Raw genomic sequence first — 72,089 nt, 5'->3', positions numbered from 1 at the left:
CTTATCCTGTCTACAAGAAATGCAGGAAAGGATGATGGAGCAGATACTGAGGCAATCACCAAGCAGTAAATGGCTCAACTTGAGACCCATCCACTGGGTGAGCACCAATCCCTGCTACTATTAATGACACTCTGTTATGCTTGTAGACAGGAGTCCAACATGGCTAGCCTCTAAGAGTCTCCACACAGAAAGTGACCTAGACAAATGCAGACATCCATAGCCAAACAGTGGGTGGAGTTGGGAACTCTCATGGAAGCATAGGAGGAAGGATTGAGGTCCTGAAGGGGAGAGGAAGACCAACAGAGTCAACTATCCTGGACCCTTGGGGCTCTCAGAGACTGAACCAACAACCAGATCATACATGGGCTGGACCTATGCCTTACTGCACATATGTAGCAGATGTGTAGCTTGAGCTTCATGTGGCTCCTGAGAAACGGAAGCAGGGGCTATCCCAAAGCTGCTGTCTCTATGTGGCATATGTTCTTCTAGCTGCTTTGTCTGGCCTCAATGGGATAGGATGCACCTAGCCTTCCAGACTTGATGTGCAAGGGTGTGGGGATACCTAGAAGGTCCCACCTGCTAAGAGTATAAGGGAAGTAGGGATGGAGTAAGAATTGTGGTAGGGGTGACAGGGAGGGGGCAGGGACAGGATGTAAAGTGAAAAAGTTTAGATAGATAGATAGATAGATAGATAGATAGATAGATAGATAGATAGATAGATAGATACACAGACAGACAGACAGATAGATAGATAAATGAAAAATAGGAGCTGATATTCATGCTTTAAAGTGATTCAAAACTTTCACTCTTTCTGGATGAATATCACAAGCATACATGCAACATATAAAGAGAAATGCTGTTTGTTTATAATGTTAAATTTTCACATGGGAAGTAGGTTTGTTGTTTTTTTTTTGAGAGTGTCTTCAAAATTTCTTTTGTGAGCTAAGAATGAGCAAAGGGTTGAGAGCTGTGAAGGAAGAATAATTCTTGACACAGTAAATAACCATTATAAACAATTGTAACAACTACAATAGCCATTGTCCCCATTATTACATTATCTAATCAGATATGCCCTACGCTACATGCTTTTCATAAGAATAATAGTTAATTCTCATAATGTACTTATGAAACAAGGGGTATTATTCTTGTTTTATGAGGAAGGAACTGAGTATTTAGGAAGAACATTATTTCCCAGGATAAAAAATATAAGGGTCAAAAGGTGATAAACGGTATCAGTGTAACAAAACACTGAAACATTTAGTTTCATCTAGTTAATATACTCTTGGCTATTATGTAAGTTTCCAAATGCCACAGTTTACACACACACACACAAACACACACACACACACACACACACACACACACACACAAATAATTAAAACATGTTTATTTTATTTGGCTTTTGTTTTATAAAACTTTCCTCATGGCACATGTATTACATTCAGTAATAATAAAGTAACTGTGAATCCTATGTAAATAGTTAATTTTATGGTTATGAAATGGTTATCATATAAGTGAGATTCGGTTTTGTTACCTGTATTCCTTGGCCATATTCTCCAAACTTTCTCTAAGACTCAGCTAATCAAAAATTAGAATATCTGTGCAAATGATATTATGTTAAATGTTAAAAGGATGAAAGTATTTATGAGAATATTAAAGGGAATTAACAAGTAAACGGGTATGTTCTAGGGACCTGGATATGAGCGTTACTCAAGCTTCAGAGGTTTTGTCCCAGATATGGTTTATGGTCTTGAAAGTGACCTTGAAAGTCACACTGAGTTTGGACCAAGTGAACCAAATGTGCCTGTAACTTAATAACTGAAGTCAGTGAAACCTATGCCCTCCTTCATCTTTCTCTTCTTTTCTCATCTCCACTTCCCATCCTTCACTTTCTGGAGGAGTTAGATTTTTTTAAGGTTAGCTTCAGGGTTCATATTAATTGAATTTTTCCTTTATTTCTTACTGCTAAGCATGCTAGATATATCTTTAGAGCTGAAGGACTTATTAGCCAAAAAATGGCACATTCTGAAGCCTGCAGCAGAATTCCAAGCAATCTGGCACCTGCCTTGTTCCATTAATAAGCAAGTGATGGTTTCATCTCTATGTGCTCCCTGTCCCATTTCATCCACCTTGAAGAATCATTAGCACCAGACTGGTCCTGCTTATATGCTCCTGGGATTAGCTCCTTTCCAAAGTCACCCTTCTCTGGACCTCCACTTGTGGCCCTTCTTGGGCAGATGGTGTCTGGAAGGCATGATTGATAAACATGTTTAAATATAGAAGGCAATCTTTTCTGTGTGCCAAGCAATTACTCAACATCACAGATAGGTCTGCCATGGACCAACAAAATAGCTATAGTTTAATGAATTTAGCACATTCGAAGGAATTGAAAATGATTAAGAAACCATCAAATGTCAACAGAATGTGGAAAATATTTACCATCTTTGTTACATAAGCAAAGCTAATAGATACCAAGAAGGCTGACGGTCACCTTGTTTTCTTCACATACTGACTTGGGTTCAGTTTTAAACTGATAAAACTATAGTTCAGAACCTGGCTCTTTTCTGCACCAGACTTGAGCTGTAGTAATCTTGCATGTTGCTGCAATGCTTTTGTCAACACTTGTGTTGGGTACTATGCTTTCATATAATAAACACAGTGATATTAATTGCCCATGGCAGACACATACTGTTGATTACTCTGGTCTTTCAACTAATTGGTAGAGAAATTCAGACTTGGGAAAGTTAAAAATTCTTTTAAAAATAGAGATTGTAAGTACTAGAGGCAGAGTTCATGCCCAGAGCTGTCTAATTCCATACTCTGTGCTGGTCCATAAAACCAAACTGACCTTCATGACCCTAGACTCTCTAGAGCTCATGTCAGTAGTCTTCAGGGTCACTATCATGAATATTTCAGCCCTATATGATCACCTGATCTACCTCTAACATGTGACTCTGTGACATAAGAAACACATACTGGAGAGGAACTTTCATCTCAAGGTGACAAAGACTTAAAAATGTGAATGATAAATTATTGTGACTTTGTGGGTTGACAGAATAATCATGGAAGAAAAATGTTAGTGGAAGAAGAAGGTTTTGTTGAGAACTGAGTTTATTGTAGTCTAGGACTGCTAGACTCTGCCTCTCCAACAGGCTTATGTTTACAATCAGTGTTAGAGTTTTAAGAAGAGGCAAGATCTACTTTGAAAAGACATGAGGTCAGATTCTAATAAAATGAAAAGTCCTTCTTACAGCCTACTCTTTTTGTCTGTCCTTCCTTCTTTCCTTCCTTCCTTTCTTCCTTTCTTTTCTTTTTTCTTAACTTTTATTTTTGTTGGTGGTGCTTTGTTCATTTGTTTTGAGACATGGTTTCTATGTCTCATGTTTTGAGACATGGTTTCTATGTTCCCAGTTCTCCTGGAATTTACTCTGTAGACAAGGATGGCCTTGAACTGAGATCTGTCTGCCTCTGACTCCTGAGGGCTGGACTTAAGAGTCATGTGTTAATCTTCAAGTCTCTGAAGAAAGAAATCTAAGATCTCAGAAGACAGGAAGACCTCCCATGCTCATGGATTGGCAGGATTAATATAGTCAAAATGACTATCTTGCCGAAAGCAATATACAGATTCAATGCAATCCTTATCAAAATTCCAACTCAATTCTTCACAGAGTTAAAAAAAATGCAATTTGCAAATTCATCTGAAATAACAAAAATCCTGGGATAGCAAAAACTATTCTCAACAATAAAAGAACTTCTGGTGGAATCACCATCCCCGACCTCAAGTTGTACTACAGAGCAATTGTGATAAAAATTGCATGGTACTGGTACAGTGACAGACAGGTAGATCAATGTAACAGAATTGAAGACCCAGAAATGAACACACACCTATTGTCCCTTGATCTTTGACAAAGGAGCTAAAAACAATCCAGTGGAAAGAAGACAGCATCTTCAACAAATGGTGCTGGCTCAACTGGCGGTCAGCATATAGAAGAATGTGAATTAATCCATTCTTATCTCCTTGTACAAAGCTCAAGTCTAAATACATCAAAGAACTCCACATAAAACCAGAGACACTGAAACTTATAGAGGAGAAAGTGGGGAAGAGCCTCAAAGACATGCCACGGGGAAAGATTCCTGAACAGAACACCAATGGCTTTTTCTGTAAGATCAAGAATCAACAAATGGGACCTCTTAAAATTGCAAAGCTTCTGTAAGGCAAAGGACACCGTCAATAAGACAAAAAGGCATCCAACAGATTGGGAAAAGATCTTTACCAATCCTAAATCTAATAGGGTGCTAATATCCAATATATATATATAGAACTCAAGAAATTGGACTCCAGAAAACCAAACAACCCTGTTAAAAAATGGGGTACAGAGCTAAAGAAAGAATTCTCAACTGAGGAATACCAAATGGCTGAGAAGCATCTAAAAAATGTTCAACATCCTTAATCATCAGGGAAATGCAAATGAAAACAACCGTGAGATTCTACCTCACACCAGTCAGAATGGCTAAGATCAAAAATTCAGGTGACAGCAGATGCTGGCGAGGACAAGGAGAAAAAGAAACACTCCTCCTTTGCTGGTGGGACTGCAAACTAGTACAACCACCCTGGTAATCAGTTTGGCAGTTTCTCTGAAAATTAGACATAGTTATACCAAAAGATCCAGCAATATCACTCCTGGGCATATTCCCAGAAAATGCTCCAACATGTAATAAGGACACATGCTCCACTATGTTCATAGCAGCCTCATTTATAATACCCAGAAGCTGGAAAGAACCCAGATGTCCTTCAACAGGGGAATGGATACAGAAAACGTGGTACATTTACACAATGGAGTACTACGCAGCTATTTAAAGCAATGAATTTATGAAATTCCTCAACAAATGGATTGATCTGGAGGATATCATCCTAAGTGAGGTAACCAAATCACAAAACAACACACATGATATGCACCGAATTATAAGTGGATATTAGCCCAGAAGCTCAGAATCCTTCTTAGAAGGGAAAACAACATACCCATGGAAGGAGGTACAGAGACAAAGTTCGGAGCAGAGACTGAAAGAACGACCATCCAGGGACTGCTTCACTTAGGGATTCATTTCATAAACAACCACCAAACCCAGACACTATGGCAGATGCCAACAAGAGCCTGCTGAAAGGAGCCTGATATAGCTGTCTCCTGAGGGGCTCTGCCAGTGCCTGGCAAATACAGAAGTGGATACTCACGCCATCCATTAGATGGAGCACAAGGCCCCCAATGAAGGAACTAGAGAAAGTACCCAAGGAGCTGAAGGTGTTTGAAGCCCCATAAGAGGAACATCAATATGAACTAACCAGTACCCCCAGATTTTCTTGGAACTAAACCACCAATCAAAGAAAACACATGGTGGAACTTGTGGCTCTAGCTGTACATGTAGCAGAGGATGGCCTAGTCAGTCATCAATAGGAGGAGAGGCCCTAGGTTCTGTGAAGTTTCTATTCCCCAATATAGGGGAATGTCAAGATGAGGAATAAGAGTGGTAGGGTTGGGTAACAGGGGGATGGGGAAGGGGATAGGGGATTTCTGGAGGGAAAACCAGGAAAGGGGATAGCATTTGAAATGTAAATAAAAAAATATCTAATACAAAAAAGAGTCATGTGCTGTCATTGCCCTACTTTTCTTTCCTTTCTTGAGTATCTATTAATAGATTAATGGATTAATCAACTAATTAATGAACTTGGGCACATTTTCAGAATAATGGATGGATGGCCGGATGGAGAATCATCCAGAGGTGGATAAAGATCTAAACATAGTGACAGAAATTGTATGTGATAGAGAAATTCTCACAGTCATTTTAGCTACAAGGTTGGTCTGTAGCGTGGTCTGAATGTGTTCATACAGAGTTATGAGGAGGTTGGAAATGTAACTGAGTCCTAAGATCCCATTTGACCTCACAGCCCAAACCAGTGAAAATGACTCTGTGACCATTGTCTGTGCTAACCTGCACCTCACTGTTGAAATTGCTGTAATCCCATAAAACCACACTTCCTCCACAGTTTCAGACTGGAGAAAAAAAATTCAAGTCCTTAGTATTTATATTTCAGTAGATATTGCTCATTGCCTAACACATTTTCCCAGAAGCTATATGGGAGGGGAGTCTCATCACACTTACTGATGAAGTTCAAGAGGCCTAAGAAAAGCAAAAACTAGGAATGGAGTCTCACATTTTCTTAGCAATCATTCTATTGATTGCTTTCTAGTTTTAATATTTGCTTTTACCTCCCTTCTGGTACAGAGAACACATTTTTATGAAGATGTCAGTTAAAATTACATATAACAATAACTCCAAAACAAAAATCTACCCTTTAAAATATGGCCTTATACACCACTGAGGGATAAGAATTGCTTTTTATAATTTATTTATAGATTTATTGACTCATTCATCCATTTACTATGTGTGTGTGTATGTGTGTGTTATGAGTGTTCCCACATGTAGAAGTACATCCGCATGTAAGCATAGGTTTGTATGTACCTGGAAGTCCAGGATTAATGCACTAGGCATGTGCCTCAATCACTTCTCTACCTTATATAATGAGCTACATCTATCACTTGAGCTCACTGGCTGGCTAACCCATCTAGTGAATGTGCTGTAGGGATCGCCTGTCTTGACCTCATACACACTGCAGGATGGTAGAGGTCCAGCAAACCCTTCAAACATTTACATGGTTTCTTGGAATCCAAACTCTGGTCCTCTTGCTTGCATTTCAAGCACTGTACCCACAGAGCCTTCTCCCCAGTACTTGACGACTAACATTTCTAACAAAGAATTCAAAAACAACAAAATTATAATATCAAGTAAAAACTACAAAAATTCACTATCCACTTAATTTCTTCTTATTATTAGAAATTATTTTCTTTATTTACACTTTAAATGTTATCCCCTTTTCTCATTTCCTCTCTGAAAATCCCCTATTCCATCCCCCATTCCCCTGCTCACTAACCCATCCACTACCCAATCCCACTTCCCTGTCCTACATTCCCCTACACTGGGGCATCAAGCCTTCACAGAACCAAGGGCCTCTCCTCTCACTGGTGTCCCACAAGGCTCTGGTATATATGCAGCTGGAGCCATGAGTCCCTCCATGTATACTCTTTGCTTGGTGGTTTAGTCACTGGGAGTCCTGAGGGTACTTGGTTCATATTGTTGTTCCTCCTATGGGGTTGCAAATCCCTTCAGCTCCTTGGGTCCTTTCTCTAGCTCCTCTATTCGAGACCCTCTGCTCAGTCCAATGGATGGCTGTGAGCTTCCACTTCTGTATATTTCAGGCACTGGCAGATCCTCTCAGGAGACAGCTATATCAGGCTCCTATCAGCAAGCACTTGTTGGTAGCCACAATAGTGTCTGGGTTTGGTAAATGTATATGGGATGGATCCCCAGGTTATCCACTTAATTTTTAAGAAAAGGTTTCAGACCTGTATTTTCAAATGTAGTAGAGGAACTAGAAAGATAGCACAACAGTTTGCACTCACTGCTCTTGCATGGAACCAGGGTTTAGCCCCAGCACCTACATGGGCAGCTCACCACTGCCTGAAACTCTAGCTTCATGCTACTTTCCTCTGGCCTCCTATCTCACTTGCACACACCCACAGATGGACAGACATACACATGGTTTGAAATGGTAAAACAAATAAATCTTTTTAAAGTGCTAGAGACAAATTCCATCTTCCTAGAGAAGAACAACTTGAATTTAGAAAGCTTATGCTCCTTCCAAATTAATGAAGAATTTAACGCATTTCTAATCAAAACTCTAATAAAAGTATTTAGAAAGAAGCTGAAAGCAATATCCAGAAATTCACCTGTCAGGAGAAACTAATTAAATTGAATTAAAAATGTTTCCCTAGGGAGTTAAGCAGAGAAACCTATACTCCTTGCCTAGTTATTTGACCTTAGCCGTTCAGAGGGACTTGAAGTGTCTCTGAATGCTGTATGCTTCCTCCAAAGTGAGCGACATAATAGCATCATTGTTATCAGAGTTTTACATCACTGAGTTCTATTGTGATCACAAGAAATCAGTCTTATTTGGTGAGTTAAAAGAAATGATGCCTTCAAAACACTTGGAACGTAGACAGACTGTTACAGTACAAATAGGTATCTTGACTATAGTCATTATTTTTATCATGTAAATTCATCCATTTGCCCAGTAGCATAGTAAATGAGCAATACTACAACACAGACCAATTTTAAAACATTGTTTTATCTACTATCACTATAACCATTATTATAAGAGAGAGAGAGAGAGATGGCAGAGAGAGAGAGAATCTATTACATATAAAGACAAGAGATCCATATTTAGTTGTTAGAGAGAGAGAGAGAGAGAGAGAGAGCATGATTGGTCGTATATGTACACATACTGTCCACATACATGGAAGTCAGTGGAAAACTTTCAGGGGTCAGTTCTCTAGAGTTTTTCCCTTACACTGAGGGATCCAGACATCAAACTCAGGCTACTGGTTTAAAACAGACAATATTTTTACCTGCTGAGTCACTTCAGGGGCCCAATAAGTCATCATTATGTTGAAGATATTATGATGAAGTAGAGAGATAAGGTCCATATTTTGCATAGAACACAGGCTCTGATGTTCAGGGCAAAAAAGGAATGATACTAACATATGGAAAAGTGTGTTACATACTGGTAATTCTTTGAGGAATCTATTACGTATAATGAACAAGAGATCCATATTTAGTTGGCAGTGTTAGGAGCATTGAGAAAGTCTCTTTGGTAGAGATAATCATGTTGAAGAATTTCAGGTTTCAAGACAGAAAAATAGTCAAAATTTTCCTTTGTAAAATCAGCATGAAGTATAAAGCAAGGGTAGAGAATAACACAAAAGTAAAAGCTGTAAACAGTAGCAGATAAAATCCTGGATCTGAAGAACTTTTAGGCTCAGAATAAGAAATTTAAGGGAAAACAGCTAAGTGAAGCTCTATATTAAGCCATATGCAAAAATTCATTCTGAGACAGCTAAAGATTAAACATAAAATAAGAAAAATACTAGAGAAAAGAATAGACAATATTCTGATTTTAGGATAAGGAAAAGTTTTAAATGCATAAAACTAAAGGCAGAAATTCTATGTAACAGATATATGCTAACCCTATGACACTTTAAAATATATGCACTAAAAACACAATAAATCAGAGTAAGTATACATTTAATAAAGGACATAAACTCTGAAAAAGCTATGAAAATCATTTAACTATGTGTTAAATTGTTAATAATTTATAAGCACGAGAAATATAAAATATGCAAATTCAAATGAAAATACAGAGGTAGGAGTTAAATACATAATTCCATAAATAAAAAGTATATAAAGATAAATGAATAATGACAAAGATAAATCCTTAAAGCCAATAAACATGAAAAATAACTTCTAGCCATTAAAGGAATGGAAAAATAAAAGGAATAAATTTCTGGTTATTAAACCCATAATTTCAACAAGAATTATAAAGTAAGTGATGATGAATATCAATTACCCAACACAATGGGATTTGAGTTCCTATTGAGAGTCTTAGAGAGTGTAAATGAGAGTGTAAATTGGAATACAAAATGGAACCTGCGGGACTTCCCTGGAGGTTAACAACCTTAAAAAATATGGGCACAGGCTCAGCCCATTTACCCCATCCCTGCACTTCCAGAATGAGACAAGAGTAAAAAAACTCAACGACTACTTATTCACAAAGGACCTGATTCCAAGACATACCATTAGTCAAACAAAGCCAAGCACTTATGCTCTCTAGTAAAGGGATGTAGCCATGCTAAAAACAGAGGGACAAACAAAAGCCTCATAGGATGTGCATAAAAGAAGGAGTAGTTGATATGTAGAGGTGACTAGTGCTGGCATATTTAATCCTTACATGTTTTAACACTATCACCATTTTTAAATGATCATACTAATATAATACATAGAAAAGGATAATTGTTATTTAATGTGAGCAATATTCTATACCCTAGAACCTTCCCCACTTAAAAAGTGCCCCACTCTTCCCTTTTCATTAAGACAAAATGTTAAGGCTGGAGAGATGACTCAACAGTTAAGAGCACTGACTGCTCTTCCGAAGGTCATGAGTTCAAATCCCAGCAACCACTTGGTGGCTCACAACCATCTGTAATGAGATCTGATGCCATTTTCTGGTGTGTCTGAAGACAGCTACAGTGTACATACATAAAATAGTGAATGAATCTTTGGGCCTGAGCAAGCAGGGTCAGAGTGAGCAGAGGTCCTGAGTTCAATTTCCAGCCACCACATAATGGCTCACAATCATCTGTACAGCTACAGTGTGCTCATGTACATAAAGATAAATAAATAAATCTTTAAAAAAGAAAAAGATAAAATGTTAATTTGTTCTCTCCTTCTTCAGACAGCCTCTATCAAAGAAATATAAATCATCATAGGAAAACTCTTGCATACTAGTGATACATGTAGATACATGTAACAAGATATATATTTGTTTGTCCTACAAAGAATTTTAAGAAGGAAAAAATAGGAAAGAGCAACACTTCTGTATTAATAGCAATGAGAATACAAATATTACTTCCTTCACTCTGAATGAAGATACAGCCTCGTTAGTGTAAGGATGACACTGAAGGAACATGCACAATAGCTTCTTGAAGACCATATGATGGGCTCTTCTGTGACTATAGTGTTAGTATTTCAATCACAGAACTCACTTTGCACGAAACGGTTTGTCATATTATGAGCAATCTCAGAATGTGAATGGCTGTACTTTGCTTGGGATGAAGCTGAAACAATGTGCTTTCAAAACTCTCCCATTCTCCTCCCAAAACGTCCTCTCTAAAACCACAGAGCACTTGACCAAATGTTTCACTTTCTCCATGAAGCACATGGAAATGTTGATGGGGCAAACAAATGAGCCAAGAGACTTCTCTGATGTCAAGTACAATTCCAGCAAAAACAAAAGCCAGTGAACTGGCTTCACAGAGTTCTCACTGAAGGAGGAGATTTTTGCAGCAAAGAAGCCCCATTTGTCTGAGCCTATTAATTCCCCAGTAGGCCAAGTAGATCAAATTTAATTCAGGATTATTTCAACAAACCATCCTGGCAGGTAAACATTTCTGCAGACTGAGGCTTTTTCTTGCAATGGAAAACTGAATTGTATGAACCGTGCTGAGATAATATTGATAAGGATCAAACAATAAAGAAATAGCATGCCTGTATGCCCAGCTGCCCAGTTGTTGATAAAGACTGGTATAATTTAAAGAGCCTGAATATACTATTTGTAATAACTTTGTGCATGTTTTCTTTGAGTTTAGGAGAATATGCTAGTGCTATTTTTAGGAGTAATTTTTCAACCTTTATGATTCATGTATACACACCATCGATTTAAAGAACACATATCTGCAGTCAAGGGTCCCTTCATTCCAAATCTGTTAGCTGAGCCCATTCAGGAATGTTTTACTGTGATCCTAAGTTATAAACAAGACAGTTTGAAAGCCTTGCTTTTGAAGAACTGGGCCAATCAACTCAAAATAATATAAATGATAATATCTAAGTTTATCTTGAAACTTTGTGTCATATCCCCATATGTGGTGCCCCATAAAAGCACCAAAAGTTCTGCACTGCTATCAGTATTTACCTTTCTGAGTATTCGCTCACCTCTATGTTCATCAATATTCTCTCCCAGCTCTCCTTCAAATCATACCAAAACTTTGTCCCCTCTAATATATGTAGCCCCTCCATAGATGCCTTACAAGAACTCCACCTTTCATTTTCTTGCCCTCTGTCACTTCTGCATCTCTGAGCAGTCATCCTTTCTCCTTGAACATTATGCAGTTTTTGGAATTTCAGTAAATGATGATGTGTTTTTGTTGTTATTGTTCTAGGACAGTCTCCTCTCCTTCACACTGGCAAACTTGATGAAAAGTCTATGTTGTTGCCCTGCTCTGACTCAAATTGAAGTCCATGCTACACTGGGCCTCAGGCTTTCTCAAGAGATTCAGAATCTTGATTGCAAGAACTTGGAGACAATGATGGAATTTGTCCTTTCTGTCCCAGTAGTGACCACATGACATGTCTGCCATCTGAGTCAGATCCAGAGTTTGTGATTACAGTGTTTTCTCTACATGGTTTTCATGATTCTACTCTGATTTAGTAAATTGTTCAGTGTCATTACAATAATTTTCTTCTGACAAAATCATCCCATACTAATTTAAAAAAAAAAAAAACCAAATGATATAGGCTTCTAGAAAGCTTTGGATTTATTGCTTCTCCCCTAGGAAAACCTGTGAAAATTGGATAAAGACATACTATCAAAACCATTTTACGGGGGTGGGGGGGAGTTGGAGCCTTATATCATTTAATTGTAATGTTCAGTGTTACAGGTTAACCACACAGTGAGGTGAAGTATTATCATTCATACCAAAGTATTGGACTCTAGTATGAACTCTTTCTTCTACCATATTTACATTTGGAATAACACTGAAATGTTTTGTTTTTGTTTTTGTTTTTGTTTTTGTTAAGTTTTGAGTTCCTCAGACATCCCAGAGATTACCAATTGATCCAAATCTCACATCCTAGGGATGAAAAGATGGGGTTAAGAGACTATCTCACTGTTTCTAAGAACCAGCATCACTTCCTAGGACACATAAGTGGTTAGCAAGTGCTTATAATTCTAGTTCCAGGAAAGTCACATAGTATGAAGACTGGCAGAGGATACATGTGTTGTCTTTCTCAAGGGCATTTGTAGTTAATTTCAGTAGTAATTTTTCTCTATTCAATAATATAAAGGTAAAATTAGAAATTGTATGGCCTCTGGGGTGCTCCAGTGGATGTCCACACAGCTAAGAGCACATAGGAAGTACTATACTAATGGGTTTCGATATTTTTCACATTTAAGCAAAAATGAAAACACAATATTGGATTGCTATAAAGTGGTGATGGATCTAGAAGGGGATAGGGGATGAAGATTAATGAGCAAAATAAAAGATATGAAATCTTAAAAATTAAACAAAATAAATCGGGCAGTGGTGGCGCATGCCTTTAATCCCAGCATTTGGGAGGCAGAGGCAGGCGAATTTCTGAGTTCGAGGCCAGCCTGGACTATAGAGTGAGTTCCAGGACATCCAGGGCTATACAGAGAAACCCTGTCTCAAAAAACAAAACAAAAAATTAAAGTATCTCTCTAAATAAATGAGCTTTACGAAGTCAAAGTCAAATGTTATACTCATAAATATATAATCATTCTATATTTTATATTGTTATAATATTGCAAGTATTTTGCCAGATGTGCTACAGAGTATCCAACATCAGCATTGCTTGATTTCTGCCTGATAATAGAGCTTATGTGTGACATAAATATTACAAACAGAAAAACATTATAAAAACACTGGAAAATTAATAGTGTGCCACTTGGAATACAACAAAAGAAAGATATGATAATTAAATTTCCAAGCTTCAGGGGGAACTAAATAACTCAAAACATAAAATTCTCTTCTGCATCTTGAATCAATATGGGACAAATTATTGTATTAGCATATTTATCATAGCTATTTTCAAAATACAGTTAACCAAACAACTGGAATAATCCCAGAGTACATTTCCTATGCTAATATATGCACATATGTATACACACACACAAACACACACACACACTCACACACACAAGCACACACACCACAATGCATTACTCATAGGGCAGTGGAGAAACCTATACTTTAGATGAATCATTCATGAAGAAAGGACTTCTTAAAGTTTATTTCTAGTTTTAAAAATCTATCTAGAATTATTTTCCCTTTTCAATGAACAGAAAATATAACCTTTCCAATTCCTCTTTCAACTCTAGGCTGAGGTTATCCTAATGACATAAAGTATATCAAAGAACATGACACTAAGCATCAGAAAGTGATCTTTTGATTCACCTTCCACCACCAATCCCAAAGTGACCTGGGAAAACTACTGATGCCTGGAATCCCTTTGTTAATTCCACTGAACTCATTACTTACTCTTCCAATTCATGAGGGTTCTGGGTGAATATTGGCTCTAACAAAAATACAGTAAAGGTTCTGAGAGAAACTACATACCATCCAATGAACAAAACCATCCATCCAGTCATGCAGTCTGTTAATCATTGTCCTTGCTTTTGTGGCATGGACTAGAAAACCTGACCTGTCAGTTTACTAAGAGAAGATCGATCTTTCAGGAATATCTCCTATTAACTGACACATAAAGCTTCTTTATAAAACCAGAATGCTTCATTGCTGTTTAGCATAAACATAAAAATATAGATGAACCAAAAAAATAAAATAAATATAACTGAATCTCATATTTACTATCTTCATGCATCATAGGTACACATGTATTAATTTAATATGACCTTCTATTCAAATACAGTCACATTTGCAATTATTATAGCCTAAACTACTCTCTAGAGCAAAAATTCCAATTCCATACATTTTCTCCAAATATATTATAGTATAATTACATTGTACATTATATATTTTGAAGTACTCATGGCCAAAAGACAACAGTTATCTGCTTCTTCCTACCTGATGAGAAGGCCATGAGCCTTAAGATTGACGTTGTCACCAACTAAATTAGCCTGTGTGCTTGGTAGTCTCCCAAATACCAGCATTTTAATAATGTCCTTGTGGCTGAGTGGTTAGTGATGGAGCTGGTGTTCCACCTCCAACTCAGCTGTTACTTTACATCTTTCCCCAGGGCTGCCATAGCTAAAGACAGCTCTGAGATGCTGGGTGGTGGTACTGTGGTATATGGGAGAAGAGCAATGATGTTAGCTTTCAACTACTCAGTAGTTCTACAGGCCCCACTTGTGTTTCCACGTAGAAATTATCTGAATCCAAACATATAATATTCTATGAAATATATACAAGGTGTCAGTGTACTCCTGACCAGATGCTTACACAGTCAATCACTACAGACTTCTGCTAAGACCTGTACATTTTGCATTTGGAAGTATGACTGTGTTGGTGAGGAAGTAAAGGAAAGACAGACAGACAGGCATGCAGAAAATCTGGGGTCAGGTGGACTGTGTGCAGTTTAATGAAGTGGCACCACCTACCAAACAACAGAGAGACACCGCAGCATTTTTCTTATGTAGGGCCCTGAGGGAGGAGTTAGCTCGTCTCAGTAGGAGGCTTCTGTAGGTGAATAGTGTCAAGCTGTAAACATCCAGAGGGAGGAAACTGGTTTGCGTAGTTTTTATACACTGCCAGTATTCACATTTCTAACCAGAGTAAGGCTGTGGCAATTCAAAGTCAGCCATATGCAGAATGCTTTAGCAATTTCCCCTGGGTCCTTTACATGTTTATGCCCAAGGCAACCGTGAACATTCATGGAGGATTTCATTTGCTTCTGACCCACTCACTGGAACTTCCTCAGCACCCTGTGGGTGAAGGATTGGGACACTGTCCTTTGTTTTGTTTGTTTGTTTGTTTTTGCATTTTCCATATTATTTACTGTCTCAGAGCCAATCTCATTCTCAATTTTATTTCAAACGCTTTGAAACTCTCACAAAGCAGAATCAGCCCTTATCTCCTTTGTCTATGGAACTCTTTGTTCCATGTAAATTAACAGATACAAATTCAAGCAAGAGTGTTGCCACATTACCCTGTGGCATATAAGCTACAAGAGTTAATAGATATTTAGGAAAACTATTAAAGTAATTATCTCCACCAACAAAGTCTGAGCCCTAGGCCAAGCTAAAATTCCTCCCCCTCACTTCCTCCCTCCGCCCCTCACACACACACAGAGCTATATCTACAGAAACAGATGTGCAAAACACTGCAGTGCTAGGGAAAGTGCACCCATTGGGAGGCTAGAGGGAAGAGTGAACGAAGAACACACAGAGACATCAAATGAGCAAGTAGGCTTCGTAATGAGCTGTTTGATGGAGCTTGGAAATTTAATGAGGGACGTGAAAAATCACTTAATAGCTGGTAGGGAGGGAATCTAAAGATAATTTAATCCAGCCACTTCATTTTATCGCTGAGAAAATGAAGATGCAGACTGGGGACATGACTTCCCTAAAGTCATACAGCTCTTTTGAGACGTTTTGAATAAGCTTGACCATGGTACCCTACCACTTAGATACCACTTTTCCATATAGGATACTAGCTCTAAAGTTTGTCCTTTTGTTAAAGGTGAAAGAAAATTCATTTCCATTAGGTCCATTAAGTGACCTAGAGTCTGTCTAAGTTAGAATAAAGAAGAGTTTAAGGGCCAGAAGCTTCATTCCACATTCTACAGCATCAAACCATTACTCAACAGTTTTCAGGCATAACAGAAGGAATGATGCTGCTAAGAATTATCTCCCCAACCTTCCACCCTGCTCACTGAAAGGCACTTCAAACACAATACAGGGCTCCCCCTCCCCCTCACAGTGTTCAGCAGGTTCAAAGGCAGTCACTGTCCCAGGTCTCTGAGAACTGAGAAGACCATGTAAAAACAGGGCAGGTAGTGTGCTGATCTGCTCAGCCTGGATTTACCGCTCTGTATGGCCTTCTATTTTAAGCCATGAAAACATTTTGTAAAAGAGAATATTATCCTGGAGAGGCAACTGGACTCTTACCTGTGCTTAGATAGTAAAGCATGAAACGAGATGGTCTTTGGAAGGAAGGAAGAAAGGGAAAGAAAGAAAGAGAAAGAAAGAAAGAGAAAGAAAGAAAGAAAGAAAGAAAGAAAGAGAGAGAGAGAGAGAGAGAGAGAGAGAGAGAGAGAAAGAAAGAAAGAAAGAAAGAAAGAAAGAAAGAAAGAAAGAAAGAAAGAAAGAAAGAAAGAAAGAAAGAAAGAAAGAAAGGAAAAGAAAGAAAGACCGAAAGACCAACTAGTTCAGCCAACCACAATGTGCCTCCATCTTTTGGGATTTTCAGAACTTTTACAAGATGAGCAGGTTAATATGCTGTCACTATACAACAATTATGCTGTAATTGCTGACATCCCAGATGTGAGATTCTTAAGTGCAAAGGCCTTCTCAAATTCATTTTCATGTTCCATAATGTTTGACACTCTTTTAAGTATGTGATAGGCACTCAGGAATATTTGTTGAATATGTTATTAATAAAAGAACAAATAGGCACTGATATGGTTGCAAACAATGTTCCTGAAGAACAGTAGCTGGTAGTGTCCCAGCTTGGGATACTGTATAAGCAATGCTTTACTCTCCCTAATGCAGCAATAAATCTCAGGCAAATATAGCCTACAGTGCACCCGAGACATTTACTTCTACTATTTCTCTAATCCTTTATATAGAAAGGGAAATAAAAGGTGTTGACCGTTGCTTGAAACAAGCCAAGAAGTAGAAGAAATAGGCACTGATATGGTTGGAAACAATGTTCCAAAAATGTTGCTGGACTTGGAAAAAATCACAAAGTTTAACAGCGGCAGCCACTCTGGACTAAGATCACAGTGTTCAGCAGGTTCAAAGGCAGTCACTGTCCCAGGTCTCGGAGAACTGAGAAGACCATGTAAAAACAGGGCAGGTAGTGTGCTGATCTGCTCAGCCTGGATTTACTGCTCTGTATGGCCTTCTATTTTAAGCCATGAAAACATTTTGTAAAAGAGAATATTATCCTGGAGAGTCACCTGGACTCTTCCCTGTGCTTAGATAGTAAAGCATGAAACGAGATGGTCTATGGCAAGCTAAGTAGACCAAACCCCCAGCCCTGACCAGAGGGTATTCACAAAGAACACTAACTTCTACATTCCAAATATCAGCCAGTCTAAATGAGACAGTTTTAGGACCAGAGGGAGACTTCCAGTCAGCTCAGGCTGATGTTTTTCATGCTGTTTTGATCATGACATTCTTGCTTCACATAAAAAAATTTCATACATTTGTACAGCTAAAAAAAAAAAAATACTCTTGTGGGAAAAACAAAAAAAGTAGAAGCAGAATCTCTATGGTCTCCAGAGCATAAACATTGATTTTATATGAGGAAGAGATCTATAAAGAGGAAGTAACTGTGCTGCTACTTCATAGGTAAAGCTATGAAAGCACAATTTATTTATTCTTTGTAATATTATATGGCTATTATATTAATCATATGCCCTTTAGAAAACAATGGGCACATTCAAAGTTGGATAGCATAAAGAGCAGTAAATAATGACTCTATTTACAAGATATGGGCAGAGTTTCCAAAGCTACTAATGCATAATGCAATACCCCAGGATGGGTTCTTTGGGCCTGAAAAGAATAGAATAATAAACAGTCACGTGAAAACGCAAGGAGAGCATCAGGTAGATGGAACCACAATAAGAGAGCAATACTATAGCTGAACAGCACACCTGGCCATGGGCAATCTTCAGAAGAATAACCAGAGAAATGTTTCCATCATGTCTTTTCCTTTTTCCTGTCTCTGATTCCTTCCAGGGCTGCTACTAGCTGAAACAACTAGACGCCAGAGAACTAAGGTGCTCAATGTATCAATCACCCTCTCAGAGGATAGAGAAATATGGAAGAAAAAGAGTGTGTGTGTGGAAGAGAAAGCTAACACGATCTGCTATAGTTAGCTAGTGCCAGCCAACAAACTACTGAGCTAGGTGTCTAATGGTCAAATCTATGTCAAATGATCCTATGCCCTTCAGTTTTACTTTATTTTAACACACATAACTCTTTGGCAATAAAGCTAGTATGGATCAGGATTTATTTCCATTATTCTACAAATGTATGTTGTTGTCTATTGTTCTATGAGCTTGTTCTATAATACTGTTTTCAACTAGTAAGCAATATTTTGAAATTTTTAGACATATTTAATCATCTTTAAGTTTTCAATTTATCGTCACTATTCTTAATTAGTGTATTGTGGGCAGTTGATGGGTTCATATATGTACAGCTGCCTGCAGATATTTCTAATTTACCTGGAGTTGGAGACAGAGGGAGTTGGTTGTGACCTTCCTGATGTGGTTTTTGGAATTGAACATGAGTCCTGCTGAACAGCAGAACATGCCCTAACTGCTCAGCCATTTAACTGGCCCATTATTTTTTTTCCTTTTTAATAGACCTATAAGGCAACACAATTATCCTAATGTACTTTATAACATCAAGACCATGTTTTAATAAACATTAATTCCAATATTTCAGTTCATCTAAACGCACAGCAGTTAATTTCTACCATATGGAATGCCTAACACACTAAAGAACTTAGCAAACACATAGAACTCTATTTCTTAGCCTACGTGTGTAGTGAACAACCTGTTAGGTCATACTTCTCTCTTGATGATGACAGATACCAATTTTTAACCATTCACCCACAGTCAGTGACTCATAAATGAGTTGGCACATAACAAGGCTTCTATTCATACTGACAGGGAAGGGACAGAACAAAGACTGTGAGCACCTAAGAAGAACTCAATCTTGAAAGTTCCAGCACATCGCTTGCCAATAAAAAATATTCAAGAGGAATTAGTCACTCTTGTAATAGATAAGAGAAAAAATGCTTTTACAAGCAAAATACCTGTTTGATCTAAAGGACAAGGCTATCCTTAATTCTTTAAACTGTTACAAAATGAATTTGATTTCACAGTGAAACTCGTTCAATGGATATTTGTCATTGTCCTGGGTTCATACAGAGATTTTGGAAGAAATCTGTGGGCAGAACTTAAGCCACAAAAATCCTTCTTTTCCCTTCCAGGTTAATTTTAAAAAAATATGAGCAGAGTTGATAGAGCATGGGCTTTATCCAGAAAATGAAGAATGGTGTGAAGTTTCTGAGGAAAACTGTGCAGAAATTCCCCTCAGTTAATATCTCACTCTATCATAAGAATCACTCAGTGCTGCCCCATGAACCGTCAAATCAGACAAGAGTCACCACGATATATAAGATCCAAGTAGACCACCCCCTGCCTGCTAAACGTTGCCATCTACCCATTCTTTGAAAATCTGTTTAAAAAACACAATTCTATGAAATGTTTATTGAAGTGATTTCTTTCAGTTTTTTCCTAGCTCTGTTTCAAGATTTCTCCATTCATCAGTATGAATAATTGTGTGTTATTTGCCTGATTCCAAACCAGGAATAAGAGTGACACATAAACAAAAGCCTAAACCAATCTTGCTACTGGAAAAGATAATATTCAATTTGCAAGTATCGTTTGTTTTTTGTTTTTTGTTTTTTGTTTTTTTTTTTAAACACATCCAAGCAATGACGAAGCCCTGAGCACTGAAATCAGACTCCTTCTCTCCCATTATCTTTCCTGGTATGCATAATAAAAATATCAGATTTTCTATCAGCTAGGAAAAACAGAAACGAACAACAATCTTTAGTGTTTTGTGTGTTGTAGAGACCTGTATTTAGCTCTACAATGATTCCCTGTAATAAACCCATGGGCTCATGCTGTTCATTACAAGCCATACTCTTGGGTAACTGTCCCTTAATGGGCGATTATATATTAAAATGCTGAATTACAAGCATATAAAATTAAAAATTAATTCTGGAAGATAAGTGGCACTGGCTGGGATGGTATATCGGTAGAATTGAGAGAATGAAAGGACTCAGGAATCAGTTAGCATAAACTGAGTAAAACAAACTAGATTAAAATTCTATGTAAAATGAATAAGGAAGATAGACAGAGAGGGTCCCCAAGTCATGAGAATTCTTTTACAAGTTTTCAGTATTACCAGTGGACAGAAGTGATCTGTGGTCAGTGTAAACCCTACTTGAAATGTTAAACTTTGATCTTTTCCTGGTCTAGCAAACATATCATCGGATACTTATGATACTGGTCACTAAAAGTTTCTGTGGCTTCAATTCAAATACAGATCCTAAGAATAATGACCCACCATGTGTTGCTAACCTATATTGGATGGGTTAAGGATATCAAGTGCATTTTCAACATAGCGTGCTGTCAATTTGCCAGAGGTTTCCCATAGTAAGTTAAGCGGTAAAGGGGCACATACACACGTGCATGCATACATACATGCATACATACATATATACATACATACATACATCATTTTTACATATTTCATCTCAAGGTACATTTGTTAGAAAAAAACTACTATTAAAAGTAGTCAACATACTGGAAAAATTTATGCTAAAAAGATTTTGGTGTTCAACAGTACCTAGTGAGCTATGAGTACTTGGCAAAAAATATATAAAAATGAGAGATTTCTTATCCAAATATAGATAAAATTGAAACAGATAATCTTCTAGATTTCCTTGAGCTCTCTGTAATGTTTTTTTCTCTGTGCTCAGTAAGTGCTTTGGGGATAGTTTTCATGTATTTAGGCTTGTAATAGGCAGAACAAAAGGAGATTAGAGAAAAATAATAAGAAAAAAATCCCTAAAGTAAAATTCTACATGATCCAGAAGCAGCATTAATGGGCATGTAGCCAAAAGAAGAAAAAGAAAGAAACTCAAAAGTTAAAGAGTTACCTACACTTCCAATTTTATGGAAGCACAATATGAACTAACCAGTACCTCCCAGAGCTGTGTCTCTAGTTGCATATGTAGCAGAGGATGGCTTAGTTGGCCATCAGTGGGAGGAGAGGCACTTGGTCTTGAGAAAATCACATGCCCCAGTACAGGGGAATGCCAGGGCCAGGAAGCAGGAGTGGGTGTGTTGGGGAGCAGAGTGGGGCAGGGTATAGGGGAATTTCGGGATAGCATTTGAAATGTAAATGAAGAAAATATCTAAAAAAAAAAATGAAAGAAAAAACTGATTGTGAAATGTTGGTGTATATTGATGGGTAAATGGATAGTTACTATTATTATTCAGCCATAATGTAGAATAAACTCTTCCTGTCTTTTAATAGAGTAGCCATAGAACAAACAAACAAAAAAAATCATATCATTTGCAATAGAGAAGAGCCTGTAAGACTATATATTGCAAGAAAATAAAAACAAATGTCACATATTTTCACCCTTCAGTGGAGGCTACAAAAGCCAGTGGCTTAAAGAATGAAACCTTGGTCATCACTGGTGGAGAAGGATAGAAAACATGGATGAAAATGCTTGAGAAAGAGAAACAAAATACATTACAAGAATCATTCTTTTTTTGTTGTTGTTTTTGTTTTTTGTTGTTTTTTTTTTGTTTGTTTGTTTTTTGTTGTTGTTTTTCGAGACAGGGTTTCTCTGTATAGACCTGGCTGTCCTGGAACTCACTCTGTAGACCAGGCTGGCCTCGAACTCAGAAATCCGCCTGCCTCTGCCTCCCGAGTGCTGGGATTAAAGGTGTGCGCCACCACACCCAGTTTAGTGTTCCCCTTTATAGTAGGGAGACATTCACTGACAAGAATTTATGACATACTTCAGAACAGCTAACAGAATACCTTGAATTTTCTCAGTACAAACAAATAATAAATAAATAGCTAATAGCTTTACATTGTACAGTGTGGTTAATACATATGAAGTATCAATTAAAATTGAGAAAAACATCATCTCTACCCTCAAAAAATAATGAGTTAACTATACATAAGACATATGTAGGGTATATAATTCTAATGTAACAATAACATTTTTAATACATATCAGTTTTATTCCACAAATCAAATGATATTAGTTAACATTTTAGAAGATAATGGAGATTTTCAGAATATTTAAGATGCATAAGAATAACTTAAACACTCAAAGTAACTCAGTAACCACTTCCATTATGTTAACCAGGCAATGGAAGCTATTATATTTTAGTAGGAGTGGGTTGAGAACGTAATTAGAGTAAGTCTACTTTTCCATAAAGTATTGTGATGGACGTAATAATAATAAGCATAAAGAAAAGAAAAAAAAACACAGATGATTCAAATGTTAGGAATGAAGGAAGGAGCTCTGAGAGTTAATCAGTAAGATTAATTTAAAATATTAAATAAATATGGGCTCAGCAGTTAGGAGCTTCGCAGCTCTTCCCAAGGATCTCAGCTTCCATATCTGAATACTAATAACTGTCTATAACTGCAGATCCAGAGATCTGAAACCCTCTTTTGGCTTCCATGGGCACCTACACCAAAATGTGCATGCACACAGACAGCTGCATGCATATATGCATAAATAAAAATAAAATTTAAAAATAGCCTACAAGTTTCTCCTTCTAGTGATGCTAACCAGGAATGTGCATTAAAAATGGGCTTGGTGTAAATGGGTATGGCTCATGTCTAGAGCCCTCAACTAGCATGTTCAGGGCCTTAAGTCAATCTCTAGCACCATAAATGTATAGAGGTGTGTGTGTGTGTGTGTGTGTGTGTGTGTGTGTGTGTGTGTGTGTGTGTGTATGTCTGTGTATGTCTGTGTATGTCTGTGTGTGTCTCTGTGTGTGTATGCCTGTGTGTGTCTGTGTGTGTGTGTGTATGTCTGTGTGTGTCTCTGTGTGTCTGTGTTTATTATATAATAAAGTACCTCCATCAATGTTAACTCAAGTGCATATTTCTAAACCATAAAAGGTTCAGTGGAATTTTTCTTGTATAAACAGCACCTTCTTGTTAATGGACTACTAGCAAAATTGAGCTTGTAAAAAATAGTTGAGGTAATGAACAAAAATGAGTATTAAAATTTAACTGTTTCTAGATGATTCATGTAAATAGCATGCATATTTAAGTTAAATTAAGCTCTTAAAATAAATAATTGGGAGGTAACTTGTAAAATAAGATAAGAAAAAACTTATCATTATCATGTAGTAGAAATTCCCATTTTATGGGGGATAAAGAGACCTGATTTTCTTTGGACAGTATTTTCTAGATAGTTTAACTTCTACAAAACACACATTAAACAAATGTCATATCAACATAAGAAAGTCTGTTTAAATATTTTACATGATACAAAGATGCAAAGCATTGACAATTTTTCATTCCTGTATGCATTAATTCAACAAATGCCTATGTATTTGTTCTTCTCTGTGTACAGAGAACATACTTCTTTATGAACATGGAATAATGCTCATTAATGATATGAGACACAAAATAAATAGAGTCCCAAAGAATTTCAACAAGTGCTGGCACAAGGCAAACATCCCAAATGGCAAAGAATTGTATCCTGTCAGACATAGACAGTAAAGGCTATAGGAGACTCAAATTAGTCATCAGTTGAAGTGAGAAGAAACAGCTGTTAATGAGTTAAAAATTAAGATACTGGTGATTTTTCAAAGCTCTTGGAGCAATAGAAATTATAAGAAGTTTATCTGTGAAACTGGTACTAGAAACTTCAGAGGTAGGCAATTTCCAGGATTTGAAAGTCTTGGTTGTTGTCATGTATACTTTAAGCTTCCTTTTATGGTCTGTGGTTTATTTATTTCATTCAGTAAATAAATGGCATTAAGTTATCCAGTCACATTACTGCTGGAGAGCAGAAGGAAGAGTAGACTAAGGGGTGGGATGCTAAAGACTAGGGAATGGTGTTATTCTTCATCCTGACCAAAGTGGGATTCCATAACTAACTACATCACACTTCCAGAAATCTGTGCATGAATCTAGCTCCTGTCTCTGCATCGTGTTTCATAAAGCCATGGCCAATTGCTGAGTTAAATGTGGAGCTAGAATCTTCATCCACTATTTTTTGTTGTTGTTACGTTTGTTTAATCTCCACACGTGATAGTCGATGACAGGCCTAGTGAGTTCTTTGCTTGGTACAAATAAAGGAGAAAGAGGATTCAAACTTTATCAAAATATATTGAGGAATTATTTAAGACTATAGAGTAGTGTCTATATTATTTTTAAAGTATTAAGTTCTATAGGATCTTTTTATTGATTTCATTTGTTTCTTTGGTGCTTGTGTGTGTGTGTGTGTGTGTGTGTGTGTGTGTGTGTGTGTGTGTGTGTGTGTGCGTGCCTGCATGTGTGTGTGTGTGTGTGTGTGTGTGTGTGTGTGTGTGTGTGTGTGTGTGTGTAATTTCCACTTGGGGAAAACTCTGAGCTAAGTCATGGAAAAGGAAGCAGAAAAAGACTGGATGCAGGGCTTAACTTAAATAATACACTATGTTTTAAAATTTGTATTGAGGGGGTATATGCCCTGGGGCCCATGCCATAATATTTGTGAAGATATAAAAGGGCAAATTTGTAGAGTCAGGATACTCTTTCTGCCTCTCCATTCACTCGAGCATTCGAACTCAGGTCAGCCACCAGGCATGTGAGGCAAGTACATTTACCCACAGAGCCATCCTGCTAGTCCATGTACCAGTTTTCTTCTTGAGTTTCATTTCTATTGGATGTAAGCATAATTTCCTAGATAGTCTGGACTCTTCTTCTGGAACTCCGTGATACTTGTCCATCAACTAAGCCATGGTCTACTTCTTCCAGGGTTCTTATCTGACAACTTTTTCTTATTGTTCCCATATTTCCCATCTCTGGAACAATACTGATCACTCATTTTGTTCACTTGGATCCTGGTTCCTATTGCCAACCATAACTTTCCTCAACTTCATACTGCTAACTGTCTGTGCAAACCTGCACTCAAAAGGGTGATCAATAGGGTGACTTGAGTAAACAAGGAATGGATTACATTGATCTTCAAACTAATCACCATAGATTTGACCAGATTATTTTGTATCTTCTGATGTTCATAATTATGAAGCTAGAGATTAAAGACATTACTTTAGGGCCTCTAAATGTATTTATTGAGAAAAAAGTCCATTCAACTGTTTTTTGTTTGGTTGGTTGGTTGGTTGGTTTGGTTTGGTTTGGTTTGGTTTGGTTTGGTTTGGTTTGGTTTGGTTTGGTTTGGTTTAGAGGAAGGGGTCGTAGCATATATACCCATTTGTATAGACACTATGTTTTAAAATTTGTATTGAGGGGGTATATGCCCTGGGGCCCATGCCATAACATTTGTGAAGATATAAAAGGGCAAATTTGTAGAGTCAGGATTCTCTTTCTGCCTCTCCATTCACTCGAGCATGTCTATGGGAATGTGTCAGGGTGTAGAGGCCAGAGGTTGATGTCAGATGTCTTCTTCAATCACTCTCCACTTTATTTCTGAGGCAATCTTTCACTAATATGACTAGCCAATGAGCTCTTAGTTTCTGCCTGGCTCAGATTATCCAGTCTTGGGGTTACAGGCAAGTGTGTCACTCTGCTTGTCTTTTATGTGGGTACCAGGGATCCAAATTCAAGTATTCTTGTTTAGCCATCAGACAATTTACCAACTGAGACATCACCTCAGACCCACTCAAACACAATTTCTTTTTAAAAAAAGACTATTATCCTACATGTATCTTCTTGAGACTGTTTGCGCTTTTTGAGTTGTGGGGCCATATTATCCCAGAGTCATGTTCAGCATTGCAATAACCAGCGCCTTGTCCTAGAACAACCTCTCTAAGCACAGGAGGCCTCAGTGCATCTGACTGTGTGATGCTGAATGATAGCATGAGTGGAAGCTGTAGGGCTATCAAAAGACTGTTTAGGAAAGTGCAAGGCGAGCTTCAGCTAAGATCAGCCTAACAGCCTTTGCCATGAGAACTACGTGTACTTTTCTTAGGTTTCATAAAATTCCATTGCTCTTAGGAACCCTGGGCGAAAGCTTTAGCACTGAGCCTCTCAAAATGAAGAAGTTGATAACAAGTGTGCTCAGCCCCACACCCGAGGATATCAATGAGAAGATGACTAAGCTTGGAATTTAATGTGAAGTACAATCAACTACTACCCAGTGGACATTGCTGTCAGCAAGAGAATCCATATCATTATATCACCATCATTGCTATAACTAGCTCCCAGTTTTATAAGCTTCTTTGTTGGTGAAGTTCCCATGAGTCCTGTCAACAACAGACAGACCCTAGGAACACTAGGCATAGCGCTTCTTTCCCAGACTCCAGTAGGGAAAGCAGAGAGTACTGATAAAGTGAAGTGAATGACATCAATTCAACGATGAGCAAAATGAGAGCTTGGATTTTCAAATAAGCCTGGAAATGACTGACGTTTAAGGTCAATAACACTGTAATGGAAAAGAGGCATCTTTGAAATGGGTAAAATTCACTGCAACATTTCTAAAGGACAGTTTGGAAGCATCTCTCAAACTTGAAATGGGCATACTCTTGTCTATTAGTTTCTAGGATGTTCTTGCCAAAATATCTTCATGCATGCCTGAGGGCTTACTTGCATATTTGCCTATGAGGAAAAGCCCAATATGCATCAGTAAAAGAATGATGAAATATATTATGGTTAGTTGATAAAGAAATATTATGAAACTCTCCAAAGTGGCATGCTTATGTCACTAACATGGATAGGTAAAAACTTTATTTAGAAAAAAAACCTCAAGTTGTAGAATGCCTGATTATTATAGTATGTGTATACACACACTGACCTCAAGCAGCATATACTAAGAATTAGAAATAAACCATGAGTTTGGGGGCTTGCATTTAATTTCAGCACTCAGAAAAATAAGAAGACAGACAGATAGATACATGTGAGTTTAAGCCCAGCCTGGTCTATATAGCCAGTTCCAGGCCAGATAAGACTACATAATGAGATTGAGTCTCAAAACAATTATAAATAGAAGTTGAATGAGAATAGTTGTGGAAGAAAATATACACATTTTGAAAATTATTTTTAAATTATTTAAAATTTTAATGCTTAGTGTATGTGGCCACCCCCATCCCATTTGATTCAATGGTTTAGAACACATTTAAGCAATCTCTCTTTCATTTGTCAACAGTGTCTATAGTACGTTCTCATTCATTGTTCAATGACAATTTTCATCTACTCTGGAAGGTAGACCAGATGTTAGTACCACTTTTAGGGTTGCTATTAATCTAGAAGAGGCAGTGATCTGTCCAAGGTCACACTTGTCTGGAAGAAACATCAAGCATTGTTAATAAAAGCAGGTAACATTCTTACAGGAGGCTTGGCGGTTCTAGTTCTTAATTAGCAAGTAATTGCAGGTTCCCAGCCAGTACAGGAACGTGCAAAGCCAATCCCTGTGGGCTGGCTATATAAAAACCATATACCCGACCTATAGCAAGAACAGCTGTCAGTTTTGCCAAGCTTCAGTTCTAAGGACAATGAAAGAGACTTCCATCAAACCCCTAGAGAGCCCTACTTTCAGAATAATAACCTTTCAAAAATGAATAACCCAGAAAATGATTTGCTCCAAATAAAAGTGTTTTAAGACTTCATGTTCTTTTACACCAGTTGCCATCACTCTTTTTATTTTATTTTTTATCATTCTCTTAAACTACCAGGCTGTTTGACTCATTTTAAAGGCTATTCTGAAACATAAAAAGCTGATTCATTTTGAAACATTGTAAATTTTTCAATGAACTAATGCAGCAAGTCTTATTCCCTAAGCAGATAAAACAGCTCATACTTTTCTTTTCCTTTTTTCCTTCTTTCCTTCTTCCTTCCTTCCTTCCTTCCTTCCTTCCTTCCTTCCTTTCTTTCTTTCTTTCTTTCTTTCTTTCTTTCTTTCTTTCTTTCTTCTTGCAAATTGAGTGCTCTAAAATGACATTGTTGCTCCAAGAAAGTTGCTCCCCTTCAAATAATGAAGATTCATCCCTGATTTCTGCCCAATCAGCTCCATGTGCTGTCTGTGAACACCCAGAAATATGAAATTTCCAGCAGCATCACTTACTAGCTCTGTAGGTTGGACAAGGAACTTAACCCTATTTTGTATGGTATCTTCATCTGTAAAGACACTAATAATCCACTTCACAGGCATGCTGGCTAGCATTAGCACAGTGATGTAGCACATAACAATAATGCCTCTTAATAAAAGCTTTGGCAGTGGTAGTGGCATCAATAAAGAGTAGCTGCCATTATCCTCACCATATTTTAATGCCCCAAGCAACTTTATCCACTGTAAAATTCAAGCTGCTTGGCTGTTTGTGACAGTTTTCTTTCTCTAATTCAACAAATATTTTCCCAAATGTAAATCCCAGCATTCAGCAAAGAATTTCTGAGTTCAGGAAATAAAATACCTCATTACATTATTTCAAGTTCCTAAAATTACATGTGTGTATATATATATATATATATATATATATATATATATATATATATATACATATACATATAAAAAATGTGGCATATATATATGTGTGTGTGTGTATTTACATATGTATGTATATATATGTGTGTGTGTATATATATGTAATTACATACATATATATTCATAAAACATTTTACATATTCATTCATGGACACCAAACTCTTGTATTAGAATTATTAACTAAAACTAAAATTCTTGGCCTTCATAGTCAATGGCTGATCAAACTCAGCAAATCCCAAAACAAGGGTCTCAACCTTCCTTCCCTGTTATTGCCTTCTATATTTTCTCTTCTGCTCAGGCTTCTAACAACCAAAACTTGAATGTTAGATTATAATGGACACATGACTCATTTGTTCTACTAACTTACAGTTTCCATTCACGTATTCCTACTTTATTTCAGAATTTCAACACTTTCAGCCTAGATGATCACAGCAGTTCTAGAGTTCCAGCAACAAAATGATGCTTCATTAAATTTTAAACATAATCTAGTAGACCCATGTACTCTGTTCACCGCTTATACTATCTTAAAGCAATGCTTCAGAATTAATAGTTACACAGCCAATGGCAGATCCGTGCTTCTCAATGTTTCATATTAAGAATACTATTTACACTATGACCTCCCTCAACATTACCTCCCTTTTCTTTACAAATTCAGAAATATTAGCATTATTTATGAATGAACCGTTCTTCTATTTCAAAACTCTTAACTGGAATCTTCTGTTTTTGAGAGAGCAAATCTAACACTCACTATGTGATAAGATATTTATTTCCACCCCTAGAAATGTAGCATCCCTTCATCCAATGCTCACCGTGGCACCCTCCACTGCTCATAAAGAGGGCATCTGGTTAAGATTTACATTCTTTTGCTTGTACTTGGAGGGAGCACAACAGTTTTGTCTTCTAACTATACAAGTATTTCTTTGAATACTTTTCCAGTGTTTGTCTTGTTGAAAAGGCACTATTGCAGTCACTATGGATAAAGAATGGCAACAATGATGCTGGCAGCAATGATGCTGCCTCTTTCTTTGACTTCTTGATGCATGACCTTGTTATATATTCTCAACTGGGCCTTTGTAGAAACAGGCTCTCTCACTCTGCTTATCTGATCTGATATGCACTTCCCACTTCTAGCCACTTTCCTAACAGTGTGGTACCACCACTATTTACTTAATAACACCAATGACTAGATACCTTTGTGGATTTTGTGAATCAATGATAAAATGAAACGAGTCTGCATAAAAAATGAAAATACCTCAATAAATGTATTCATTTGTTTTGACAAGAGCAATTTGTGTTAATTACTTATAGTAGTAAATGTGCTGTAGCATGTTTTCTCACATTAATTAAGCCCCACTTTCCAACTATAACACTAAGCTTATAGATGAAGAGGAGAGAATAAATATGTGTATTTCATTGAGATTGGTATGGCTTTGTGGATTAAAAAAATATGAAATCCTTTCAAATAAAAGTATCTGCTTCTTTTCAAATACATATGCCATATGATTATCTGGAGAAAGTGGGTATTTATTTGGAAAGATAAGAGGATATGAAATGAATTTGCCTTTGTATTTGAAAAGTATTGGGGTTAGAGGAAAGTCCCAGATGCCAGGAAAGCAAGAGGTTCCCAGGACCCAATGGGGAAGACATTAACTGAAATACTCAACAAAGGGAGAGAGAACCTGTAGAAACCATATCCAGGGGTTAGGCAAAGCCCCCCAGTTGAGGGATGGGGCCACCCACCCTTCTCAAAATTTTAACCCAGAGGTGTTCCTGTCTAAAGGAAATACATGGACAAAGAGGGGAGCAGAGACTGAAGGAAAGCCATCCAGAGACTGACCCACCTGGGGATCCATCCCATATACAGCCAGGAAACACAGACACTATTGCTGGGGCCAAGAAAAGCGCTTGCTGACAGGAGCCTGATAGGGATGTTTCCTGTGAGGCTCTGCCAGAACCTTACCGATACAGATGTGGATGCTTACAGCCAACCATTGGACTCGACATACGGACCCCTGAAGGAGCTGAAGGTGTTTGCAGTCCCATAGGAAGAACAACAATATCAACCAACCAGACCCCCCAGAGCTTCTGGGAACCAAATCACCAACCAAAGAATACACATAGAGGGACCCGTGGCTCCAGATACATACCTAGCAAAAATGGCTTTGTCTGAAATCAATGGGAGGGCAGGCCCTTGGTCCTGTGAAGGCTTGATGCCGCAACATAGGGGAATGCTAGGGCAGTGGGGCAGGAGTGGGTGGGTGGTCAGGAGAGCACCCTCATGGAGGCAGAGAGAGGGGAGGTAGGATGGAGGGTTTTTAGAGGGGAAACCTGGAAGAGGGATAACATTCTAATTGTAAATAAACAAAAAATAAATATTTTTTTTTAAAAAAGTATTTTAAGACTATTCCAAGGGGAAATGGTTTTAACTATACTGTTTTTATGCTTGTAGACTTTCAAGGCTGAAAGAACTACCTATGTTAATATATTAGTAGCTATTACTAGATTTAATATGATATGTTTTATATCTCATGTACCCACATTGTAAGAGTTCAATCCTCCAGTTTCCACAGTTAAAATGAAGACGTTTTGCTCTGTGAAGAATATTTAAGTTTTGTACTGGTTTTTAAGTCATATATTGGAAAATACATGACCCATTAAGAATGAGGAGCTTGGAGACAAATTCACACCATGTCTCCCAAACCACCATTGCTCTGTTATTTAACCTGCAATATTCATTAATTCTCTCTCCCTCTCCCCCTTTTCCCCCTTCCCCCCCACACCCCCCCCCTTCTCTCCTGAGACAGAATCCAGGAGAGAAGGTTAATGTCCTACCAATGGGACTGTATCCTCCTATCTTCTGTACTATTTGTATTTTGAAACAGGGTCTAAGTTGTCCAGTATATGTATAACTTTAAACTGTGGTCCTCCTGCCTCAGCCTCTCAGGATGCTGGAGTTATAAACTTGTGCCAGGTCTAGCTTAGGCAGATTCTATATACTTTCTAGGTCCCATTTTTTTCAGCCTGGATCTATGGTTCAGTGGTATATACACTCGCCTAGCAAGCATAAGACTCTGAATTTCAAATCCTTTTTATTAGATATTTTCTTCATTTACACTTCAAATGCTATCTTGAAAGTCCCCTATATCCTCCCCTAGCCCTGCTCTCCAACCCACCCACTCCTGCTTCCTGGCCCTGGCATTCTCCTGTACTGAGGCATATAATCTCCGCAAAACCAAGGGCCTCTCCTCACAATGATGGCTGACTAAACCATCTCCTGCTACATATGCAGCTAGAGACATAAGCTCTGGGGGGTACTGGTTAGTTCATATTGTTGTTCCTCCTATAGGGCTGCAGACCCCTTCAGCTCCTTGGGTACTTTTTAAAAATAAAATCAAACCAACAACAAAAACTTGAAAATAAAATAAATGATTTAAACAAAAATAAAAACAAACATACATCTCTAAATCTCAGTTTATAACCTCTTAAAAACCTAGATAATAATTACTGATTCTTCTTTTATTGTTCTGAGAACTTGAGCATGTGAAACATTTACACAGTCATATGGTAAGCAACATTAACTATTTTCATGACTATCACTATTGTCTCATGTAAGAATTTAAACCAAAGCAAAGTTTTAGAATTTAATCTCTATCATTAGTTCACTTGTTGATTTGGAGTGAACAAATAAAGTCTCCCAGTACCCTGATGTTCATCCCATGAACTTGAGTTTGGCAGCTAATCAAAAAATAAAAATCAAAGTGTACTCTGGTTGAAGACAAACCCAATGTAACTATCCAGGCCAATGTCTTCTAGCACATAGTCAAAAGATTTATTATGCACAATGTATATTGTATATATGTCACAGACCTCACTAACTCATGGTGAATACTAGCATATTTTCACTCACAAAATTCTCTGACCTTGGTGGGAAATGAGATGCATGAATGACTCTTTCAGGTTCCCATCATTAATCTCTTTAGTGAGGAAAACAGGGAGATGGGGAGAAGAAAGGGAGAGAGTTGAGGGAGAGAGAAAGGGAAGGGAGAAAGGGAGGGGGAGAAGTGAAGGAAGAAGAAGAGGAGGGGACCTGGGCGAGAGGAGGGAGGGAGGTAAGGAAGGAGAGAATACTCAGTAGCGCTTTAACAAATGCATGTGAAAGCTAAATGCCCTGCATTTTTATAGTATTTTCCATCACTCTAGGAAGAAACAGAAGACAATCCTGTTGCAGACTGAAAACAGGCACACATTGTCTATGCGCGATTAGTTGGCTGGCATCAAGTTCTGTTGTGAAAGTATCTTCTGGTTTAGAGGAAGGTTTTATAGTACTGCTTATTACTCAACAACTCTCCTTCCTTGTTCTTTAAGGCCCTAAGTCCCCAGGTTGCTCCTGTATTGCAATGATTGGACACCTGAGAGCCAATTAAACTTTGAACAAAAGTTGATGATTCATTGTTCTTCACCAAAATTCTAGTGGATATGCGAAAGACTGTAAGGCTGAGCCAAGAAAAGCAATTCCAAGAAAGAAAACCACATTCAATGATGTTATGTGTCATTAGTCAATAACCAAAATAATAGAATCAGACTCAACTCCCTCAAGTAGTAAAATAGCCAGCAATATTGCAACAATTGATTTAGCAGCTCTTTTCACTTAGTTTTAAAAATTATTCCTTCACTCTCTCTCAAAATATGCCTGCTTTTTAATTAATACTTTTCTTTCAAATAGTTTATGTTGTAGGCACCCCCTTACTCCTTTTGTTGGTTTTATGTATATTAAAACCCAAACAGGAAAAGACACAATGTGTCCATTCCAGTCAATATACTTTATTTTCTAGAGCAGTGGGGGATTTTCAGGGAGAGAACTCTGAAAGAAGTTAAAAGTGGTCTGCTTTTAAAGTGGTCTTCCCTATGCCTCAGAGAACATGTTCTGCAGAGAGCTCCGTAAAAGCAAACCCACAACTTAGACTGCAAGCATGAGCTTACAAACAACTCTGAGGCAAACTTGTCTGTGTTTTTTCTTCCCTGCCTGCTCTCCCCATTCTTGTCTTTACTAATTTAAGAATGAGGAAACAATGTTCTGTACACATCTTTGATTTAGGTTTTTATTGTCTTCAGATGCAGAGTCTTAATTATACAGCAACAGTGCTGAATTTACAGCAGAGCTATGGTTGATGTTGAATTTTCACATTACATAGCTATGATACATACCTTATAATAACAGTCAGAGCCATTCATTTAAATGTAAGAAGAGATGAGTATGTATAAAGGAAGTCCAAGTGATTACATACAACTCACAATTGAGGGTACTACATCCCAGGTCGATGTCCTAACTCTATTACCAAGATGGAAAAGCCATAGTTTGAATTTATAACAGGGACAAGAAAATACACTGAAATCAAAACCACAATGTACCAGCATTAGCACAGAAACATGTACAACGAGCATACACAAGCACCCTGCAGGTACTATGTCACTCAAAAGGTTGTAATTTACAGCTAAATAAATCATTGCAGAACCCAAATTCATTCATATTTTTTTAAGTACTGGTCATCTATAGTATGCTGAATCTGTCCTGTTCTGGCAAACTGAGTGTGTCCAACAGAAAAAGAAATGTCTTTCTATTTATAGTACTAGATTGTTATTTACATAGTCTCAATAATATGATGAAAATATGATTTAGAAACAATTAATTTAAATCTTTAGATATGACCAAGGATAACTCTGGAGTTTCACTGTAATCAGACTACAGAAATGAGGATTCAACCTTCTGAAGAAGAAAGACTTTTAATGACTACATCGGCTGCAAACAAGTAGGGATTTCTAACTGCATGTAAGTTTTAAATTCACTGTAATAGGACCTTTCTGAAGAATTTGTAAGTGAAGAATTTGAGAAGCAACAGATCTTACTTAGCAGAGGGAATAGACTTAAAGAACATAGCATTGCATTTATCAAGACAATAGAGTATTGAATTTGAATCTTGGACCATTTATAGAGTCTAAAAAATTATTACTAAAGAGTATAAATTAGCACTTGAATAAAATCATTTTTATAACAGCCTTAACCCAACAGTTAAAAAAAAACCCAACAGTTAGATGTGTAACAATTTTAGCAGATAAAATCACAAAAATCAAACGCTACATTTGTCATTGACTTTAGAGATAACTGTGTTTTTCATGAATACCAAATATGCAGCCCAGTTTCTAGGCTGTTTCCCTTCTCATGACCAGGGTAGGCTCCATTAACCAAGTATGTCTATTGTTCCTAGTGTGCTCAGACCAGAGCTTTCAAATAATTCTACCAACATCATTTCAGATAAGAGTGATGAAATGAAGGAAGTAGAACAAATGCAAATAATTTATTATCTTAGTTTTATGTAATTAAAATCCTCTTTTAGTTACTGATAAGTTTTCATATTGAAATTCAGCTAAGATTTTGTCCTAAGCTGGGTGCAGAAGTGCTGAGATGAACAGAGGTTTAAATGGTAGGCATAACTGAGCATCCTCCATGAACAGTTCCCATTCAACATTAGGCTTTATAGCATGAGTCTTCAACTTCTTACTTGCCAAGAACTTTCTGAAAAGCCATATAGAATATTCCAATGCACAACAAAGTGATCAAAGCTCCAATCACCAGCCCCAATACCTTAATGGAATAGTTCTCTAACCAGCTCACCACCAGACTCCAGGAAGCAGAAACCACCAATAACCTGAGAACATTAAGCACATACAGGTCCTTATGACTGAAGTTATGACATTGATGACAGGTGTTTGTGTGTGTGTGTGTGTGTGTGTGTGTGTGTGTGTGTGAGTGTGTGTAATTTTGGGTTTTATTCTAATTTAGTGTTCATTAGCATATTGTAGAACTGTAGACTCTGAGGAGCACCACCATAGGGAAAACAAAATCAAACAGACAATTTTTACTTTGTTTATTTCAATATGTCAAAAACTGAAATAATTTCAACTATTGACTAGCTATGATGATCCTTTGGGTAATTTACTATGAACTATAATTTCTTCTAGCTAACAAACATATGTAGCTCTCAGAGGTCTCCAACAAGTCACATTTGGAATCTAACTTTATTCAAAGGCGAAGATACAGTAAAATCTCTTTGACATATCTGGTTATAAAAACTCCAAAAGAAAAAAATGTTGTGTATTTCAATGACTTCTCGCGTTTCCCTTTCCAATGTATTTCAATGTTCACTATTTACCTTTTATAGGTCATTTTAGTTTATCCCTAACGATTTTAATGTTATTGTGAATAAACATTATTTAATTTAAAAAAAAAAAAAGAAAAAAAAATGTTGGCTACTTCCTCCAAAATGACCTATATTAAAATAAACAGAATGAGGTGGTTTGTTTGTTGTTGTTGTTGTTTTGCTGCATTAAATTTTATTCAAAAATCTCTCCTATTTGCTTGTAATCCAACATAGAGCTGGGCAGCAATTTGAAACTGTCCCCTGTCAGTGTATCAGCACAACATAAAAGGCCACTCAGTGACTTTGATGGCTGCAGCTCCTGCTTTCTCACAGAGCATAGTGTTGTTCATGATGAATCATAAATACCGAGAACCATGTCCTGGTCTGGCTTATGAATGTCTGCACAGATTCCCAGTGACAATCCTTTCTTACAGCTGTCTGAAAACTATAATCAGTAAATTAGTCAAATGGAGAGTACCACTCAGTACTCAGTGCAACTGTTCCTTCAGTACCACAGGAACCCAGACCTGTAAATAAAGCAAACATTACCCAAAGCAAAGGAAAGCAGACGCTAAATGAGAAACGCTGGAGTAAGAATAGAACAACATCAAAGTTTCTCATCCCTATTTCCTGTCTATCCTTCAGATACATCAAACTGTATCTGCACTCGTGTGTGTGTGTGTGTGTGTGTGTGTGTGTGTGTTTTCTTGATGAATTCTCTGTTTTTGTCTCTTCTGAAAGAAGACATATAAACAGGTTCGAAAATTTTACAAAGTCACTATTTTGTTGATTTTTTTATGTTCTAGACAAGAGTTGGCCTAAAGGAAAACATCAACCAGTTATGAAAGTAGCCAGGGCCCCCTAGGGAGAGCCGGCATCTGTAACCCATGCCTCACTGAGCTGCCCACTTGGATGAGCAACTCTTGCTCATAGACCTGAAGACAGAATCTTCCCCTGTAACAAACTGCCACTTGTGGGAGCCCAAATGCAGAAGAACAAACAACAAAATAATCCCATGGGCTCCTATTTTTGGAAGCAAATGTTGTATCAGAATCATCCTGGACACTGTATCAGAGATAGTTATTTAATACTAGAGACTTCCTAGCTTCCAACACATCAGCATAGAGGACTCAACTACATTAAAAAAATAATTCATTTCAAACCCAATGTAGAATCCTTGAGTAAATTTTAATAAGAGTCCAAAAGGATAACCATGCAGCCACTTAATGAACATATGCCCAAAACTAAATGCATTCTACAACACCATTAACTACGTATGTTCTAGTATCTCTTAATATCAGATGTGTCCCTCTCGGGTTCAAAAGTTTAGTGCAGAGATTTAAAGGGTATTAAAATTTTGCTACAATTGACACCTAAAAGAGAGAAAAGATCTGATTTAATAGTAGTGTGAAGTGCTTAAAATAGGACCTGGTGAAGGCTATGTGACTTTGAAGCTAAATAAGGAGGGAATACTACAATTGCAGATTTCAGTTTGGTTAGTCTCTGTGTTAGCAGAAAACAGCTTCTCCAAAAACGTATCTCATGCAGGATGAGACAATTTTCTGATCAGAGTCTCAGAAGCTAGTAGAAACTGTTCTGCTGTTAAAAGGATCCATGGTGGTGACTCACACAGGTGGATGCAGCTGTGTGAACAATGGTCACAGGATCCCTGGATCCCCACAGTCAATGTGAAAAACAAAATGTCACACTATGCCTTTTTTTTTCTCTAGGAAGAGACTCTTGATTTTATGGGAGATGAATACTTCTATTAAGAGTCCCCCCCCCAAAAAAAAAAACCCTAGGTTCCTGCAAACCAACACCATATGACTAATGTACCTAGCTACTGACAGCAGTTATTTAAGGAGCAAAAATGAGTAAAACATAAGTAAAAAAAAAATCACTGTATTTGGCACTGGTGTAGTGATTCACACCTTTAATCTTAGCACCCTGGCAGAGACAGGCCAGGGATACATAGTGAGACCTTGTCTCAAGAAAAAGAAATAAATCAACATATTCATGTTGTCTATGCCTTTGGGAAGTCTGAAAACAGTAAGCTAGTAAACAATGGGGACAAAAATCCTTTTATGACATTTACATGCAGTCAAAAGTTAGATTAGGATAGACAAAGCCAGAAAAAGAGAAGCACTGGACAGCACAGAAAACATGCATAGGAGAGTGAGAGGAGAGATCAATCAAGAACCAGGAAGAAATATCACAGCCCTGGTTATCTCTACATGCTAAATCCTCCCCCTCTTGTAACAGCCAGCTAAAATGCCATGAAAATGCTTTGACCCATGTAGAATTATCCTCGCTAAACTCCCAAAGCTCCTTATCCCAACATCTCCTGCCTGGTACTAGAAGTATTTATAGACATGACACCTTCTCTCTTAGACTGTGAAGAATGAACACATCTTGGTGCTTCATGCTTGGGACAAGCAAGGCATGTTATTTAGTATTTTCAGATGCATCACCCTAGTAAAATTCTTTTAACAGCCCTGTGCAGTGGGCCTATTTTGTCACTTGGGAGGACAGGAAAACACATCCCAAAGGCCTGAGTATTTACAGCAGTCTTATTTTTACAGAGGCCAGTAATGGAGACAAGCATCATTTGTGAGCACAGGGGCTGCTCAATAAAGCCTTTCTCACTGGTCTAGGAGACACAGAAATGTCTACCAAACACAAAGGACAAGATCAATCATCTTGTATTCCAGGCCACTCTCTGAAATGCAGCCCAGAAAATAAAACAACATCAAAATGACTGACGTGATCCTCTATGGGCCACCAAAATTCAAGCTACAGAAGGAGCAAAAGAGAAAAAGGAAATGGAAGCAATGAACCATCTTCTAATTTGTCCTTGGGTGGGCTCCATAAAAGACACGCATATTGTACATAAGAACGGGCTGTTCTCAGTGACAACAGTACCCTGCTGCATTACACAAATGAAACTCAGGGAATCAGATGGCACCACAAGCTTGAATAGTTTATCACACGAACAGTAGCATGCTATCAATTCATAAGTGTCAACTGCTTAGCCTCTTATTGTGAACATTTCTTAGCTGCAGTCTGAATGAGAAGAACCCATAAAGCTTATGTTAGAGTGTGGGACACCAACTGCAGCCACAGTCAGGCACTTCAGGGGCTTTAGCAAACAGCCCTAAGGCATTATTTTCTTTAAAAAAAAAAAAGCCACTAAACCAATTCTGATATATCCACCTATTCTGCTAAGTGTATTGAAACTGAAGTCCAAGAGATGTGACTCACTTCAGATTACACATTAGTCTCTGACCTAAAACACTATTTTGTATTCATTTCTAATGTAGTCTCTAACAAACACTAATTATAGCTGAGCGTGCTGTGTTAAAATGGTGCATTGAAACAGTGTAAAAAGTCACTGAGGTCAACACACAGTTTTCTGTATAAGGTCTTTTTAATACCTGTTAAATTTTCCTCATTAATAAAAGTGTTGATTTAATCAGTGTTCTTTTAGATCTAAAGGCTGGTGATCTCATCCATCAAATATAATTGTTTGCTATGTACCTGCATCAGACACTGCAAGGAATCCACCAGATGTCTATATTCTGAGACCGGTTTTCAAAATTTGCAAGTGGGACTACATAGCCATTATTAAGTTACGAATCTTGAGATGGGACTCCATATGATGTATATGGACCAAGTGCAACCTCAGGGAAGGTACACAGGTCAGGTCAGAGGAGAGAGGACTGGGGGAAGCTTAAGTGCTTGCTGTTTGGAAGAAGAAAGCCAGGGACACAAGTAGGTGGTCAGTCCCCAAGGGAGACAAGGCAAGAAAGCAGATTCTTCTCAGAGCCTTCTAAAGGAGTGCCGTCCTGCCAACAGTGTCATTTTAAAACTTGTGACCTTCATAATGTTAAAATAATAAACATGTGTTGCCTCATATTACTAAACTTGTGATATTTTTAAGCAGTAATAAGAAATTAACAGGGAACTGAAATGTGCTTTTGGTGCCATTTATGTACAGCTGTGCCGCGGAAGGAAAAAAATGATCTTTTGTAAGAATTACTGATTTGATATCAAAAGGTAAACAGTTTCTATTGCTAATAATGATTTTTGAGGAAGGGTAAGAAACGTTTCAATTATTCACTGTGGATGTAATCATGTGATGTTTACAAAAGCAAAGCAAAGTCATGAGAACGATAATCACAATAAGGAATAAACAGTGAGTCCTTATTGCAGGCTAGGCTCCACAGTAAGCACGTGACAGGTGCCATTATACCTTTCTGCAGCGTGCCCCGATTTCACTGGCCCTCCTATCTTTGCCTGCCCTATCATTCTACCTGCTATGTAAAGCAGCATTTGACTCAGCAAGAAGAACAATGTGGAGATGGAACCAAGATAATAGTTATGATTCGATAATGTTTGTCAAAAGAGAAGCCCAAGCTCAGCTGCCCTGTTCAGAGCACACTCAAAGTTGTAACAGTGAAATAGTAGGCAGGGCCTTTCTTTGGTCTCACACAAGTCAGCAATATCCCAGCCTCTAATTCTTCCAGTGCAGAACCAAACACTCAAGCCCCTCGTTGAAAAGCCATCCCCTCCTCCTAGTTAAGAGCAGGCACATACAGAGGGGGAAAAAAAAAAACACCTTCCAGATCTGCTTACAGGGCTGTTTCTGTGAGGAGAATCTTCCAACTGCTTAGCTGGGACTTACTATGTTGCATTTTAAAGAGAACAGGATGAGAAAGAAAACAGTGATGAGCTGCACACTCATCTTTGACTCAGTTTCCCCAGAAAGTAAAATAAGTGGAATTCCACTATTTTAATCTATAGGTTTCTCTCTTTTTAAAAATTTTATGTGTGTAGATGCCTGCAAACATTTCTTAACATCATACGTATGCAGTCCCTGCAGAGCCAGAGAGAGTGTCAAATCCAGTCCTAAATGCACAGACATATAGAAAGACTTTCTTCCAGTGTGATTATGCAGGTACTGGGTTTGAATTGAACCCATGTCTTCTGAAGAGCAGCCAGTGTTCATTACGACTAAGATATCACTCCAAGATCTAAAATCACTATTAATGAAACTATTGAATCTATGCCTTCCTACTAGATCATTCTGCACAATATGCCAATGCTAAGCTTACAAAGGTTATATCTGTGGTAACCATCAACAGTAGCACTACCATGTCCTAAAATACCAGTCACAAAAATCAAACAGGCAACCTTTCATAATAAATATCAGTGTGTAATCATAGAATCATCTATAAAGAATATATCAACATTTGTCATAATTCTCTTGCTTTCACTTCACTCTAATAACGTGTCTCCAGCATCCTCCAAACATGAACAACAATTCTTTCCATTATTTCATTATTTCAAAAAACAAGTGGCAAATCCATTTAATGACTAACCAACTCTACTAGGGGACAAGTCTCTGTTTGGAAGCACAAGTCCAAATGTCTAACTGTTATATCATCATGACTAAGCTGATGAATACTGTTAGCAGGAAATATTAGTTTAGCAGGAAATGGAATGAAATAAGATCCCTGGAGCCTCACACCGTGCATTCAAAACCACTGCAAGGAGGAGGAAATTACTGTTGTTGGAGTACAGGAGAAACTGGCTTTGTGGGGCTTCATTACCTCCTTCAGTAAGTGAAGATGTCCTGTTTTACACACATACACATGCATACACACATACATCTACACATACACAAAAATACAGTTGTGTGTTTTATATATAGCCATTGCAGTGATTAAGTGGTGAAGTATTTTGGCAAAATATTTTAAGGATATGTACTTAACTAGAGTTCTCTTTGGATAGCAATCTGAATACTACTACAAAGATACTAAGGCAGCTTCTAAAGCAAATATCCCACTGGGATTAATTCTAGGAGTTCTGCCAAAGTATAGGATGCAGAACTACTCTGGCAATATTGTTGAGATTTCTATGTAAGAAGAGCAAAAACTCACAGGAAAAAAATGTCAAGATAAAGATGTGTGCAAATTAATTCCCTTTGGATCTTCAAGCACACCCTAAAGGATCTTTTTGACTGGAAGTAAAGCTGGTGAGAGAGGGTAAGAGAGGGGAAGAGGGAAAAAGAGGTGGAGACTCATGGAGAAATAAAGGAAAAAGGAAAGGAGAAAAGAAACCTACATAGGAATTCAGAAAGAAATGTAAATACAACTACAATGTAAAAGAGAAAAACCACTACAAAGATGAGAGGACAAGAGTGGATACAGGATGAGGGACAGGATACAGGTAAGTGGAACCTAACTGTAAGCGTGCATAGACATTAGTTTTAGGTTCCAGAGACTACAGCTGAAGACTTCAAAGTCAAATGTAGAAGGACAGTTCTGTGCACTCACATTTGCTTCTTGCTTTAACACTCACACAAAAGTACGCACAGTAAAATTGTCTTCTTAAATTAGCATCTGTGAAAGTTCTTGAATGAAAACTGTAGCTCAGATAATTGTCATGTAAAAATACTAAAATCTCTTAAGTGTTTATACTTTCAATTAGTAACAATAATTTCATTTACTAGTTGCCATAAATGAAACCCCTCTAGGTGCCATTTATGGGTGTTTTTTTTTAATCAAAGAAGATCTTCATTGAATGGTTACAGGTTTACCTATATGTTGGCATGGGTGTCTACAGAAATCATCAATGCTGCTATCAAAGTTATAACTTGTATAAGAGATGAAATAACCTGTGAGGAAAAAAGATAAGAATGATGCATAGTTAATCTGAATTTATTTAGGAAAGAAGCTATACCCAATTAACTTTATAAAAGTCACAAATCTACTTACATATGCTCAGCTCATCTTACATAAATTCTGAATTATATTGGTATTCTAGAAGTATAAAGAAAAATGATATATCCAAGTCATACAATAAATTTAAGAATATGAAATGAATTTAGGATGGAGCTATAATCAATCAGACAATGTACAAAGAACAAGATTTGCTAAAGAAAATGTAAGCTAAATTAGAGAATAGAAATGAGAAAGATTCACCCATCCAGATCTACCAGATACCCATGAACACACACCAGCTATTAGGCAAGATGAACCATGGATGCACAAGATGCCTAAAATAGTCCTCACTCCTTTTTTTTTTCTCTGTTTTTTTTTTTTTAGGTATTTTCCTCGTTTACATTTTCAATGCTATCCCAAAGGTCCCCCATACCCACCCCCCCAATCCCCTACCCACCCACTCCCCCTTTTTGGCCCTGGCGTTCCCCTGTACTGGGGCATATAAAGTTTGCACAAACATATCATATCTTGTAAGGCTCGGGGAACTTATGGAAGGGAGGGCAGAAAAATTAAATGCCTGAAGAATGGACTATGGACTATGAAATGCCATCTTCTCTTCAATTAAAATCACAAGCTCAGAAGCGCTGTAGATCTCACCACCAGAATAAGCAATCAGCCATCAGGCATGGATGGAGGGCTCTACTCCTCACTGGCAAACAGCTTACTTCTTATGAATTCAGAAAGGACAGAGTCATCACTCTCTGTCATCTGTTCCAATAGATTAAATGAGATCTCAAACAACACTTATGAATCTGAGAAAGTAAAAGCTGGGAGGGGTGGTGGGACTGGGGGGGTGGGGAGATAATGGGGAGAAAGTATAAACAGAATACATTTTATCCATGAATAAAATTGTCTCAGAACAAAACTAATAAAGAAGTTAAGAAATATATTGCAGGCCACCAGTGGCCAGGGTAGAATGGAGACTGAGATATAGTATCCCCTATCATCACTAAATCATCACTGATTCATTCCATAGAGGAAAGAGCTACTTTCGAATAGCTTATACTTATAATATAACTAACTAATATTTGTTGAAAATGCAATTGAAAAAGATACCCATCAATATCAAAAAATATCTATCAAAGAGAATCAGATATTTGTCTAGTAACCGTCAAGATGGATCACCTATCAGAGAATATGGAATAGATATGCATTAAAGTAGACTGAATCTCTATCAACATAGATCAAATCTCCATCAAGATAGATTATCTGTTGAAATGAAGCCAATATTTATCAAGTTATATCTGATATCCATCTAGAGGTAAATGGATAATGCAGAATGGGCTAAATCTGTGCCCCCAAACAGTATCTAACAGTAAATTGAGAGCAGCTGATGGACACAATACAATATGTAAACATATCATGATCATGGAAACTAACCAGAAACAAGAGGCACCAAAGTAGGTGATTCTAATTCTCTAAAATCTACAAGTTGGAAAAAATGTAAATGACAAAATAAGTGATTTCCTTATTTTGATCACATGGAAAGATGGACTATGGACAGCAAAGGATTGAGTTGATGAGTTATGGAATTCCAGTGCATTTTTCTTAAAATTTATTTAATTATATACTTAGATGGTATTGATATTATACCATGCTGAATTATTCAGAATGCCCAGCACAATAAAACTGCTATATAAACGTTGTTAAACTGTCTTGTTTATAAAATAATAACCAGGATAAAATATCAGTACGTGTTCCACACATATGTATTGTTTGCAAATATATTTCATTCACAGTTGGTTGACTTTACCAGTGTTGCTCCCACAGGTGCAGAGGTTTGTTTTCATCATCCACAATTTAATCTCCATATATCCAGATCACATTAGGTGCACTGTTTTCTTGTGAGTATAGAAATTTGACGCTGTGAGAAACTTAATTGCTGATGGTATCCACAAAAATGGTTGCTTTTTTTTCAGTTATTAAAGAACCACAATGCTGCCCAAGTCCTGCCTTCATCTTATAATGGCTATTTAGAAATGAAAGGCAACTCTTAAGCATGAAAATGAAATATGACAAAGGAAGCAGGCAACATCATTTATGAGCAAGAACAAACTATTTAAAACTGTGGGAAGCAAAGAAGACAAGTGCACAAGTATCTACCCAAGCGAAGCAGGACAGATAATTAAGTAGCTATTATTATATGAGGATAGGTACAGATGAGGTTTTAAAATAAATAAATAAATAAATTTATCTTCTTCAGCAATTACTCTTTCAAGAGCTCTGAAAAATTAGTTAAGAACTTGCTACCCCTATATTAGGAAACACACACAGAGACCCACACATATATGTATGTATCTCACATGGAAGAAGAGAAGTAAGCTAACTCTCATTGTTACATTACATGCACATCAGAAAACTCTCGAAAGCTGGAGAAATGGTCAGAGGTTAAAAATCACTGACTGTTCTCCAGAGGTCCTGAGTTCAATTCCCAGCAACCAACCACATGGTGGTTCACAGACATTTGTAATGAGATCTGATGCCCTCTTCTGGTGTGTCTAAAGAGAGCAACAGTATACTCACATACATAAAATAAATAGATCTTTAAAAAGTAAAAAAAAAAAAAAACCCAAAAAACAAAACAAACAAACAAACAAAAAAAAAACCCTCTCTCATCATTTCATCCAAAGAGTAAAACACATTTGTAACCACTATGACTAGATAGGTACACAGAATTTAAACAGAACTATTATTGATGACAGTAATAAGCAAGGGTACATATCTAAAATCATCTAAAACTGTACTACAAAATGGGTACTGTACTTAATAGGCAGCTCTGAACTATCTAGCACAATGTACCATCTCCCAATTCAATGGTACATGGGCAGAAGATGAGGCTATTGACATTCACTGAGTAATAGTAATCACATTTTCCACATGAGAGAAGATAGAACCAAAGTTGAACTTGTATTTTCTAACCAGACATCTCAGAAAATAAACATTAAGTTCACAGAAGAGAGCAACATTTTCAGTTTAAATCCAAGGCACAAAGAGGTGCCAGAGATTTATTAATACAAATATTTATTATATTCTAATAATTGTTCTTCAACAACTACAAGAAGCCACAATGACTCACAAGCATATGTAACAAATATATAAACATGCTTACTGTGAAATTCTTGTGTAGTCAGGGTAACCTGAAGTTTAGGCAATACCACTACAAGTATGTCTCTAGACTAAGAAAGGTTGCCAAAACACACATGAATCCTAAATGTCTCAAAGCTTATAATTTGCTCAACTCAAAAATAAGTGTAAGAAATGAGACCTAATATAGATGAAGATAATTTTAAAATACATTTTTATGAAATATTATATCCCAAAACACATATAATCTAGAAACTATAAATATATTAAAGCTCAAGGGCAAAGAGCTGTGGGGATAGACGAAGATGAACATTTTTTTTCTATGCATCACTTCTATGTCAAGGGACAATTTATCTATAGTATTTCTTATGGGAAAAATTCTTCATGAAAAAGATATGGGAATAAGCTGTTAAGAACTAAAGAAAAGGGCACTAATAGTTCATATTTCTGTCATCAAACAGTAAAGGCTGTCTAAACTTCCAGAATCTACAATCGGCCATGTGGCTTGTTAGCTCATTAAAGCATTAATAGAAAAACAAACAAAATACAGAAAGATGTTTGAGAAGTCCACCCATCATGTTTATCCTATCTAACTGCTTCTAAGCTCAGCCCCATGTGAAGCCCAGGCTATCACACTGGATTTTGAAGATGGCTGACTTCTCAGACATTTGGTTGAGGCAGTTTGGAGAGAGTCAGCCAAGAGTATACCCACTCACTGACACATATAGACATATAGACACATATAAGAGTTCTGATGATCTCAAAAGAACCAGCCAAGGGAACTGAGCCAAACTGCCAACACACAAAAATCACTACACTCTAAAGTGGGTTGAAACTTGGAAAAAAAACAACTGATGCATGTGATAATCTAACTTACATTGAAAACCTTTAACAATCTGAACTGGGATTTATGCTGTTATTAATGCAAATTGGTTTCATCAGGTGCAGAATTAATTTGTATGGATGGAGGTCTATCTAGTAAAAAGAAAGAAAGAAATCTAGGTTATATCCAAAGTTGATTTCTGAAATATAAATAGGAAAGAGAAATAATAAAAAGTTAAACTCTAGAACTGCTAGTCTCATAAATTGAAGACTAGTCTCATATAACCAATGATATAGCCTCAGCACTGAAACTGAGTTTTGGCATTCATCCATGGCTCAGGAATTTACATTGAATTCATGGATCTTGAAAGGATACAAGGGATTGTTCCAAGATACTGAAGATTTGGTGGGTACCATAGCATCTTTTGACTACTGATCTGTCTACCCAGTGGCAGAGCTATTACAGCTTGAAAAAGTCAATTCCAAACACACCGAATGAGGCTTGAAACCCCGAAGCATTTTCATAATGTGTCTACCTAATTTTGCATATTAATGTGTTCTAGTTTCCTTATTTGCTTATTTTAGAAACTGTAAAGTAGCTCTTGGCTTTATTGCCTCTTCACAGAAGTGACTGGACCCTGAAAACACTTAAGTATGACTGAGGATGTTAAGTCCTCTCTGACTAGGTTCACTTAGAAAAAATAGAAAATATAGGATAATATAAGTTGGTTCCAATTTTTTTTAAAAAAAATTGCATTTTTCTTTCAACAATGTCTCTGTAATAAAAAAGAATGATTGGGACCAGTTTTAAGTCAATTCTTCCAAAATTGGTCATCAACAAGATGAGTAGATAATAAAAACATAATAAGGAATGAGGGGCTGAAAGGTTAAAATGAGAAACATTTGAAAAGATGTTCCAGGGTCCTTCAAATCCCTTCCAAGATTCAGGAAAAGAATTTAAAAACAATGGCCATGGGGATAGGGGACCTAAGAGTATGTTGTTACAATGTCATACTCATGAAATTAGACAGACAGACTATTCTTCAAGGGCATGAGTTCATTCCAGAATAAACTGTTCTGTTTCCAGAGTACAGTACAAGCATAGCATTTGTCTCCTTAAAACTCGGGGTCTGTGCAACTTGACTCTCTTAACCAGGACATGGGCTTCAGTCTTCCAGTGCTAATGTGCTGGCACATGGACACAAGCAGGAGAGACACATTAATTCCTTAGCAGTAACACACCAATTCAGTGAAAAGTTAGATAATCCTTTATGGCAAATATGAGGAAAAGGAGCAAGGGGGAGCAGAGGGGAGAGGAGAAAATGGAAATAAAACCTGTGTTCAAGTATAAAATCCTCTGCCAGGGACCTTCCTATGAATCTTCTCAGAGACATGCAGATCGCTGGTGTCTGAGAACACTTTCTGTCTTGAAACTGAGTAAAAGGCCTAAGTGATGATGTGGTGGAGCTAAAAGAGACAAGGCAACAGAAAGGAGCATCTCCAGCCAGACTGAGAAAATGGACCTAGAATTAACCTGCTCTCCATGACATAAATGAGAAGGAATAGGAGACCACTAACAAGAGGAGGGGGAACTATTAGAAACAAATTTGCCTTGCCTTCAGCTGCTCAAGCAACATTTGTCATTCCAGAGCAATTTACTCTATGAATAGGCAAAGCTGAGGTCAACACACAGTCATTCATTCTGTTATTGATAATATTTAAATGATTCATGCTGCTGAGCTCAGGAGAACAGCAAATGATTTCCCAAAGTTGGTTCTTGCTGTACTAGATTCATTATTAGTATGCTACATCCTATTGTGGAAAAGGCAATCTCAGAGAAATTAAAATCCTTTTATTTACCAGTGATCAACTTTCTCTTGGAAGTAAGAATAAAAAGAGGCCTAAAAACTATCAATGGATATGTGAAAATAATTATCACATATCCGTTTATTTAAAAAGTAGTTGAAGTTAAGAAATATACATTATGTTGGAATAACCAAGAAAAACTATGCACAGTGAATGAATAAAATTTTGTAAAGGTGAAAAAAATCTTACCAATAAGATAAAAATTAAACTATGTAGCAATAGTAAAAATAAATGGTAGTGATCTACATCCAGGGATAAAGGCAATTTAGATGATAAACAAATGGCAATTGCTATGAGGTAGGATAAAGATATGTAGAAAAAGGGGAGCTGAAAAGAGGCTTCTTACAAACGCTTTATCCCTCTGATCTGTTTTATATATTAAAAACAAAATGTAGTTATATTATTATAGTAAACCAGTTATTGAAATAACTCCTAAGGTTTTTATTACAATAACTGTGGCTTTCATTTTCACTACATGCCATCATAGTTACTTGGGGTCATTATATTAGCCTATATTACTATATTACTGTCATAAGATAAACATACTTCAATAACACTCTTTAAAAATACATGGAATTGAATGTGTAGCATTCAAAAAGCAATGAGCAAATAATGTCTTCAACCTTCTCAATATAAAGGCACAAGCTAAATCCTCCAAGAATGTGTGTGTGTGTGTGTGTGTGTGTGTGTGTGTGTGTGTGTGTGTGTGTGTGTGTGTGTGTATTTGTGTGGAGGTCAAAGATAACCTTAGTGTGCCATTCCTTTCAACTTGGTATTCACAGGGTTTCTTGTTCACTGCTACATTGTCAAGGTAGCTGGCCCACAACCTGTGGGGAGTCTCCTGTCTCCATATCCTATCTTGCCGTAGAAGCTCCAAGATTACAGGCTAGTGTGGGGGTTGGTAAATCTGATGCTTTGATCAAGAATCTGTGTGGGAACACTGAAGGTTATGTTTCCCAATTGGTTCTTGATATATCAATAAAGATGCCAGCGGCCAATGGCTAGGCAGAAGGCAAGACTTGCAGGTTCCCACCGACAGGCTAGAAGAGGAAAGATTTGCCATGCTTTGGAGGGAGAGAGAGCCACCAGTCATGTGAGATCTCAGATGGAGTAGCTCTTGGCCACTTCCCCAACTAGGCCTGAGGTAACAGGCAGGAGATTACAAACACAACTAAGTTGAGGGCAAATTTAGGAAACTGGGCAACTAAGTTGAGGACAGATTTAGGGATGTTGAGCTAGAACTAAAGGTAACTGAGCAACTAAGCTGAGGGAAGATTTAGAGGTGTTGAGCTGGTGAAAGTGAAGGTAAGTGCATGTTAGCCACAGGAAGATTTAGAGGTGTTGAGCTGGTGAAAGTGAAGGTAAGTGCATGTTAGCCACAGGAGGCTTAGATGTTCCCAGCCATTGAGCTAAAAAGCATAAATAAATAAATAAATAAATAAATAAGCAAGCTTGTGTGTGTGTGTGTGTGTGTGTGTGTGTGTGTCTGTGTGTGTGTGTGTGTGTGTGTGTTTCATCCTCGGATCTGAGGGAACCAGGTCAGTGGCTGGTAGTGCAGACCACCGGAAATTTAAAGCAGTGTTGTAGAAACTACATGGCACAGGCCAGTGCTACCATATTGGCTTTATGTGGGTACTGAAGATCTCAATGCAGGTTCTCACTCTTTGGTGGCAAGCTCTTTGCCTATTGAGCCATCTCTCCAATCCCAAAACACCATAAATTGTTAAACCAGATAGAGCACATCACATCCCTTTGGATCTCCCATATTACTAAGTAGCAGAAGTCAGGGGAAATATGGCATTTAGCCTCCTCTAATCTAAATGCAAATGTAGGTACTTTCACAATAGTTGATTGGCCTCTTCTTTTAAAAAATGGCATAGAAATAACAAGCACATATTATTCATTTTATTCATTTACATTCAAATATATATACATATATATACACACACGCGCGCGCGCGTGCGTGTGTGTGTGTGTGTGTGTGTGTGTGTGTGTGTTTCCACCAAAACCCTCTATGGCTATAGTATATGGAAAATCCTAAGCACTCCCTCTTCTGAGTATCTGAAACGGTTTTGCTTTTTGTTGGTTTGTTTGCTTGAACACAAACATGTCCATTGTCTTAGTAGAGTTGGGTGATGAAAACTTGCGGCCATGTTGGGCCTAAGGTGACTCTTAGCTGGTTTTCCTCCAAGCATCCATAGGAAATAACAAATTGTTGCAATGTGATGAAACTATAATGTAGCAGGTTTGGGTTTTCATCACTCATTCAAATATACAAAGACAAACTAAGTATTGATGACTAATCTAGATTTCAACCTTTTGTCCCTGCTATCCATTGTTGAGAAACCAAGAAATACCTATAATTCTGATTTATTTAAAGAAGTACTATCAATATATAAATTAAGACAAAATGCTATTTTATTTAATAATAAGCCCTCTCTACTGATTCCCCAGTTATTTATTTGATCATTTGCTAAAAACTAACATTTGACAGCTCAAATGACCTGAGGGATCAGTGCTAGGGCAACATTGAACCTACTAAGAACATGTGAGATCTTTAATAAGACTGAGTCAGTTGATTTCATAGGACTTTCCATTAAATGTCTGAGAGTTGCCTAGGACACTGATCTTGAGTTTGTGCTTTGAAGCCATCCTTATGGCCAGAGTTTCATCGTGGGATGATTTTACTACTGTTCTATGAAGAGCACAAGGTTTACTTCTTCATGGCGAATGGTCCAGTTTTTATAGGTAGCATGACTAAGCTGAAATAGACACAGTACTTAGTAAAATCACATGTTCAAAAAATATTACGGAAGAGAGAAGCATGACTGATGAAAATTCATTCTAAATGGCTAGTAGGAACAGAAATGACTGTGATATCAATTTCTCTAAGGGTAAATTGAAAAAAAATTCCTCTGTTTTAAGTATAAAGCTTAATACTTCTATTAATAATTAAGCAATTATTGGTAATCAATGTTAATTAATAGTTATCTGGTGTCATAAAATCCATCCATTTGATTCCAGAAAAAAATGGTAAAAACTATAATCAATTTATAAAGTCAAAATCCAAAATAAAAGTTAAAAGCAATTAGGCTTATACATGTGTATTCAAATGCATTCACGAGGAGGCGTTTTCTTCTGAAAGTGTAACAGCCAGGGAGGCAAACATTCAAGTTGTCAAAGTTTTTTCTGTAGTCATTCACATGCAATTTGTAGGCTTCAAAGTATTTCCCCAAGCACTAGACTGTTGTATGATACAAAGTGATTTACTAGATAAGAAATGTAATCTACTTAATGTAAATATACAATTCCAAATTCCACTCTCTGGTTAGGTGAAGATGCATCTTAAATGCATTTGCTTTCTTCTAAAGTGCTTCTTTAAAAGAACATACCAGCAGTTGTTACGTTCATTGTGTTTCAGAAGCTGTAAATACTTAGATGCCCACCTATCTCTAATTTACAATATTAAGAAGAATGTCTAACTCATTTCCTCCTTTATAATGTATTAACAAGCAAGTCAACTGTCTAAATAGCCTCAAATATTAATGGCGTGCTGACTAATTTAGGACAACAAACATTCTCAAGTCTACAGATACTTCAGATAGTTTCACAAAAATAATGTAGAAAAATATCTTACTTTCAAGATTTTGCATCTAATAAACAGTATATCATATTTCAAAGGCACAAGTAGTTTCTATTTCCTAAAAAAAAAAGCCAAGAACTACCAGAAAATGATGTTTTTTTTAAAGTTAAGAGTATTTCTCCAGTACAATAGCTAGAAGCTAGATGCATTTGATTCTAATGGCTTGAATGAAGCAGAATTGAACTGATGCTCCACAAGAACAAGCAATTCAATTCACTTGGCTTTGATTTATTTATTTATTTATTTATTTATTTATTTATTTATTTATATTTCCTGACATGACCAAGTGTTTTGGCTTTAAGAGCAACTTCAATTAAAGATAATGTTTGTTTGGCTTGGGTGAAGATTCAAACCAGGAACTTTAATGTAAGTTCTGAGATACTGAGAAAACAAACAAGGTACTCTGAGGCACACTTCATAGAAGAGTAAGTAGATGGTTCTTAGAGTAATGATAGCAGGAGAGACCTGAAGATGCCATCACAGTTGCATCTCAATATTGGAAGCCTTATTTCCAAGACAGAAGATCCAGAGATGAGAACACTTAAATGGAGGTTTAAAGGGAATGAGATTACTTTAAGAGAGAGCTTCATTAGATGAAGATTCACCACCATAGTCAGCCATGACCAGGTCTAGAATTAGGAAACAATTAGAAATGATGGCCACCAAGGGTATAGCATGAGAGAGTGTCCTGAAGATATAGGCTCTTTTTCTCCAAAGGAAAAAAAAAATGGGATTTTCATTGGGGTCAGGAAGTTTGCACAATGCCCTGTAACTTAGCCTGGTCTAAGCTATGTCCCACAGGACACTGGGAAGATATTACAAGCTTACCCTATAGCTGTAACCTTCAAGAAAACAGCATAGCATGCCCATCAACTTTCTGTTCCAAAAAGAGACTGTAGGAGTGAGGGACATGCCCTGCTTTCTAGAAGAGTGAGAGAGGTATATGGAATTTCTGCAAGCTAACAAGACAGTGTCTTGGAACCAAATGGAAATCTGAGCAAATGCCAGTTATATCTTATCAATGCAGAATAAAGCCTCCAGGAAACTCTACTAAAATTTCCCTCAAATTCTCTCACTTGGCCAGCTGCAAGTTTCTTACCTAGTAGGAATAGCTACCCAAAACAAACTAACAAACAAACACTCAACCCTTTTTGTATTTAAGAAAGAAATCTGTGCCCTTATTTAGGTCAGAATTTATGGAAGCATTATCAGTTATTTATTAAAAGAAAATACCTTTATGAGACTTGAAAAATGATAATATCATAAATGTTACTTAAGAGATTTTTTTGTAAATATCATTTTGTTTATCAAAACATGCTTCTGATAGTTCTGATTTCTATTAAGGCTCCTTTAGTTTTTGCACACCTGTTCATCTATCTTTCTAACTGTCTACCTGTCTATCTACCCCTCTTTCTTTCTGTCTCCCTACCTACCTATCTTCTACCATCATCCACCCATACACTTCTCTCATTGTAATTTATTCATAAATTACTAAATTAAGGAAAGATAAATTCTGTGGATTGAAAGGTAAAAATACTTTTCACAAAACCACTACCACTATTTGAAAACACTGACTATTATCACAGCTTTAACCAAATTAAACTAAGAGTCAGCTATGTCAGCTTGGAATTAGGACTATTTACTACATTATTGATTCGGATGATTAAAAAAAATCTGGAAACAAAACATGATTTTTAAAAGTGTCATTTTAACATGATAGCCTGGAAATTCAAACTCCAAGAAGAAATGAGACCCTGGCACACATATAGGTAGAGAGGGAGGACAGCATAGGAAAAAAAAATGGGTAAAAATTTTTTGTTTTGTTTTGTTTTGTTCTGTTCTGTTTTTATAAATATGATTTTCCCATATTACCAAAATCCGTACACCTAGATGTGATTTTCTGAAGATTCAGTGCATTTTACGTAGCCCAGCCTGCACATAAGGAACATCTATCAAAAAAAAAAAAAAAAAAAAAACAGAAAAGGAGAAGTCTGTACATGGCTTTTTCTCCAAATTTTAGCCTGGGTAGAATACCAATAAACAACATCAGAATTAAATTTGTCTCTACCATACAGTGGCATAAGTCTGAAAATCTTCATAATAGAGCACATCGTTGTTTTAGAATTTCAAGCTTCCCAATCAGGGTTGAAGTCAGTCACAAAGGGACCAACCTAAAAATAGACAGAGTGAGAGAGGACTATAGCTTGCCTGCTGTCAGCTCCTCTTGTTAGTGCTGAGTGGAAATTCCAGGTGCTGCCTCCTTGTGTATAAACATATTCCCTTAAGCAAATCAATGTAGCAGTCAAGGCAGCGTTTTAGTAGCCTCGGGTATAACATAAAAAGTATTTAAAGGGATGGGACTATCGTACTCCTTCAGAGACTTGATGTGCCAGAGTTGGGGCACATCATACCCAGAGAAAACTCCACCCGATCAGAGGAGAAGGAGAGGGAGTAAGGAGGAGAGATTGTATGAGGAGGGATGTGGGGCACCAACAGGATGTAAAGTGAATAAACAAACAAACAAACAAATAGGGGGTTGGTAAATCAACATCTTTGTCTAGGAATCAAAATGAGGCTTACATAACTGCACAACATGTTTCTAAAGCAATAGACATCAGAACTTCCTTTTAATTGTGACTCAATATCTAATAACAAGTACATCAGAACAGATTTTGTTGTTATTATTATTGTTTTCACATCGTTCCACAACAGCATTGTTTCTACACAGTAATAAAGCATCTGGGTGAAAAATAGAGGGGAAAATAATCTAATCATCCAGCTGTTTCAAAAACCCCAGCTGTTCAGTAATGGGCAGAGAAGAGCTGGCATAATAATGGGACAGAACAGACCCACGATGCAGGTGACAGTGGGAGCTGTCTAGATATGCTCTGCTATGACCTGATTTATAAAATACCAAGACATCTACTTAAAGCACACACAAATAGCTCCTGCTAAGAAATGTGTGAACAGAGATGGCAATAGGCTTCCTATTGTATTCTGGGGGGGGTGGGGGGGGTAGGGGTGGGAAGTAATGATGTGTGACCAAAAGTGGGGTCCTGGAAAGGTAGGGGAGCCAAGTATTTTCTTTATCTGTCTCTTCAACCTTAAAAAATGCTTAGCAACCAAGTGCATGATTGAAAAGCAAACCAAAAGGACATCTCTGCATACTTTACTTTTTCTTCTGTTTAAGCATATATTAGAATCTTACACCAATACTCACTGCCAACCTCCTTCAGGGAAGCAACACAAATACTTTAGAGTCAGATGATTTTTTAAATCTCTCTTGCAAAGGTTATAATGCAACTAAGACTTTTCAAAACTGACATAAGGAAAAAAAAACTGCTTCCAGCATGTGATTGTCAGCATGTTTTAGCAATGAAGGTAGGATTTAAGTCCTGTGACATAGGACTAATCCCTAAGAGTGGCACCATGGATGTACAAGGAGGAAATGGCAATTCCTAAAGAGAGCTACTCCTATCTAAAGATCCCTCTCGATCTCTCAAGAGAATAAAAATAGTCTGGCATCGCACGGTGACTCACACCTTGAGATACTGTATGTTGCTTTATGCTTATCTATCTAATCTAACCCTTTCTTTCTCACACTGCCTGGGAGCCTGTGAAATCTGCAGATTCTGGTAGTGAAATGACACCTCTTCTCTGTGTGGATAAAAAGCAGTCCCTGCAACAGCTAAACCAGCAAGGAACATATGATACCAGAGTTCTAATTAGGTTGCACAAATTTTATGATTTCTCCATTCCTCTAAGTATTACACACAAGCAATAACCAGTATAAACATATTCCAGAGCTCTGCCTTAGTGATGTTTATTCCCACGGCTTCTGAGTTTGCCACTTAGCTCAGTTTCTGTGCACAACCAGTGCCCAAGTGTCAATCAGTTAAAGATGTGACAATCCCCTTGGCAGAAGGGAAAAGTGAGTTTTATCCTCAATAAGACTTAGTCCGGTTTATCCTTATTCTGCAGCTGAAGGTGTAGCTTTTGCAAGTGTCTTGGGAGACAGAAATCAGAGAATTGTAACAGTGGGACATGCTTATCCATATGCCTAGATGAGTCCACTGTTCTGGATACCTAGTGTTTGCAAAAGAATTATAATTAGCATTAGAAAAGCAGCTGCTTTTAGACTGACCCAGCTAATCCTTCCAACAAACTGATGACTTCATTTACACAGCACTCCTTGCTCCTTGCCCACCTGCCTCCTACTCCACCTGTCTCCCAATTGGCTCTGGTCTTAGATCTTGATTCTATTCTGAAAGAAACTGATCTAGAACTCTAAAGTCACTTATAGATACTCAGAAGGAAAAGGTACCCCAATATTCCAATAGTATCGGTACATTATGATACAGTGCACAGGGGCCCAACTTGTGTTGTACTTCATAGTTACTCTAGTCAGCTTAAAAATTGACCAAAACCAAATATTACAAAAGAAGGTGCCTGCCATCAATCTATCTACACCTAAGTGCCTTTTAATTTGTTAGAAAGAGAAAATGCTTAAGACCAAATCTACCAATTTAAATAAAATATTGAAAAATCAAGGAATGGGGGTACAAAACTAGAGAGGGATTGCATTATAGTCTCAGAAAGAATGAATAAATAAGTCACTATTTCTAGCCTAAGTCTCAATCCAAATAAACAGTTCAAATTATAGATTGTAATGTCTAAATATATTAATTTCTTAAAATAACTAGCTAGACATAGGCCTGAAGTTAGTAAGGTAGGGTGAGGCTTAGAATCTCTAGCTACTTTCCCAAACTTCAGTTTATTATTAAAACAATCAACCTTCAATTTAAAACTTGTGGGAGAACAGTGAGTTTCTTTAAGGGCTGCTCCTGGTAGACCAAACACATTCCAGTGAGTGACATATAGCCAAGAATAGATAGATAGGTAACACTACTTGTCTTTATTTTATTTTTTAGTGTGGACACAAATTGGGCAGTATGGAATGGGGGATACATCCAGAAAGAGATAGAAGAGGAAGAAATATGATCAAAATACAAAGTATGGAATTCTCAATAATTAATAAAATATTTTTAAAATATTAAAATTTGGCTTCAAGCAGAAATGGCAAGTAAATATACAAATAAAGCTTAGTCCAAAGGCATTCCCTAGGGAGTCTGTAACCTCTTCACAGACTTCAATCCAGAGACAGCCTCATTAATTATTTTCTATTCTGCCTGATAGTAACTGAAAGCCTCATTTGGATCATGATCCCTACCATTGAGAAGGAAAAGAAAGACTCACTCAGGTGCTATCAACGCCATGAGGGTTCTTTGGGGAAATCACCAATCCATTCAAGTGCCAGCATATTCAGTTTATAAATAGAACAACATGCATCTTCAAGCTACCTAATATGGTCCTTATCATGACTGAGCAAGGGTTCAGATCATTGCCACCTGGTCTTGTAAAAGAGCCCATATTATTCAACTATTTTACGTGAATGCCTTCAGAGACTATGAGAGGTTTGGGACATGTTCCAGAAACAATAATATAAAGCTTTTTAATGCTATAATTAAAGCTGAGACAATTGAGGAGATATGTCAAGCCACAGACAGAAGAAACAGCACAGACGGATAATAGTTTTAGGTAAGACTAATTCTAGAAAATTCTAGGTAGATCCACAGTTCCTTTCCTTCCATATACATCTTTTATGGAATGGAAAGGATGTGCACAAAAATAAACATTTTAAATGTCTCATAAAAAACCAAGCTTTTATTTTTTTTCCTAAGACTGACATGCCATGTGTCTAGACCCCACAGACCTCCTCAGAGGGTAATCCTAATGTCATTGCAGGTTTAAGACACAAAATCCAACCCAAAGCTTAAGAAAGATTTTTTTCAGTACTCAAATAATATCATCATGTTTTCACAATACATATTTTCCTACTAATAGAAAACTGCATCATTTCCCTTCAGATTGTCTTTTTGCCATACCTCAAACTGTTCATTTGCTTAAACATATTTTGTCCTAATAAAGGCAGAAAAAGAAATGCATAATACATGTAACTTATAAATGTTTGATATGGGAAGATGATGATTCTCAAACAAATAAAACTCATTGGCGCAGATTTCCTTGATACTCGCAGACTTGTATGACTGCTTTGACTGCTTATAAAAGTGACAGGATCCTCAGTAAGCAGCAACTCGAGAACTTGGGGACAGAAATGTGTTTGCTCTCTTGGGACATGGAAAAATTTTAAATCAAGCACATTTACACATATCTAGAAGAGGGGAGACCATCTTCTATAAGTATTTGGTTTTCCTAGAGGACTGTTAATAATACTGCCGACACGTCACCTAACATTTCAGAGAACACTAACCTGCATATTTGATCTGCCAATAGCTTCTGTTTTCCACCAACCTCTGTGACAGTCACCACCTCATTATCTCAGAAAACCACAGGAACTGTGACAAAACCGCTCTGTGTATTTCATATTTAACCCTGAGTAATTTCCTGCACTGGCTCACCAGACTTAGCCACACAATTAAAGTTTGCTTATTTTTCTAATTTTTGGTGCTGCCGCTGTTGTTGTTGTTGTTGTTGTTGTTGTTGTTGTTGTTGTTAACACTGTGTTTTGGTTTTGATATGTATCTCTGAAACCCCTCATGTCGCTCAGGTTGGTCCTGAACTGGTGATCTCCCTGCCTCAGCTTCTCAAGTGCTAAGATTCAAGGCACGTGACACTATGTTCAGATCTGCATACTCTATCACTATATTATGGTTTTGCATTTTCACAAAATGTCTATGTATCTCTAGGAAATTGAATCCAGAGCTTGGGTAAAGGCAAGCCAAGGGGAAAAAAAAAAAACCAACTTTGAGTAATCTGCAAAATAGATCATTCCCAGATCAGAAAGCCAGGGTTAATTAACTATTCTGGATCAAATACCAAAGTTGTTTAGATGCTGGTGACCGTACACAAATTCACATTTCAGAACTCCAGTAACAAACAGCAAATGAATTCAAACTAAAGCTTAGGTCATTCCCACTATGGCTCAGTCATTAGAGAACAGTTTCCAGCAGTGATAAGGCGGCATTCAGGATCACTGAATTGGTCTTCTAAATCAACTCTGATTCTAAAGCCTGAATGGAGAGTGCTTGAGTCTCCCTTAGAGCCTCAGCTGATGAACATGTGGTATGTTCTTCAAAGCAACCAAGTCATGGCTGGGTTTTATCTTTCTACCTTCCCCCCAAAATGATTGAATTTTCTGAACCTCAAATTGGGCCAGATGGCCTGATACATATTAGCATACTTTTATGAAGAAGATACTGTGAGGAATCAGGACTGCTATGGAAACAGACAACGAAGCCAGAAATAAAATTCCTATCACAAGTCCTAATCTTAATTTACTTTTTAGAAGTGCATATTCCCATTTACTGCAAAAAATAGCTTTAGCTCCTTTGATCTTGAACAAAAACTACTCCATCAACCTTCTTTCAAATAGGAATTCAGATCTCATTATTAGAAAGCAAAATCATGGTCTAACCTGGGAAAGTTACATTGGTCTGGAAATTTCTATACTTAGAATCAAGTTTCTTTTCAGCAGGAAAGCCAAGAGGTACCTTTTGTCCACATCAAATGTCCCTTGCAGAATGCAGAATGACTTTTGGGTCAAGAAGATTTCCTGGAACAGGCACTTTTGTCACTGAATGACAGCCCATAACCATTCTAAACTGCATCAATAAAACAAAAAAGACACAAAAAGGGATGTTACACTAGGCATGGAGCACATGAGCACATCACCACGGGAGCACTGAAAAAAAAAAAAAAGAAAGAAAACCTACATATATTTCCAGTTTACTTAGTAATAATATTAATATGATAGATAACCACTACCCTGTAAACTAGCAATGGACAAGACCATTTCTGATTGTTTTGAAAAGCAGGGAGCCACTATTATTTAAATCAGAAGAAAATTATTTCTATTAATTAATAATGACTTTTTAAGAACTAGAACAATGTATCTGTTAACTCTGTATATTTTCTTTTGTTATATCTTATTCATAGTCTGGGTTCTATTTAAACATATGCATGATTAATGAAAAGGGTTTTTGTTTTGTTTTATAAAGCTTCAATGGTCCTATGTAACATAAACTTGACAAGGAATGCAAAAGAATTTGAGAATTACTACATGTGTCCAAGCATGAGTTCCCAGCATAGGTCAGAACACTATGACAACACTGTTCTTCAACAAAGCAAGAAATAAAAATATTTACTTACCAACCTTCACTGTACTTATTCAACTGGAGACAGAGGAGGTATTCTGTACTAATTGAGTCCCTTTCCTTTATAAGATTGTAGAATAAAGAGCTTCAAAATACATTCTATTCATTCATTTTGGGTTATATTTTAAAATTCTCCAACTCCTGTTTTTTCAGTTAATCTAACAGTGATTACAAATATTATGTTGTTGTTACTTAAGAGAAAATACCTAAGCTACACAGATGATGTTTGGTTTGTTTAGTTAAAGCAAAATAGTCATATCAACTCCATGGTGGAATTTAGCTACTGAAAGCAACCGAATAACAATGTACCACCAACATTCCAGTTTTCACTTTAAAATGAAAGTAAAGAAATAATGAACCCTAAGAATCAAATGACATAGACTACCCACAGTTAACCACCAGTTCTCATGATACCCTGAACTAGATGTCACTCCTCTGGCACCTACCAGAAATAGGCTCCCCTTCACAGAAATAAAAGGCATTTATATCCTATATATCCCTCCTTACTTCCCCATAACCATTGGGCATCTCGGCTTCCTTTTTTAGCCATTTGCAAGAAAGAAGAATGTATCTAATGACATCTGAAAAGGACCTCTGTCCTCAAGCATCCTGATTTTGAATAGGGATCACTTTCTTTTTTTCTTCCCTGTATGGTGAACCTGTATGTATTTCAAACCTACTTATTGGCATCTAAGAAAATACAGTTTCCTAAATCAGTTTATACAGCAGCATTTTCCCCAGTAGGAAATCTTCACAAAGGGTTCCAAAGTACTTTGAATAGCTTCAACTTGGGAATTGACTGTTAACTCAAAGCTGTACTGGACACCCAACTTTCACATGAACAAGTACTTCATGCAGAAATGCCCAAACTCAAGGCAAGGGGGCTTTGAAGTTTCTTCTCAATGTAGAATCAATAGACACACTCTAAGATAAATGCATTTTGCATAGAGGAAAACACACTTTGAATGACATTCTAATAATATTTGGAATGAAAGCACATGACTAGGAATTCCAGCAGTTTCCAAACAAACAAGCAACAACAAACCACTCTGTGAGTTCAGGGAAGCCCTGGGACTCTTAATTGTTTGTAACTAATGTAGTCTGAGAATTATTAATACCTATATCATCAAATAAATTTAATACAACTTTTCTGATTTAGGAAGGAAATGTCAACGAAACAAAGAGCAAAGAAATTCAGAATGATTTTTCCTCCTGATCACAAACAATTACTGTTATTTTCACAAAATACTAAATAAATGGGCTGTACTGGAGAAATTATCATATCAGGTATTTGCATGAAACTGGACATTTCAGGTTCCCAAGCTTCCCTCTTACTGTTTCCCTATTCCTCTAATTTAAAATGATTTTCTACTCATAAAAAAAATGGGGTGTAAACACGTTTCAGTGAGTATTGTGAAGGGATTATGGCCATGCCTGTCAGACTCTCACTACACTTTTCTCAATACAATGTATTAGAATCAGAATATTATCTCTGGAGTCCTAATCACAAGGTGGCACCAAGTTCTTCAAGCACCTCCACTGCTTGCTGCCTTTCCATCTCCAGATGGAGTTCTAGCAAAGTGTAGAGAAAAGACAGGAACAAAGATATTGATTTACTAGAATTCTTTTCATTTCAAATACTGTTAAAGGAGAGGTAAAATGTATCCAGTGATTTCCTGGACCAAAAGCATTTGAAAAATCTGACAAGAAAGGGTGAGCGGGTGTTTCTTTTTTTGTTTGTTTTTGTTCACGTTTGCTATGGACTGAAATAGTGGACATGGGATTTCTTCCCAATGCTCAGGGCAACCATTTATAAAGAAGATTTTGTTTTGTTTTAATGAATTGTTTAGTAATGCCTCCTATGTGTTTATACTGAGTGTTCTGAGCTGTATTTTATGGTGCTACAGTTGTTCGTGGTGCATTCCTTGTTCCTACTCCAAACTCAAGAATAGCTATTGTGAGGTAAATGGAAGTATAATCCTCAGGAAGCCCCTGTGATAAAGATGATAATGATTTACAATGACCATTGGGAAACCAAATGCTCTAAAACCATTCTTCCCTAACTCTGATTTAGCAGAGTGCTTTAGCATTTGAGGCGAATCCCCACATTTCGTGTTCTGTTTTGTTTTTGCAGCTGCACACACAGACACACACAGACACACACACACATACACAAAAGGGACTTAAATCTAGCATTTTGTTGCATATTTAATAAAAAGATCTTAAGCCATAATTGCTGTAGCTGCTGGGTGCCTTATTTCTCCAAGAATTCTCTCTGTGCATGCAATAACTTTGGTTAAATTATTCTGGACTTAAAAGGCAGAAGAGTATTGAAAATAGTATGGTTTCTGAAGCATCATCGTAACAAACCAATTTCAAAAGATTCGGCTGCTGAACGTTACTTCATAGTCCCTTTGTAGATGAGTTGTTCGGATTTTAAAGCAGGAATCATGTGCTGTTATTTGTGTGGCCATTAGTCTCACGAAAGGAAGAGAACAATAAATGAGACGAAGAACCCATTCTTCCAATGATTGTCATTGAACTGATTGGTGCATTAGTAAACATTCATAGTATGAAGTCTCTCTCGGGCTTCGGCATAGAAAGTAGTGCAAAAGAAAAAAAAATCCAGTTTTAAGACCTGTGAACAAAACTTGTTACATTTCCTCCAGAATGTTAGGCATTTGCTATTATATCTCCCCAAAATTAATAATAAAATATAATCAATTTCTAAAGGCCCCTGCAGCCTTTTCAAAAGTTAATTTCCAGTTAAAAATAAACTTTAATTAAATCCAAGATTAAATTGTGACCTATATTCTATTAAATAATTTACTTTCTCTTTTTTCTACACAGTAATTCTTATAATTTCTAAAAAACAACTACAGAATCCAAAGACATAGGAGATGTTATTAAAACACTGGTAAAAGACTGCTCAAATTCATTAGTTCTTACATAGTAAATACTTCAGAATGCCAACTTTTTCCATCACGGCACAATTCCCAACAGTGTTGACAATTTACTTACATACCCAGGTACACACACTCTCTCGCTCTCTCACACACACACACTCACTCTCCTCAGAACCACCTTTACTATTAACATTTTTCCCATTATGTGCAAAATTCTTGCATTCTATTAAAAAATATAAAGATAGATCTGCTGTTTTTAATGCCTCCCTCTTCTCCAAGATGTATCATTTATTTGATATGCAATACACGTTTAGTCACAATTATGCCATGTATTACCATTAAACAGCATATTACTGTATGCAGTGCAATCGTTTGCATATCTCATTTTCATAACTGCATTCTCTATGTATGAATATATTTGGAGATGGGGGGACAGTGGCAGGTGGAGAGAACAATTCACACATCAGTCTCCACAGCCTTTGCATTAGAACAGTTGTTTTTATCTGTCTCGCTCTCATCTCCCTTTCCCTGACACTTCTCCTCCTTTCCACATAATGATTCCTTGACCCCTTCTTCCATCTCTAGATACTCTGACTTGTCCCCCAGGGAAGAAGAAGTGGAGCTCCGAAATTTCTTGAGCAAATTAGAAGGTAGGTATGGACAACTGACTGCGTTTTGTGTCAGCTGGGTCTGTTCTTCATTTTCAGTCTCTCTGTGGTAGAAATAGTTAAAGTTAGACACAATCACCGGCACAGGCAAAGCAATGGTTAAGACACCCGCAATGGCACACAGGGACCCCACAATCTTTCCCCCGACTGTGATGGGCTTCATGTCCCCATAGCCCACAGTTGTCATGGTTACCACAGCCCACCAAAACGCATCTGGAATGCTTTGGAAATGGGTAGTGGGTTCATCCGCCTCTGCAAAATACACAGCGCTGGAAAAGAGGATAACCCCGATGAAGAGGAAAAAGATAAGAAGGCCCAGTTCCCGCATGCTGGCTCTTAGGGTGTGGCCCAGGATCTGCAGGCCTTTGGAGTGTCTGGAGAGCTTGAAGATCCGGAATACTCGGACCAGACGAATGATCCTAAGGATGGCAAAGGACATGGCCTGCTGCTGCTGGCCATTGCCACCCCCCTGCTGTTGGGCCAGGTCAGTGCCCAGAGTGATGAAGTAAGGCAAAATGGAGACGATATCAATGATGTTCATGATGTTTTTGAAGAAGAGTGCTTGGCTGGGACAAGCAAAGCATCGAACCACAAACTCAAAGGAAAACCACACAATACACACTGTCTCCACGATGAAGAAAGGGTCATTGAATATTGTGTGCCCTGAGTTCTCCAGGTGGGGTGCCGAGGTGTCATTCAGCAATCTGCTGTGCCCGCCTGCACTGAGGGCCATAATAAGGTCCCTATCATCCCTGAACTCCGGCAAGGTTTCCAGGCAAAATATGACAATAGAGATTAAGATGACCAGGACAGACACAATGGCTATACCCCTGGCAGGGCTAGAACTCTCTGGATATTCAAAGAGAAGCCAAATCTGTTTTTTAAATTCATTTTCTGGCAGAGCCCTGTCCTCCTCTTCTCTCACAAAGCCCTCATCCTCCCGGAACTTGAGCAGGGCTTCCTCTCCCAACTGATAGAACTTCACCTCCTCGGTGAAGATATCAAAGGGGACATTGACTGGTCTCTTCAGGCGGCCTCCTGACTGGTAATAATACAAAATGGCATCAAAGCTGGGTCGGTTCCGATCAAAAAAATACTCATTGCGCAAAGGGTCGAAGTACTGAGTCCTCTTCTCAGGGTCTCCCAACAGAGTTTCTGGAAACTGGGCCAAAGTTTTCATTTGGGTTTCGAAGCGTAGACCAGACACATTTATCACCACACGTTCACAGCAGTCACTATAGCGGACTGAACTGTAGCCGCCACCACCCCCATCATCCTGTGGCAGCAGGTCTGTGTACGAACACCCATCCCCATGGTCTTCTTCACTATAGTAAAACCTTCCCTCCTCCTCCTCCTCCTCTTCCTCCTCCTCGTCTTCCTCTTCCTCGCTTAGCTCCCTCAGGATCTTCTCTTCAGAGCCACTGGGCATCAGGTCTGAGCAATGAGGAAAACTGCTCTGCCTGTGGTGGAGTTTCTTCTTCTCAGTTCGCTGACGCCTCCTCCTTCTACTTCCACGGCTACCTTGAGGATCATGGGAGGAGTAGGCCCCACGTGTCTGATGATGGTGGTGGGGGCCTCCACCAGAACCCCCAGTGCCTTCGACAGCAGCCGTGGCAGCTGCGACAGCAGCAGCTGCAGCTGCCCTGGAGTGAGCGAGTCTCTCCCGCTCTCGGGCCCTGGCCTGGGCTGCATAACCATAAGGCATATGGCTGTTGCACCCTGAGCTCTCGGCACTCACCATCGCCACTTCCATGGTGGTGGTTTGGGGAAATGGCTGCTTCCAGTTGTAAGAGAAGAAGAAAGAAAAATAGGGCAGCTTATTTTCTTACCAAATTAAGGTAAGTTTGGAAGCCTTAAGCAGATTGCTTAGAAGACGTGGGATATTTTCAGTCCAACTTTGCATTTTCTGTTTTTAAATCAGCACAGCCTATGCTCCCTCTTCTCAGAGACTCGGCGTTGCTTTCCAGAGCTTGCCTCGTCTAGACAACAGCCTAGTGTTCCTCAAACATAAGTCATGAAATGATGTGGTCTCCCATACACCTACGTGTTGGGGGGTAGATGTTCAAATCTGGAAGTCTGTCTGGGATGCTGTCCGGTGATGACGCCACAAGACTCAAAGACAGCAAGTATCTGACACTCAGAAGTTGTGCCTAGAAAATGAAATATACTTTTTCTTGCATGGAAATTGGCCAAGGCCCAGTCCATCTAATTTAAATAAAATTCAAATAAGTCTTTAGTCTTAGCACTTGCCTTCTACTGATGGCTTGACCCATGTTAAAATGCGGCTTAAAATATGCCCAGCCATTGCTGCTTAGTCTATGAGGGTGGACTCCCAGACCTTCCCTCTAAGGTCATCCAAGCCTTCATGGACCCACAGACAATGCCAGGTTGTAGATAGAGGCAAAGACCTTGGAAGGTAGAGAAGGTGGTAGACGCAGTTCCAGCAGAGGCAAACTCAACACTGAGGTCTCCATAGAAAGCAGGAAATGAAGAGCATCCTTTGGCTAGAATCATTCACAAGAAGCACTTCACCTGAAGAGGGATGGGAAATAAGCACAGGGGAAAAAAAAAAGAATCAAACCATAGAGAGCAAACAGCCCTTTACTCCACATACACTGCTCTTGTCCTCAGGCAAATCATGAAACACACACCAGGAGACCATAACTTTTCAAGAATACGGGGCAGGCTGCTCTAAAATCTCTCCCACTCAGCATCCACCTTGCTCTCTTCTTTTGTCATTGGTTCAGATCAGTCTGTTTGGTGGCAACTCATTTGTTTAGGTCCTGTCCATTCTCAACCCACACGGTTCTTGCTTTCCTCTGCCCCTTCACCAATGCCAGGTTTAATTCTCAATAGTATCCTCTTCATTCCACAACAGTGATGCTCTGACTTTACAGCTGTTTCCAGTATTCATTTATCTCAAGGAATTCTCCTTAAAATTTTCACTCATGGAATGTTGCTGAATTAAGTACCCTTACATTTTTCTTTTTCTTGGGATTAAAGAAGTGGGGAAATAAAACATTTTTCTTCAGTTTAGACTCCACTACTTGAATGATCATCAATTTCCTAATCATAAAATGTAGACAACATAATCAATCCCCTTTACCCCACATTGGTAAGGATCCATGGAGATCATGGATGCTCTCAGGATAGCACACTGTCTATGTACATAGTAAATAGCAACAGATATGTCAGTTATGGATAACACAGCATTAAACTAGGCTGTCATCTATCTACCCACTCTCTAAATTCACAGTCTTTGCCGATGCTCTCTGAGGTGGGGTAAGACAGAACTTGGACAGATATGTCACTATGACACTAGACAATGCCTGTGTGAACCTGGCATTCTCTGACTCCATGAAACAAGCCCCTGTTGTTGTTGTTGTTTTTTTTTATTTCTCTACTCCAGCTTCCTGAACACTCCCTACCACCCACGGCCTAGAAGCAGATCTCAGTTCCCACTTCTCTTGGTAACCATCCCCTCTCCTTGAAGTGCCGTCATGTTCACCTGATATAGTCTTCTGAAGCATGTGGATGCAGCATTTAGAGTACACACTTTACCCACCCCACCCCCCATTTCACTGTATCCTGTTCTTTCGCCCTCCAGTTCACCACACATTTTTTTTTCATATCCCAATCTCTCTGCCTCATCTGCTATCCCTGGCCCTCTTTTCTTACTTTGCTCTCCTAAGTCCATTGACTTTATCTCCTCAGCCAGGACTTAGGAAACTTGCCCCTAACTCTGACCACCTGCTTCTTCCATTTACTCTGGCCAAGAGGACTTCTAAGAATACAGAAAATGAGCCAGAGAATTGGCAATGATGATAACAGGTAGAGTTCTGGGCATCCTCTAGTTTCTATTACTGGAAACACTTCGGCGGCATGAGAGCCATGGCTTTCTGAAGCCATTAACAGGATTCTACCCTTGAGCACCTGCTGCTCTTCACTTTGAGTGTTGGTCCCATAACTTAAATGGCAAACACAGGGCATCACACACACACACACACACACACACACACACACACACACACACCCTTGGTTGAAACCAAAAGACTCCAGAAAATACACCTCAGAAGTTATCCCTAGCAACACCCCCCTCTTCTGTTGTCCTGGTCACATCATCTTACATTCATAAGTGTTTACCGTGGTGAAACCTCTAAGGCCTTGTGTACAAAACCACCTTATGACTACGTTCACTGTGGAATGTCAGCCAACATCTTTTTAAGATTGACAGAATCCAAAAAGCCTGAGAATGTGTTCAACTTCTCAGCACCCACAAACAGTTTGTACAGACACCACTTAAGCCCTGAATAACTGACATACCCATAGATTTACAAATGTGAAGATGTTTCTTCTACTCAAGTAACTCCCCCAAATGTCATGAATTTGAGGGTCTTCCAGCTCACTGTAACTTCTACAAGCTCTGGAACTGCCTTCATTGTGTTCTACAGCAAATGCTTCCTTATTCTTTTATTTATTTAGGCTTGTTAATTACTATTTTTCTAACTCTTTGACATTCAAAAAGAAAACTGTTTTCCTTTCAATTGGCTACTAGTTACCTTACTATCCTAGAGAGACAGAAAGAAGGAAAGGGGGAAGGGAGGGAGAGAGGTAAGTAGGCAGTGAAGCAGGGAGGCATGGTGGGAAAGGGGAGATAGAGAAAAGAAAGTGAAAGAAAGAAAGAAAGAAAGAAAGAAAGAAAGAAAGAAAGAAAGAAAGAAAGGAAGGAAGGAAGGAAGGAAGGAAGGAAGGAAGGAAGGAAGGAAGACAGAAAGAAAAGACAAATTGTAAACCCACCAAACCATTTTTTCAAACAAACCAAGCTGATTTAAAATCTCTCTTTCTCCAGGTATTCTTCTTAGGAGAATCAAGCAGACTTTATGCAAGAGACCTTCTTAACACCATTAAACTAATAGGATTTGCAGGGCACCTATTCTTGCTTCTATGTTCCCAAATACCAACAAGCATTCCCTCTTCCCTTCCTACCCAACAACAACAAGGCTGCTTTCCTTTCTAGATGCTAATTTCTGCAACTGTGTTAGGGTGGTACCTGAACCAAATTTGGGAGAAGGGCAGAGAGGGACAAAATTAAAACATAAAAAGGTGATAGAATCAGAAAAACCAACACCAAGAAACACGTACATCAACTCAACGCACACCATTTATCCAGTCCCTGTGGACTGCTCAAACACTCTGAAAATGCATGCCATCTGAATGTTGGGAGAGGCAACAATACAGACCGGCTCATCAGCTGTTCGCAAAGGAGAGGAACGGTGAGGCTGGGATCAGGCAAAACGAAAATGATGCTGAATCTAAACCCCACCTCGTTGGGGGAACGACATCTTTAATTGCGCCCTAGCCTCCAGACCTGGGTTCCCGCTCTGGCACATTAAGCAGGGCGCACTCGCCCCATCCCCTGGGTTGCCCCTGGAGCGCCGCGTAGCATCTGCACCTCCCTTCTCCCACCTCCTGGTTTATTTTTAACCGCCTTCCATTCATGTCCTTCTGTCACATTCTCAATATTATTTATTCCTCAAATGTCCACAGTTTCTCAACAGCCAAAAGAGTAAGGTGAAGGAAAGATAAGAAAGATCTCATACTTACCATTCCCAGCAAGTGCGAAAAATAAAAATAGACGAAAAAAATCCCCCCCGGTGATTTGTTTCCCCTTTTCCACGCTGCAACAGCTGGAGGAGGGGCAGAATCATTGGGGGTGGGGGCGCAGTACAAAAAAAATCGCTCAGGTTTGGCAGGTGGAGGATCCCAAATATCCACGGAACAAGTTCGGTTGTCTTGGCCAGGGGGCTAGGGGGTATTGCAGAGTCCTCGTTACTGGAGCCCAGAGGTGGAGATTGGGGACGCCCCAAGGTAGACCCCGGAGATTTCTGGTTCCTCTGGAGTTCGGCACAGCAGACATGGGCTGGGAACGGAAGTCAAGGTTCTCCGAAAAAGACTCAAAATCCTAGACAGCAGCGATCACTTGTTAAGCCTGCATTCCTTCTCCAGTATCCATCCCAGTCTTGCTCTCTAGCTGGCTGCAGGAGCAGCACACGCCTCCCCAGGCTGCCAGCGCGCACGGGCGGGGGCGGGGCCTGGCCGGGCCGAGGGTGTGGCCTTTGGGGCTGTCACTAGGGGTGCCTCCCCGCATGGCTGGGCGGGCACAGTCACGACGCTGCGACCCCACCCGTCGGCCCAGCCCCCACGACTGCTTAGCTTCTGGAAACTATCCCAGGAGCACTTGGGTATCACCCCCAAGCGAGGAGCAAATCCCGGAGGCAGATGTGTCCCGTAGGAACTGGAATAGAAGTCCAGGACCGACCACAGCACAGGTGCCACTAGAGACACTGGGAGAGAGGGACTTCGATGAAAGATGCAGTCCAGAAAATGGGGTGGATAGCTTGGGGCAGCTTCCCTTCTTACCCTGATCTTTTATCTCCCCAGACATTGGTCATCTGTTTACCCCTAGAGGTGTGGTAGTAGGGCTCAGGTGCATCTCTGGCCAGACTGCAGGTCCAGAAATCCTCCCCCTCCCCTCCCCGTGAGTACACCCCAACCTTAGTCTCAGCGTTCCTGGAACACTGAGAGTCTGCAGCTTCAGCTGCTGGCCCAGTTGGCACAGAGAAAGATCAACTTTACCCATGTATTAGACCATATGTTAGAGACTGGTCGAATATGAAGTCTGACCCCCGGCGAAGGCTACTGTGTACAGGAGGCTCAAGTCACAACAGGAGGGAGGCTGGAGGGTTATGGACAAACTGTTAAAAATGGCCTAGGCTGGAGCTTTTGAAAGGCTGAGTTGACCCCTCTGTGAAACTGTTGCTGCAAAGATAATTGAAGCTGAACTGGAGAGCCCATGTGGGCCATTGGAGAGGCTTTATATTAGTGCCCCAAACTTTACTGCCATCCACTTGTTTGTTTGTTTGTTTGTTTGTTTGTTTGTTTGTTTAAGTACTCCACATTTCCTATCCTATAAGCAACTAAGTGTGTCTCTAGGAAGGCAACCCCACCCCAGATAAACTTTAGGTGCTTTTTCATTAGTGGTTAGTTTGTGGATGTCTCTGGGACATAGATGTGGTATACAAGAAAGGTTAGCTCAGAGACCGGGCAGGGTGTAGTGGGAGGGGAATCAAGGTGATGGTCAGGTTTGGGTCTTGGGCCATCTCCCTCAGCACACCTTATGGTTTGAATAAGCAGTACGGTACACAGGTCCAGCTACGGGAGCAGATCAGTCCTGGGCTGGTCAGTTGGCACCTGGGTAGCTGTACTCTCCAGCAGCTTTGTTCATGGGCCCTATTGGGCTTCCTTCTTTTGTGATTCCTGATTAATTATTAAGGAAAATATTCCTGAGCTGAATTATAGATATGCCCCTGTGCACTGCACTCACCCTGTCGCTGCTGACGTGGGGAAAGACACCTGGAAGACTGCTTTAGTTGTTTAATTTTTAAAATAATGGGGTGGGGGCTGAAATGTAATTACTGAAGGGGAAACAAGCAAATAAGCTGTAATGTGGGATCTGGTTTTCCTATCTTCTTCCAGTCAGAGCACCTTGAGATTATGGCACAAACAAATTTATCCCAAACACCCTCCACAACCACCCCATCCCTGCCCCACCCCTACCCTGTAGGTGGAGGAACAGAGAAAAGTTCCTACAGGCACCTAGAGAAGCTACTTGTTCCAAGTCGTTCCAAATTGGAGCTCATTCCAGCAAATGGGAGGGACTGACTTCTCCAAAACTGAAAGCAATCATTTTTGATTCCAAAATAAAGGTTAGGTCCTTGTGCAGTCTTACAGGTGCCAGAAAGAGAGGACTGACTTACTGTTAGGCCATCAGAAGGATGTTTTAGAGAATGGTAGAATCAGGGCTGAGGGCATAGGGTATAAGATCTTGGGACCAGTTTCCAAAAGCAATTTGTAAGATCAATCCACAATAGCTATGGAATGCTTCCAGAGAGTTGAAAGATGAGATTGAGTAATG

The 72,089-nt window shown here is 38.2% G+C and overlaps 1 protein-coding gene across 2 annotated transcripts; it reads right to left on the bottom strand.

The window, feature by feature from the left end:
* Window positions 1-33,985: 33,985 nt before the first annotated feature.
* Kcna4 (potassium voltage-gated channel, shaker-related subfamily, member 4) lies at window positions 33,986-70,201 on the bottom strand. Of its 2 annotated transcripts, none has more exons than XM_006498812.3 (2): window positions 69,355-69,712; window positions 33,986-66,646 (listed from the first exon to the last, which is right to left on the bottom strand). In XM_006498812.3, the coding sequence occupies exon 2, from the start codon at window positions 65,865-65,867 to the stop codon at window positions 63,903-63,905; it is 1,965 nt and encodes a 654-aa protein (XP_006498875.1). In that variant the 5' UTR covers window positions 65,868-66,646; window positions 69,355-69,712; the 3' UTR covers window positions 33,986-63,902. The 2 variants fall into 2 exon arrangements, with proteins under 2 accessions (XP_006498875.1, NP_067250.2); NM_021275.4 differs by lacking the exon at window positions 69,355-69,712 and adding an exon at window positions 69,719-70,201 and having other exon boundaries at window positions 62,286-66,646.
* Window positions 70,202-72,089: the final 1,888 nt, after the last annotated feature.

The sequence above is a fragment of the Mus musculus genome, chromosome 2 (assembly GCF_000001635.26).
Source record: "Mus musculus strain C57BL/6J chromosome 2, GRCm38.p6 C57BL/6J".
NCBI classification, from domain to species: domain Eukaryota; kingdom Metazoa; phylum Chordata; class Mammalia; order Rodentia; family Muridae; genus Mus; species Mus musculus.
Note: the sequence above shows the minus strand (reverse complement) of the source record. Positions and strands in the feature narration are given on the sequence as shown.

Bases quoted from the DNA above. Each gene is read 5' to 3' on its own strand.
- Kcna4 (NM_021275.4), bottom strand. From the start codon at position 65,867: ATGGAAGTGGCGATGGTGAGTGCCGAGAGCTCAGGGTGCAACAGCCAT.